We start from the raw sequence: 65,601 nt of genomic DNA on the forward strand, positions 1-65,601 counted from the left end.
AGCATCTGTCCCTGGCCCTCTGCTTAGTAGATCTGAAATGTAAACACAGCCCACAACTGCCCCAGACCTGCTGAGGTAAGTAAAATAAAAACTTCAAAACGGGCACTTTTAACAACAGAAGCCTCCCTCGTCCAGCCTGGCTCCCCTTTTCCTGTCTCCTTAAAGACTGTGAAGCACAAATACAACCCTGAGTACAATCCCCTTAGCAGCAGACAGGAAGACTCCATGCAGGAGCCTCACAAAACTTTACCTGCCACGTGTGTTCTGATTGTCCTGAGTTACCTGTAAATCTCGCATTTTTACATCTAACATCTAAGAGCCCACTCCTACCCTTGTCAAAAATGTCATATTTACCTGATTTCTCCTCGCTGTATTTGGAAATTTCATGGTTATGTGAATTCTAGTTGCTCATGTATTACAATTCCTGGTCTCTGTCTGTGGGGTTGGGTAGAAGTTAGAAGGTTGCGAAGCTTTTCTCTCTTCTGATTTTAGATTGGCAGAAAAAAAATATCTGTGAACTTCTTGCACATAGAGACTCTAGGGTTTTTATTCTTTCCTCCCACAGATGTTCACTTTTTCCTGTGTCTGTGTCTTGGATGTCGTTTCTCCTAAGAAGTCACTACCACGGGGACGGAACACAGGCACAGGCTCCCGTAAGCCTGTCGTTGGAGCCGGCCCCACAGGCTGGGGAGTTAAGCAGTTTTGTCCAGACTGGCGTCTGCGGAGACAAACTTTGCTGTGGGTCCCTGTCTAGAAACCGCTTGAGGTTTTTCTTTCTTTCTCGTTCTGTGTCCCAGGAGCTTGGCTTTGTGACCAAGGAAGGTAATCCTCTCCGGTCCCCACCATCAGCCAGGTGCACTTACTCCATTGGGCCTAGTGGCCAGTGGGAAAAGCTGGGGTTTCTGGTGCGCCTCTGCCTGGCTGTGCCAGCTCCCAGGGGAGTGTGTCCTGAGGGGCCTCTGCCCATAAGGGGCATCTGTCTCCCAGCCTTCCTTACCCGTTAGTGCTGGACAGATCCCGGTCCAGTAGCATCTGCTGGGGACCACGATTTAGTGGGTTTGGGGCTGGAGGTACCTCACATTTTGTGGGAGACCTGAGACACCCTGTCCACTCCACCATCCCTACTGCCTGTGTGAGGAAGGTCTGTGCTTTCTCTCATTGTCTTTGTTTACCATCTGCTCTGGGGGGGCTGCATTCTCTGCACTCCTTATAGAGGGGCCTCTGGCTTCCTGGCCTGACCCTGAACAACTTTTTGTATAAAACTAGAAACTTTTGGTATAAAGCTAAATGCCTTGCCAAATCACACCTTTTGGTTAAGTAGCTCAACTGAGAATACAGGTAGGGAGGTATTCAAATATGAAACACAACAAAAGAAGTCTGAATTCTCAGAATCTTTGCTTATGTCCTAAAGTATCTGATAATACGTAGATAACAAAATATTGCTATTAAGTCTTTTTGCCATTTATTTCATTTGAATAGTAACCATATTGAGAAAAATCTCCAATTATTGGATTATAATTTTATAAGTTACAGTTAGAAAACTAATATTTCTAGTGTTTAAATTCTGGTGATAGAGTACTCTTAAAAGTGTCTTTCTGGGGGTGGCCTGTTAGCTCACTTGGTTAGAGCGTGGGGCTGAGAACACCAAGGTGGCCTGTTCAATCCCCACATGGGCCACCATGAGATGCACCCTCCTTAAAAAAAGAAAAAAGAAAGAAAAAGAGAAAATAGAAAAAAAGTCTTTCTGTGTTTTATAAAATAAAGCCGTAAATGACAATGTTAAATAAGTAAAATGTGTATGTTTAAAAAAAATCAACACTTAGATCGATGGGTCTATTTCTGGGTCCTCAATATAATTCCATTGATCTCTATGTATATCTCTATGCCAGTGTCACCATGTTTTCCTTACTGTGGCTGTGTACTAAGAATTACGTTTGGGAAGGGTGAGCCTCAACTTGATTTGGTTTTTGAAGATTGTTATGGCTCTTTGGCCTTCCTGGAAATTCCTATGAATATTAGGATCAGCTTATGCATTTTCCCCCAAAGGCCTTGGGGCCTTTTCATAGGAATGACACTGAATCCGTACATCCCGTCTGTTCTGTTGCCTTTAACAATTTCCATCACCAGGGGATGGCCTCACGTTTATTTATGTAGGTTTTCTTTAATTTTAATTTCTTTCAGCAAAGAAAGACATTGTTTTTTAATTTTCAGTGTAGAAGTCTTGCACTTTGATTAAAAGTATTCCTAAGTATTTTATCAACGTTCATGTTATTTAAAATGGACTAGTTTTCTTAAACTCCTTTTGAGATTATTCCTTGCTAGTGTATACAAATAAAACAGATTTCTGTGTATTGGTATTTTGTCATTTAACTATGATACGGAACATTATCACATCTCTATAAGGGATATAGATCTTTATATTCTGTTTTTGTGACCTGCTTCTGATTTGACTGGTTAGGGGCTATTAGTGCCCTACGGGGCTAGGGTGGGGGCTGAGGTGGAGTTTGGTGCTGACTTAGGGGTGAAGGTTAAGATTATGGGTTATAGTTTGGTTATGGTTTATGTGTATTGTTTATGGCTACATGTGTGTTATATGGTTTATGGGATTGATTATGGATTACGTTTATGGTTCATGGCTATGTGTTTTTGGTTATAGTTTATGGTTACAGTTATGGTTTACAGGTATGGTTCCTAGTTTGTGGTTTCTGGAGATAGTTTAGTATTATGGTGAGGGTTTAGGTTGTGGTTTATAGTGATGGTTATAGTGATGTTTATGGTTGTAAGGTTTCACAGTTTACGTTAAGGTTTAGATTTAGGTTTAGGGCTAAGTGTTTAGTGTTTAGGTTTTAAAGATAGGTTTTAGGTTTGGGGTTAGGGTTAGGGCTCAGTGATGTGGAATCTGTTGCTTTCCTGACCCAGCATCTGTTCTCAGCTTCCAGGGAACTCATCTCAGTTGCTTCCGGTCCTACCTGACATATCAGAAACGACACCTGGATGGGGAAGATGAGGACACAGGGTGGGGACTGATCTCAGGGCAACTTCCAAACTGGTCTGTCCCCATTCCTTCCCTTTCCCCGGAGTGTGAATTCCAGAGCAATGTGATGAGAATAAACGGGAGGAAGAGGTCCTGGATGGCTAATTGGTTATTATTTGCCTTATGTTAGGGTCCATTTTGTTAATGGAAATCATCCGTTTCGATGCAATAGGTTTATCTTATTTTAGTTTTACTTCCTCCTCTCTTTTCAGAATTGTTACACTCAGCGAACAAATTCTGATGCATTATTGTTCACCAAAGTCTGTATTTTATTCAGGTTCCTGCACTCAGGCTCGGTCTCAGTGCTGGTACCTGTATCTGGTAAAGCCGACACCAGACAGGTTAATGCTGACAGCTGGGGTACCTGGTGAGTGAATCAGGGTGTTATGATAGGAAATGAGACCAGGAGAAGAACATGAGGCCTGACAAAGTCTCAACACTGTGCTGATGATAGAGGCTTTACTTTGCAGCCCAAGTGAAGCTGTTGGTAGTCCTAAGCACAGGAAGTGACAGGATCAGAACTTAACTTAGAAAGATCAAGCTGGTTACAGTGTGGAGGTTGCAAGGATGAGAGAGGGACGGGAAGCGGGGAGACCAGTGAGAAGCCTGGTGAGAGGTGGTGCTGGCCAGAGCTGAGGCGGGCACCATGAGTTTGAAGAGGAATGGGTGTGAGAAGACCAAGGAGGGTCCGTACCAAGCGGTGCCCTGAGGATGAAGCTGGCACAGGTGCTGGAGTCAGCACTCAGGGGACTGTGGCTGTGTGGACACCAACAGGAGAGCTCTTTCTCCCACAAGGACACTATTTGCTAAACTCTTGATCCTCCCAGCCCATAGAGGTAGAGAAAGGACTGAGAAGGGAAGAGGGAGGGGGAGTGAGGGCCCATCACGTGTGGGGCAGGAGCTCACCTGCATCACTGACCTCACAGCCACCTGAGAGGGAGCGGTTATCCCCACCTGACAGGTCAGGAGACGGACTTTCCATGTCTTTGCCTGAAGTCACACACTAGTATGTGGAGGGGACAGTCGCCAACTCTGTGCCTGTCTGAGGCTCAGGCACCCCTCCATAAGGAAAGTGTCACCCCAGACTCCATTCTGAGCAGCCAGGAAGCTCTTGTCAGTTGTGACCTCAGAGGAAGGGAAGATGGGGAGAAGCAGAGCCTTACTCTGGGCTGAGGAAGAAGAGATTTTAAAAGGGCCGAGCTCAACTCAGGCATCACATAGCTGTGGGGGAGTCGTTGTCACAGGGATCAGATGCTGCTTGTCCTCCTGCGAAGGGCCAGGCCACCACCTCCCTTCCCCTGTCCCGTCCCCAGCTGCCTGCCCTGGTCCCACCCCAAAACCTGCCTGGGTGAGTGCAAGGCAAGGTGGACCATTAGTTATCTGCAGATTTTCCTCAATAGAAGGACCATGACTCCACCCAACGCTGCAAGGACTATTTGAATCACTCTTTGTTTGTCCAGGACCCTGTGTGTGCAAGCTTTACTGGCCCATGTGGGCCCATTTCGGTCCTGGTTTTGGACTCAGAACTGTTAGAATCACTCTCCCGTTTCATTACCTGTGCATGGAGATATTAATAGTTTCTGCCTTTTCCGGAAAATGGGACCAGTAGGTGAGCTAAGGCCTGCGAAGGGCCTGTAACAGGATTTATCTCAAAGAGAATGTAGTCCCGGGCCTGGATTCTCATTTTAAGGCCGGTGGGCAGGGAAATGCTCTCTGCTGCCATCTCGTGTACATATAGGGAATAACACCTGGTTGCTGGTCACCAGAAACAGTTATTCTCTGCTGCCATCTCGTGTGCACCTTGGGAATAACACCTGAGTGGAGGTCAGGATAAGCTCTTCTTTCCAGTTTTCTAAGCCAATGTGTCAGACCCAGGGCTGTGCCCTGGAAGCTGCCCGCTGGAATGTGGGGTCCTGGAGGTGAAACCCGGCGCACGGCTTGGCACACCTGAATTAACTACCTTCTCACCTGGCTCTTACCTATGCTACTTTATGCCACTCTCCCCTCTTGCCTGCGGACCTTCCCGAAAGCCATTTTAAAATTAACACCGTGCTTAGAGAGCCTCTGTAAGACAGCACATCTTGAGGAAGTGCAGTGCAAACTAAACATTTATTTTGCTTGTAAAAGAGGCAGCCCAGGAGGACCAGACCAAAAGGTCTGAGAGCCGAAAGCCTGGGCATAGAAAGACCACGGTGAGGCCTGCATGAGCCAGACTGCAGTTCCCAGGGAGCGCTGGGGAGGCAGGCTGTGGTGGGATCCCAGGCTCTGGCCCGGGCGCTGGGGTTTAAGGGGCCTTGGGGACTCCTCCAGGTGCAGCATTTGCAGGGGGAGCTGAACACCAGGCTCCTCGTGCAGCTTTGCTGGAATAGCCTCCCCCTAGCACAGCTGTGGTATCTGGACCTGTCCGGTGAGTTGGGGTAGAGTCCCTCAGCTTTTCCCTGATATAAGTTGTCTTGTCCAAGGCTGGGTCCACCCTCAGGTCCAGAGGAATGCCTGGTGTTGGAACTTCAGTCTTGCGGGGACTATAAGCATATATGGAATACCTGGGAAAACAGTGCAGAGCCAGCCAAGGACACCCCGAGAGATCCCAAACACATAGCCCACACACACAGTCAGTAACCTTGGGCTGGTGGCAGCTCAGCACCCCACACCCTACATTCTTTGTCTATTTCTGTCCCTGTCTGACCTCCTTCAGTCTCTGTCAACATCTGTCTGACTAGGTTCAAGAAATTCAAGAAACATCTATTCTTGTCATCACTCTGCAGTGACCCTTTCAAGCCCCCAAGGGATCTTACTTCATCCCTAGCTTGAGCATGTCTTAGCTCCCTACCTCTCCTTTATGTGGGGTCTCTGACTCTCTCCTCTGTGCAGGCTTCTGATGTGTATGTATTAAATCTGCTTGTTTTCTCTTGGCTAATCACATCTAATTTTTTATTAGAACAGCCAAAAGAACCTTGAGGGTAGAAGACAGTTTGTTCCTTCCCCCCACCCAAGCAAGTCATCAGGTAGTAAATAAAAGGTGAAATTTGGAAATGTTATTTACATCACTGCATCACGAAATAAGATCCAACAATTTAACTAAACTAACTTACTCTCAGGATTGAATGATTAGATCAATGAAATATGGAACAATCTACCAATTTAACTTCTGGATGTGAAAGTTTTATTAAAGTTACAAAGGTGCGAATGAAGACAACCAAAGTTTGCCTTTGGGCACGTTGACTTTAAGCTGGTTGTTATGGAACAAAAGACTCAGAAACAGCCTTTGACCCTCCCCCTTTCCTGCCTGAAAGATTCAGATGGAAAGACCTGGTTTAGGGAGGGAACTTTGGCATAAACTCCTTAGCATAAGGAGGGAAGACGCCCAGTGGAGCCTGCTGACCACCCTTCCACCATGTCCCATTATTTTCTGGGTTTCCTAACAACAATTTACCTCCTGAGAGTGTGCCACTCTCCCTAAATTACCTGCCAAGCACCCAATCTGAACTCGCTGCCTTTGGAATTTTTACACGTATGTGAATTCCCCATGCGCATGTGTTAAAATTCTATTTTACGTTAATCTGATTCTATTAATTTTATGATTAGCTGAGGTAGAAAAACTTATTACCATATGCAGAGAGCACAGGGCCACAGGGAGAGGGGGGAGGAAAGGAAGGAAGATGTGAGAGGAAACAAAGAAAACAGAATACAAGCCTCCCTCTTCCAGCCTGGCTCCTTTTCTGGCCTCCTTAAAGACTGTGAGGCGCAAATAAAACCCTGAGCACAATCCCCTTAGCAGTAGACAGGAAGACTCCATGCAGGAGCCTCACAAAACTTTACCTGCCACGTGTGTTCAGCTTTTCCTGAATTACCTGTAAATCTCCCATTTTTACATCTAAAATCTAAGAGTCCACTCCCACCCTTGTCTAAATGTCATATTTACCTGATTGTTCCTCGCTGTATTTGGACATTTCATGGTGATGTGAATTCTAGGTGCGCATGTATCATAATATCTGGTCTCTGTCTGTGGGGTTGTGTAGAAGTTAGAAGGGGTGCGAGGCTTTTTTCTCTTTTCTGAATTTAGATCGGCAGAAAAAATTATTTGTGCAGCTAACTTCTTGCACCGAGAAACTCTAGAGTTTTCTATATTCTTTCCTCCCAGAGTTGTTTGTTTTTTCCTGTGTCTGTGTCTTGCATGTCGTTTGTCCTAAGAAGGAACTACAATGGGGACAGAACACAGGCACAGGCTCCCGTAAGCCTGTCGTTGGAGCCGGCCCCACAGGCTGGGGAGTTAAGCGGTTCTGTGAAGACCGGCGTCTGCGGAGACAAACTTTGCTGTGGGTCCCTGTCTAGAAACCGCTTGAGGTTTTTCTTTCCTTCTCCTTCTGTGTCCCGGGAGCTTGGCTTTGTGACCAAGGAAGGTAATCCTCTGGTCCCCCCCATCGGCCAGGTGCACTTACTCCATTGGGCCTGGTGGCCAGGGGGAGAAGCTGGGGTTTCTGGTGCGCCTCTGCCTGGCTGTGCCAGCTCCCAGGGGAGTGTGTCCTGAGGGGCCTCTGCCCATAAGGGGCATCTGTCCCCCAGCCTTCCGTACCCCTTAGTGCTGGACACATCCCAGTCTAGTAGCACCTGCTGGGGCCACGATTTAGTGGGTTTGGGGCTGGAGGTGCCTCCCATTTTGTGGGAGACCGGAGACACCCTGTCCACGCCTCCATCCTGACCTCCTGGGTGACGAAGTTCTGTGCTTTCTCTGAGTGTCTTTGGGGGTGACCCTTTGGCTCTGGGAGGGCTGCTTCCTCTGTATTCTGTGTGGAGGGGCCTCTGGCTTCCTGGCCAGAGCTATAAGGAGGCTGGTTGGTGTCTCACTATTTAGTCCCCACTGTCCAGGGACAGACAATGGATCCTGGAATGGGAAAAAGTTCTACATTTAAATTGTGTTACAGAGAGCTCTTGTGACTACTGTCTGTTCTCTTGGTAAACCATCTTGGGCGTTCTCTAAAGTTATTACTAATTCTGTTAATTTGTGATCCCTGTGTGAAACCAGTTTGTGTGTGGTAAGATGTTTTGTATCTGTGGATGGTGTTACTAGTGTAATATTTGATCGGTTTGAACAAATTAAATGCTTACATAAATTAAGTAATAAAATACAAACTGACCCAAGTGCTTTTCAGGATCAGATGATGTGGTGAAATATTTGATATTAAAGCTGGTTTTAGTTTGTGTTTATCACATAGTCGTATCTGTGAAAGTCATTAACATAAAATATATATATTTTAACTGGGTTTCTAAAAATAAGTTTGTTATCTGTGTTACAAAATGTGTCCAGAAAATAGCTTCGGTAATAATTGATTTTGACATCTCTAATTTTTAACTAATATGTACGATAGATACAATGAAAATAAAAGATATTTATGTAAACTTGTCAGCTATAATTATATTGTACGTAAGCATTGAAAAGGTTTTCTACGTGTCTTTGGTAATTTGAAACTTAACAGTTTTGTTATCTAAATTAAAGATGGATATGTATTTAATGTCTAGACTATTCCAAATAGGAGAAAATAATGAAACACTGATTACTGAAGATAGATTTATCAACTTTTTGGGTATTTATTGTAGAGGAACCAAATACATTGGTGTATTAGTAAACATGCCATGTGGTACATTAAAATTTTTGTGTGTGCTATGGGGATATATGTTTCTAGAAATTATTAATACGTTCATAATTATATCAATCTAAAGAATCCTGGTATAGCTACACAATTATTTACTTAGTTTTCACTGTTGATTAAGATGGACATTTGGATTGTTTAGGCCTCTGCTGCTGTGAACAGTGCTGCTGTGGATTCATGTATCAGTGTTTGAACATCTGTTTTCAATTTTGGGGGGTCTATTTCTAGAAGTGGATTTGTTGTACCACATGGGAATTCTTTTTATGGCTTAGAAATTCCCAACTATAGTACACTCAGGCCACCATTTTACATGTTCAGAAGGAATATTTAAGGGTTCTAATTTCTCCACATTGTTTCTGCCATTTGTTTTATTTTTCTTAATTATAGCCATTCTGTTTCATGTGAAAGGGTTTCATATTGTGGTTTTAATTTGTATTTGCATCATGACTTATGATGTTTAACATTTTAGTGTGCCTGTTGACCATTTTTGTGTCTAATATGAAGAAGGTTCTATTCGGGTCATTTAAAAATTAAATTCCTATTTTCCCAAGTTGCTCACACACTGAAGTGCCGCAAACTTAGAAGAGCATGAACCGGCACAGGAGCCCCTGTGATATTGGGAGGGCGACTCCTCAGCATCTTCACCATTCCCTTTTCTACCAATCATATGTTGAAAAGACTTATTTAGTCATTCAAACATTAAGTAATTTGGGTAAACCTATAGACACAATTCTGCTAAGTGTTCTGCAATAAAAGCTTTTGTTTGTAGACCTCTCCCCATTTCCCAAAGCCCTTTCTGTATGTACTACTCTATTTGATTTTTGATTACGGATTCAATCTCCTTATTTGTTACAGGTCTATTCAGATTTTCTATTTGTTTGTGATTTAGTCTTGGTAGGTGTTGTGTTCTTTGACATTTATCCAAGACCGTTAGTACATTAGTACATTTATAAGAAATTCCACATACATCAAGATTGTTTCCCACTGCATAAATATTCTGTGTACACGTGATTGTAAATGGTTGCGTATATGCCATCTCATGTATATGTCGTATGTATAGACTTCCTCCCGTTAAATCTATGTTGACTTCAACTATTTCTCTGCAATGAATATTCTAACACTGTCCACACATTTAATATCAGTTCCTCAGAGTGCACTCCTAGCTGTAGAGTTTCTGCATAACTGGGTCTGTAAGCATTTTTTCCTGCTCTGACCACGTTTTTCTGAGATGATGCCTGGAAGGAGATTAGACTCAAAGTTTGAAGTACCAGTCGAGAAATGAGAACAATGCATGCACACAATTTTCTCAGTATCTTTCTATTCCAATTCCACTATCCAATAACCTATCTGCTCAATAGATGGAAAAATATGAGTATAAATATTAGTCTTGTCTAATAGCAATAAGTCTCAAGTAAAACTTTATTTAAAGAGGTTTCACCATTATTTTTAATATGTTCACTCATTTGAGTTCTAAGTGTCATCATCATAACTATTAATGAAACCCATTCCAGAGGAGTAATGCTGGAGTTCCCTCTCTCAGAACTCCTGCAGTCTCACATGAAGAAGTGACAATTAGAAAAGGAGCCACTCTGGGCTAAGCAACTAAAAAGATTTTTCCCCCCCGTGACTGACAAGAGAGTAGGCTGGTGATCAGAGGAGGGGTTGGACTTTGGGCCCAACCAGGCACCTCCCCCCACACCCCAGTAGTATCTTTTCGTGGGAAATAATGAGGTCAACCCAGGAGCTTGTGCTCGCTCATATATAACATATATGAGTTCCCACGAGTTCCAATGAGACTACTGGCTATTCTGGTTTTCAGAAGGCCTGGATTCTAGTCCTTCTCTCCCTGAGTACGGGATTTAATTCACAGAAACTAGGTCTCACGACCCATGTGGCACAACCCTGCTGCTGGTCTGTGGTCATCAGTGTTTGGTGGTGGCTTGTGTGTGCGACAATCCTTGGTTGAGTTCATTCAGCCACTGCATGTGCAGACGCATCACCAGCCCCTCTGGGCCCACTGGTACCCAAGATGCTTTTCTGGAAGCAAAATCTGACCCAGACCTAAGACAGCCTCCTGCTGCCCCCCCCCACCCCCCGGCTGCTGTGCTGCGTTTACAGGAGTAGCACTGAGCCCCAACTTTGAGAGGTCAGCATGTCTTGGACTTGGCCTTACTTGTCACAAGTCATATGTGTGGCTTTTGGAAATATTGGCATTTTGGAAATACCTCCCCTTACACTGTTAACATTCCTGGGCTGATTCACCGCCTTGTGAGCCCCTGGTTTCCCAGTTGCTTTGGTCACAGTAAAAGCAGCAGTCATTCTGGGCTTCAGGTCAGGCCTTTTCCTAATGCACCGAACCTTACTTCCACCATGAGCTGTGCTTTCTGGGTGATACAAAAACGTGAGACACTTAGATAAATGTAACGAAACGAGGATGGTCTGTACAATGAGAAGTATAAAATGTCTCCCTTATGACTCATAAGTTATGTAGTAAGACAAACCAAAAAAAAAAAAAAAAAAACCACAATAAAAATATGTTACCAGATGCTTCACTTAAAAGAATATATATGACTGACTGTCCATGAAACCCATGTAAAGAGGCTCAGCATTCATTAGTCACTACGGAAATGTAAATGAAAAGCCAAGGAGATAGTACTTCGCAGCCAGTAACACAACTAAGATAAAAAAATGTAATAATTGATGAGTACTGGAGGGAATAGAAACCTCATCCGTGGCTGATGGGATTATGAAATAGTGCAGCCTCTATGGAAAACAGTTTGGCCTGTCTTTAAAATGCTAAACGTACAGTTACACGATTCATCAAGTTCACTTCTTGAATTGAAAACCTATGTCCACGTAAAGAACAGATGTCATGTATAATAATTCACAACATGTGCCTGGATAAACAAATCGGGGTATAGCCACATAATGGACTTCTACTCAGCAATAAAATGTGACAAACTAATGATCACTCAACTGCATGGTTAAATGTGAAAAGTATTCTAAGTAAAAGAAGTCAGACACAAAACAGTACACACTCTGTGACTCCTGTATATGCCATTCTAAAACAGATGATGTCTAATGACAACAGATAAGTCCCTGGTTGCCTGCGGCTGGGGGTGGGAGAGCAACGGACTGCAAACAGGACCACCATGGAACCACTGGGAGCGATCTGTCTGTTGATGGTGGTGGTTCCGTGACTATTCATTTGCTAACACTTTAAATGGACCCAGTTTGCTCTCTGTGAATTGTACCCTCAGTAAAATTGATTCTAAGAAATACTCAGAAAAACAGGGATTTTGGGGAAACAAATCTTTAGCTCCAAGTGAATGCTCACAACAAGTTGTACTCATCATTGCTTATTTAAAAAACTACAGACACCTGACTATGAGGTACCCGATCTGCTGAGCCCTTTACTGCGTTATTTCTATCTATAACCGTACGAGGAACATAATATTCTCCCCCCTCTAGTTAAGGGAACTAGAGTTTGGAATTTTTAAATAATTTGACTAAATTCATGTAGCTATTAATGGCGAAGCTTCAATTAAAAAATAACTGGCTAGTGTGTGTCTGGTCTCAACACTATAATGCCTGGCACATGGCATAGTGTCTTATAAAATCAGCTATTCTAACTGAAAAAGTAAATATGCCCTACCATCGTTATTCTCTCCGGAGAATAATAATTCTCTCTGAAAAACCACTCAGAGCTCCCTCGAATACTGTCCTGTCTCCCTCTGTCATTGTGTTGATGACATAATAACTTAAAATGCAAAGGCTACTAAATTGAAATTAGAATTTGAAGGGAAGAAAGTAACTATGTTTCAAACGTCATGTGGCATGTGAGTTACACGCACCATCTCGTTTAAATTTCACGGTAAATCTGTTCATATGTATTAACTTCCACTTCATAAGCTCAAAGTGACCTGGGCCAGGTTGCACAATAAGAAATGTAGGGGCCAGGGTTCACACCCAAATCACTTTGGCTCCGTAATCCAGAGGCTGAACTATTTTATGAAACTCCTTGCTGCCTCCACGTCTGGCTAAGGATCTTGGCAATTTACTAAGAGGAATGGGAAAGCCTTGACGAATTAAAAAACCCCAGCATCACAGTGTCCAAAGCTATAGGCACATGGGGGGGTCAATGTATCTTAACATTCATCCCTTCATTAAGCATACACGGATGAAACCCATGGCACTGGCTTTCCTGTTACATGGCAGGAAATGAAAGAAATTGATTTAGTTAACTTTGTCCTTAGCCCAGTTCCAAACTAACTATGTTGCTAGTGTCTCAGCAGCTGTACAGGAATCAAGTAAAATCAAAGTAATGGTGTATAAAAACACCTTTTGGTTGCAGTTGGCAAGTTACTCCAAGAATGAGATGAATTTAAGAGATGGATGGCAAGGGAATAGAGATTCCACAGATTTTGGGCTTCAAACAGTTTGAAAGACCAACCGCTTTTGGTTACGTCCATCAGCAATTACAGTTTAGATATTTTTAGTGGCAAAGTTCCCTGAATCACACAGCCCTATGGAAAAAGATTAGATTTAGGGTGTATCACCTTATAAATAAATGAATTCTATCTGATTGTCTGTTAAGCATTGAATTGTGTCCTCCCAAAACTCATGCTTGGAAGTGATATCCCCCAGGACCAGAATGCGGCCTTTTTTGTAGAAAGGGTCTTGACAGAGGTCATCAAGGTAAAGTGAGGTCATTAGATCACCAGTCCAATACCTCTGTTGTCCTTATTTTTTTTAAAAAGGGGAAATGTGGACACAGACACACATAGAGTAAAGATGATGTGAAGACACAGATAGAAGACAGGTCTACGAGTGAAGGAGACAGGCCTATAACACAATCCTTCGCTCACAGCCCTTAGAAGGAAGCAATGCTACCAACACCCTGATTATGGGCATATAGCCTCCAGAACTGTGAGACAATACATTTGTTTTTTAATCCCACACTCTGTGGTAGTTGTTACACCAGGCCTAGGAAATTAAGGCACTGCTTTATTTAAAATTGCAGCTACACCACTGGCACTGCCAATCCCCTCTAGTTGTTTTTTTCTATTATTTCCATAGTACTTGTTACCTTTAAAAAAAGCAATATTTACATCATTTATTATGTGTTCCCCTGCCTCAATGAATTTATCACAAGGAATATTAGTTACCGATGTATGTTCTGTGCCTCATAATCGTGGCAGGCTCATACCTGGCATTCGAGAAATATTTCTCAAGTGTTGAATGAATCAATGAAGACATCAACCTTCATCCAGTGAATCACAAATGGGGAGGTGTCATACATTTATCACCAACCAATAAGTAAAGACATAGTCATCTTTTAGCAAAGAGGAAGGGGAGAGGATAGTCCTTGGATAATGAAGACACCGCGCTTGGCACATGGAGATACATCCTAACAGACAAACCACAATGTACATAAAGGGTGGTATATGTGGAAGTGGGTAATCAGAGTCTAACATGTGCATGCAAGACCAAAGGAATGAAAATAACCGAGACCACTTTGAAGAACAATAAAAAGTGTTTTGACCTACTACTTGTCACGGCTCACCATAATGCTGTAAGAACGAGACAGTGATGTATTGGCCTAGCGTAATTCACCAGGAGTTGGCAAACAATAGATCATAGTCCACATCTGTCCTGCTGTCTACTATATTTTCCCCCAATGTGTTATGAAAAATTTCACCCAGACAGAAAAGTTGAGAGAATTTTACAGTGATCACTGATAATCCCAAATTTAAGACATTTGTTGGATTTGCAGCGATTATTTGCATTCTTTCCCTGGATTTGCAAAAGCTATAGTCGGTAAAACTATTGCCACTCATTATGCATCAAGCAAATGGTACTAGAGTTGATTAATTAGTAGCTATGTTATTATTCTTCATGACCACATTCACAGTTTTAAGAAATGTGACATTTCACTTCAGAATGTCCTTAATGGAGCATTAAAAAATAATTTTATTCGATCTCAACCTTTGATTACCTGTCTTATAATATCTATGTAACAAATATTCTACAATTTGTATTTAAATTGTCTCCAGAAAGAGCACTTATGTGATCATTAGATTTGGAAGCTCAACTTTGCATGAAAGAAAATTCATGCAAAATAAATAACAGCATTTCTTGGCAATATAAAACTTAGCTTCAGATGAAAAATAGAATTTTGGAAAAGTTGTATCTGCCACTGTGAATGTCACAGCTTCCAAGTACTTAAGACTGATGATAGTGATGAATATGATTTGATGTAAAATGAAATGTGTTCACATTCATGAGATCTGCATAGGTCACTGAACCCATAGTTTTTTGAAATAACCAGTGCATAATGTTACAAAATCATGCACGAAAGAACGATTTAAAGTGCAAATCAGACCAACGGATTGTAACATAATACAGCAAAAAAAGATTGCCTGTGTAAAAAAAAAAAAAGACCCTCGCCCAAGACTGGAATGGAGAGGTCCTGTAGGGGGCGCTCTCACTGCTACATGGATGGCAAAGCCCTACAGGAAGAGCCCCTTGGTTATAACAGCTCTCCAAATTCCTTCCTGAAAAGAATCTCCCCTTTTCTGCTGGGGACTGGCAGCACGGCTGTCCATGGCTGCATGTCCTGGGTGGGAATTCTCCCTTGTCCCCCAAATAAACCTTTTTTTATGCATCTGCATAATTTGAGTGCAGACATAGTACCTGTAATGCTATTGAAAGTTCACTTTTGAAATTAATGGAAAGTAAATTACAATTCTACACAACAATGTCAAAACCAGACCATGAAAGCAGAAAGACATGCATTTACTAGAGTCCAAGCCCTATGCATATCCAAGTTCACTCAAGGAGGTGAAGCTATTTACCCCTGTTGCAATCACCGTGTTATTAAAAGGCAATGTGTGAAGACTACATCAGCAGTCGGGCCTCAGGTGACGTGAGTAACTAGAAATGTGTCAGCAGACACAGCAGGAGTTTTAATGGACTTATCCAGGCCACTCGAGAAAAGACAAAAAATCATAAGCAAAACAGTGGAAATGACATAAACCACATACATCAAGGAAGCAAAATGGAGCTTAAAATGAAACCTACACGAATGGCAGTGAAAACAATAAATAGCCGCTCGTAGAACCATGACCCTAAAGCCTATCTCGCTTCACATAACAAACACCAGCCCTGGTTCCACACCCAGCCCGGCCTCCGCTCTGTCCGCTGGGGCTCGACACCCCCTTCAGCGACTGGGCAGCACAGGAAGCTCCTCCTTACCTTCTCTTCCCTCGTCCAGTGTTTCTCTGGGAAATACCGAAAGAAGCAGGTACAGAAGGCAGTCGATGCCGTCCCCAGAGCAACAGTGTCTCCACGTCAAACACCGAGCTAAGCAAAGCTCTCAAAACAAACCTCACCTCCCGTGGTGGGGAAACATCCTGGCGTCTCTCGCTCTCCTGGCTCGAGTGAATATGGTCCGTGGATCTCACGCAGGGCTCTTGATCTCCTATCTCGGGAGATTAAGGTTAGGGATAGGGTGAAAGTTTACGGTTTATGTTTAAGGTTAGGGTTAGGGTTAAAGTTTACAGTTCAGGGGTAGGTTTAGATGTTGGGTTTAGGGTTAGGGTTCGTGTTTGTTTTTTGTTTTTTTGAGTTTTTAAAAATTTATTGGGGGTGACAATTGTTAGTAAAATTACATAGTTTTCCGGTGTACAATTCTGTATTACATCATCTATAAATCCCACTGTGTGTTCACCACCCAGAGTCAGTTCTCCTTCCATCACCATATATTTGATCCCCCTTACCCTCATCTCCCCCTCCCCCCCCTTACCCTCTGGTAACCAGTAAACTATCGTCTGTCTATGAGTTTTTGTTTCTCATTTTTTTTCTTGTTCTTTTGTTGTTTCGTGTTTGGTTTTGAGGTTTGGTTTCAGGGTTCAGGTTCCCGTTTTGGGTCCACGTGTGTGTTGGTGTTTGGGGTTCAGTTGTTGGGGTTCAGGGATTCCAACTTCGGGTTAAGGTATCAGCATTTGGGTTTGGTTTCAGGGTTTGGGGTTGGGTTGGGGATGCTGTTTGGGTATGAGGTGTATGGTATAGGGGTTCAGGGTTTGGGGTTGTGGGTTTTGGGGTTCGTTGTTCCATTTTGCGGTTTAATTTTGGGGTTTGTGTTTGTGTCCTGTTTTGGGGTACAGGTCTTTGGGGTTCGGGGTACAGGTTTTGGTGTTCATGGTTCCTGGATCATGTTTAGAGGTTTGGGTTTGGTTTCGGTGATCTTGTTCTGATTTGAGTCTGGGTACATGATTTTGGGGTTCACGGGTTCAGGGTTAGGGTATAGAGGTTTCGGTTTCAGTCTCTGTTTAGGGATTGTGTTTTGGCTCTGGTTTTGGGGTAACGTTTTTTCAGTGTTCAGGGTTCGGGTTTTCGGGTTCAGGGGTTTGTGGTTGAGGTTTAGGGCTTTGTGTTTGGTGTTAGGGATTTGGTTTGGTTTCGTGTTTCTTGTTCTGTTGTGAGTTTCCGGGTAGAAGATTTTGGGGTTTAGTGTACAGGGTTCGGGTTATAGTGTTTATGGTGTTGGGATTCGGTTTCAGGGTTCATTTGTGTTCGGGTTTAGGGTACTGATTTTCGGGTTTCAGGGGTTCCGGACTCAGTTTTGGTGTTTGGCCTTCAGGTTTGGGTTCAGGGTTCACATTTGGATTCAGGTTTTGGAGTACAGAGTCCAGAGGCTTGAGGTTAGGGGTTTGGGTTTCGGGATTGTGTTTAAGTTTCTGGCTTTCAGCTTTTTTTGGGTTCGAAGTTAATAGGAAGGGGGTTCAGGTTGAAGGGTTCTGGGTTCGGGTTTATAAATTTTGGTTAGTCTTCGAGGGTGTGGGTTCAGTTTCAAGGGTTCGAGTTCGTGTTTGAGTTCGGGTAAGGTGTCGAGTGCGGGTTCGAGTTCGAGTTCGGTTTCAGGTTCAGGTCCGAGTTCGGGTTTGAGTTTGGGTTTGAGTTCAAGTTCGGGTTCGGGGTCGAGTTCGGGTTCGAGTTCGAGTACAGGTTCCAGTTCGGGTTCGAGTTCGGGGTCGAGTTCATGTTCGAGTTCGAGTTCGGTTCGGGTTCGCGTTCGGGTTCGAGTTCGGGTTCGGGTTCGAGTTTGGGTTCGAGTTCGGGTTCGAGTTTGGTTCGAGTTCGAGTTCGAGTTCGGGTTCGAGTTTGGTTCGAGTTCGAGTTCGAGTTCGGGTTCGAGTTTGGTTCGAGTTCGAGTTCGAGTTTGGGTTCGAGTTTGGTTCGAGTTCGAGTTCGAGTTCGAGTTAGTTCGAGTTCGAGTTCTGGTTCGAGTTTGAGTTCGAGTTCGAGTTTGGTTCGAGTTCGAGTTAGGGTTCGAGTTCGAGTTTTGGTTCAAGTTCGGGTTAGGGTTCGAGTTTGGTTCGAGTTCGAGTTCGAGTTCGAGTTCAGGTTCGAGTTTGAGTTCGAGTTCGGGTTCGAGATTGGTTCGAGTTCGAGTTTGAGTTCGGGTTCGGGTTCGAGTTTGGTTCGAGTTCGAGTTTGAGTTAGGGTTCGAGTTCGAGTTTGGTTCGAGTTTGGTTCGAGTTCGAGTTCGAGTTAGGGTTCGAGTTTGGTTCGAGTTCGAGTTCGAGTTAGGGTTCGAGTTCGAGTTTCGAATTTTTGTTCGAGTTCGAGTTAGGGTTCGAGTTTGGTTCGAGTTCGAGTTAGGGTTCGAGTTTGGTTCGAGTTCGAGTTAGGGTTCGAGTTTGGTTCGAGTTCGAGTTCAAGTTTGGTTCGAGTTCGAGTTAGGGTTCGAGTTCGAGTTCGAGTTTGGTTCGAGTTTGAGTTCGAGTTCTGGTTCGAGTTTGGTTCGAGTTTGGTTCGAGTTCGAGTTCGGGTTCGGGTTCGAGTTTGAGTTCGAGTTCGGGTTCGAGTTTGGTTCGAGTTCTAGTTTGAGTTCGAGTTCGGGTTCGAGTTTGGTTCGAGTTCGAGTTCGAGTTTAGTTCGAGTTTGGATCGAGTTTGGTTCGAGTTCGAGTTCGAGTTCGAGTTCGGGTTCGAGTTTGGTTCGAGTTCGAGTTCGAGTTCGGGTTCGAGTTTGGTTCGAGTTTGGTTCGAGTTCGAGTTCGAGTTCGAGTTTGGTTCGAGTTCTAGTTCGAGTTAGGGTTCGAGTTCGAGTTCGGGTTCGAGTTTGGTTCGAGTTCGAGTTAGGGTTCGAGTTCGAGTTTGGTTCGAGTTCGAGTTAGGGTTCGAGTTTGGTTCGAGTTCGAGTTCAGGTTCGAGTTTGGTTCGAGTTTGGTTCGAGTTCGAGTTCGAGTTCGAGTTTGGTTCGAGTTCGAGTTAGGGTTAGGGTTCGAGTTCGAGTTTGGTTGGAGTTCGAGTTCGAGTTAGGGTTCGAGTTCGAGTTTGATTCGAGTTTTGGTTCGAGTTAGGGTTCGAGTTCGTGTTCGAGTTCGGGTTCGAGTTTGGTTCGAGTTCGAGTTCGAGTTCGAGTTTGGTTCGAGTTTGGTTCGAGTTTGAGTTTGAGTTCGTGTTCGAGTTCGGGTTCGAGTTCGAGTTCGAGTTCGGGTTCGAGTTTGGTTCGAGTTTGAGTTCGAGTTCGTGTTCGAGTTTGGTTCGAGTTTGGTTCGAGTTCGAGTTCGAGTTTGAGTTCGGGTTCGAGTTTCTTTCGAGTTCGAGTTCGGGTTCGAGTTTGGTTCGAGTTCGAGTTAGGGTTCGAGTTCGAGTTTGGTTCGAGTTCGAGTTAGGGTTCGAGTTCGAGTTTGGTTCGAGTTCGAGTTAGGGTTCGAGTTCGAGTTTGGTTCGAGTTCGAGTTAGGGTTCGAGTTTGGTTCGAGTTCGAGTTCGAGTTTGGTTCGAGTTTTGGTTCGAGTTCGAGTTAGGGTTCGAGTTCGAGTTTGGTTCGAGTTCGAGTTTGGTTCGAGTTTTGGTTCGAGTTCGAGTTCGGTTCGAGTTTGGTTCGAGTTAGAGTTCGAGTTAGAGTTCGGGTTCGAGTTCATGTTCGAGTTCGGGTTCGAGTTCTAGTTCCGGTTAGAGTTCGAGGGTTCGAGACAAAAGACTCTGAAACAGCCTTTGACCCTCCCTCTTTCCTGCCTAAGAGATTCAAATGGAAGACCTGGTTTAGGAGGGGAACTTGGGGTAAACTCCTTAGCATAAGGAGGGAAGATGCCCAGTATAGCCTGTTGACCACCCTTCCCCTGTGTAGCATTATTTTCTAGATAGCCTAACAATTTACCTTCCATGAGTGTGCCAGTCTTCCTAAATTACCTGCAAAGTACCCAATCTTACCTCGCTGCCTTTGGAACTTTTACATGTATGGGAATTCCCCATGTGCATATATAAAAATTCGATTTTATCTTAATCTGATTGTATTAATTTTATGATTAGTTGAGCTAGAAGAAGTTATCACCATAGGCAGAGAGCACAAGGTCACAAGGAGAAAGGGGGAAGAAAGGAAGATGTGAGGGGAAACAAAGAAAACAGAAATGCAATCATGCCGAAGAAAAGGTGCAGCTACAGCTAATTGTGAGGGATTACAATAGTATTAGCATTGCAAGCAGGAAAAATCTCTACCTCTTGTGTCCCCGTGACAGTTCCTACAAGGAATCCCTCCTCCTGGTGGGAAGGAGGCCACAAGAAAGACACGCCCTGGGAACGCCCTGGAAACGCTCAGAGATCACCTCCCTGGAATATTTCGCGCCCTCGTTCAAACATAATCCTAAATTTTCTTTGTTCGGTGCAGTCCCACTCCTTCTGGTCCAGTGCACTCCTGAATTTTGGGAATACATTTTCTCTCGTTTAGTAAATCCTTGGCCTGCTTGCCTTTTTTCATGAGGTATTGTTCCTACATCCTGGAATGCCTTCCTGCGATGCTACAAGGGGCTGATCTCAGCTAAGACATAAGATGAGAGCAAAATAATTTTTTTTTAAGCCCTCACAGTTTTTGGGAGCCTGCCAGAATTATTGGGGCACTGCTAGCTCCTGGAAACCGCTGCCCCTGAGAGCACAAGGATGTCTGCCCGCAGAGGTAAGCAGTGTTTTTGTTCACCATGTCAGTCTTCCCGGTGTATTTATGGGGTTTGGGAGAATGTAGAAGTGCCTCATGTCCTTTTCCTCTCTTCTACAAGTAGATTGGCAGGAAAAATGTTTGTGAAGCTAGCTTCTCGGGAGTAGCGACTCACAGCTTTTCTTTATTGATTCTTTCCTTTTAGAAGTGATCATTTTTTTCTGTGTCTATGTGTCTTATGCCGTTTGTCATAAAAAGAAAATACCACAGGGACAGAAAGCCTTTGGCTTCCTCGGTTAAGATGTAAAAAGGCTTATGGGTTTGAGTATCTATTAAAATGCTATAATCAGTGGCCAGACTGTGGCTACTTTGAATTGAAAAAACTGCTAATTTTGAAAATGTGTTAAGAAAACTCTCATGACAAACAGCTGTTTTATTGGAACCTAGAGAAAGACCACACGTTTAATACAAACGAATTCAAGGAAATTTAACTTTTGAATTAGTTCTTCAGCTTGTTGAGTCTTAAAAATGCTAATATCAACATTAGGTTTAAAAAAGGCAGAAGGGAAAATTAAGAGATGTGCAAAATTTTAAAAACCGCATGGCGATCTAAGAGTATGAGAATTGCTATGTTGTAACAGGTTTTAAAGATTCTAATACCTGATCAGAAACTTGAGAAAAATGGAAGCTGTATTTTTCAGTCTGATAGAAAGTAGGGTCTCAGCATCTCCCCCAGGTCCTCTCCCAAGCAGATCAGAAATGTAAACGCAGCCCACAATTGCCAGAGGCCACATAGCTAAACAAAGGAAAAGAAATTGCAAAAGGGGCAGTTTTAACAATACAAGCCTTCCTGTGCAGCCTGGCTCCCCTTTTCCTGCCTCCTGAAAGACTGTGAAGCACAAATGAAAACCTGAGCCCAGTACCCTTAGCAGCAGACAGGAAGACTCCATGCAGGAGCCTCACAAAACTTGACCTGCCACGTGTGTTCATCTTTTCCTGAATTACCTGTAAATCTCCCATTTTTATATCTAAAATCTAAGAGCCGATTCCCACCCTTCTCTAAAATGTCATATTTACCTGATTTCTCCTGTCTTTGGAAATCTCATGCTTGTGTGAATTCCAGATGTGCATGTATTACATTCCTGGCCTCTGTCTGCCGTTGGGTAGAAGTTAGAAGGGGTGCGAGTCCTTTCTTTTCTGAATAAGATTTGCAGGAAAATATTTTTGAAGCAACTTCTTGTACCTAGAGACTCCAGAGTTTTCTTAATTCTTTTCTCCCAGAGATGTTTGTTTCTTCATGTGTCTGTGTCTTGCGTGTCCTTTGTCCTAAGAAGGAACTACCATAGGGACAGAACACGGGCACAGGCTCCCATAAGCCTGTCGTTGGAGACAGCCCCACAGGCTGTGAAGTTAAGCGGTTCTCTCCAGACCGGCGTCTGCGGAAACAAACTTTGCTGTGTGGGTCCCTGTCTAGAAACCACATGAGGTTTTTGTTTCCTACTGCTGTGTCCCGGGAGCTTGGGTTTGTGACCGAGGAAGGTAATCCTCTCTGGTTCCCACCATCCGCCATGTGCACTTACTCCATTGCACCTGGTGCCCAGTGGGGTAAGATCGGGTTCCCAGTGCACCTCTGCCTGGCTGTGCCAGCTCCCAGGGGAGTGTGTCCTGAGGGGCCTCTGCCCATAAGGGGCATCTGTCTCCCAGCCTTCCTTACCCGTTAGTGCTGGACAGATCCCGGTCCAGCAGCATCTGCTGGGGACCACGATTTAGTGGGTTTGGGGCTGGAGGTGCCTCCCATTTTGTGGGAGACCGGAGACACCCTGTCCACTCCACCATCCCTACTGCCTGTGTGACGAAGGTCTGTGCTTTCTCTCATTGTCTTTGTTTACCATCTGCTCTGGGGGGGCTGCATTCTCTGCACTCCGTATAGAGGGGCCTCTGGCTTCCTGGCCTGACCCTGAACAACTTTTTGTATAAAACTAGAAACTTTTGGTATAAAGCTAAATGCTTTCTCACATCACACCTTTTGGTCAAGTACTTCAACTGAGAATACAGGTAGGGAGTAATTGAAATATGAAACACCACAAAAGAAGTCTGAATACTCAGGATCTTTGCTTATGTTTTAAAGTATCTGATAATACGTAGATAATATTGACCAGGATCCCATGTATGCAGCTCTACTGGCCCATGTGGGCCCATTTCGGTCCCGGTTTTGGACTCAGAACTGTGTTAGAATCACTCTCCCGTTTAATTACCTGTGCATGGAGATATTAATTGTTTCTGCCTTTTCTGTAAAATGGGACCAGTAGGTGAGCTGAGGCCTGTGAAGGGCCTGTAACAGGATTTATGTCAAAGAGAATGTAGTCCCAGGGGCCTGGATTCTCATTTTAAGGCTGGTGGGCAGGGAAATGCTCTCTGCTGCCATCTCGTGTGCATATGGGGAATAACACCGGGTTGCAGGTGATCATGAAAAGTTATTCTCTGCTGCCATCTCGTGTACATATGGGGAATAACACCTGGTTGCAGGTGACCATGAAAAGTTATTCTCTGCTGCCATCTCGTGTGCATTTTGGGAGTAACACCTGAGTGGAGGTCAAGACAAGCTCTTTCCAAAGGCTTCTGAGCCAATGTGTCAGACCCAGGGCTGTGCCCTGGAAGCTGCCCGCTGGAATGTGGGGTCCTGGAGGTGAAACCCGGCACACGGTTTGGCACACCTGAATTAACTACCTTCTCACCTGGCTCTTACCTATGCTGCCTTGTTCGAAGTTCGAGTTTGGGTTCGGGTCCGAGCTCGAGTTCGGGTTCGAGTTTGAGTTCGAGTTTAGGTTCGAGTTTGAGTTCGAGTACGGGTTCAAGTTCGGGTTCGAGTTCGAGTTCGGGTTCGGGTTCGAGTTCGAGTTCGAGTTCGGGTTCGAGTTTGGGTTCGAGTTTGGTTTGAGTTCGAGTTCGGGTTCGGGTTCGAGTTCGGGTTCGAGTTTGGTTCGAGTTTGAGTTCGAGTTCGAGTTTGGTTCGAGTTTGGTTCGAGTTCGAGTTCGGGTTCGAGTTCGGGTTCGAGTTCGAGTTCGAGTTTGGTTCGAGTTTGAGTTCGAGTTCGAGTTCGAGTTTGGTTCGAGTTTGGTTCGAGTTCGAGTTCGAGTTCGGGTTCGAGTTTGGTTCGAGTTCGAGTTCGGGTTCGAGTTCGAGTTCAAGTTCGAGTTTGGTTCGAGTTCGAGTTCGAGTTCGGGTTCGAGTTTGGTTCGAGTTCGAGTTCGGGTTCGAGTTTGGTTCGAGTTCGAGTTCGGGTTCGAGTTCGGGTTCGTGTTCGAGTTCGGGTTCGAGTTCGGGTTCGAGTTCGAGTTTGGTTCGAGTTTGGTTCGAGTTTGGTTCGAGTTCGAGTTCGAGTTCGGGTTCGAGTTTGGTTCGAGTTCGGGTTCGAGTTCGGGTTCGGGTTCGAGTTCGAGTTCGAGTTCGAGTTTGGTTCGAGTTCGGGTTCGAGTTCGAGTTCGGGTTCGAGTTTGGTTCGAGTTCAGGTTCGAGTTCGAGTTCGGGTTCGAGTTCGAGTTCGGGTTCGAGTTCGAGTTCGAGTTTGGTTCGAGTTCGAGTTCGAGTTCGAGTTTGGTTCGAGTTTGGTTCGAGTTCGAGTTCGAGTTCGAGTTTGGTTCGAGTTCGAGTTAGGGTTCGAGTTTGGTTCAAGTTCGAGTTCGGGTTCGAGTTCGAGTTCGGGTTCGAGTTCGAGTTCGGGTTCGAGTTCGAGTTCGGGTTCGAGTTTGGTTCGAGTTCGAGTTCGAGTTCGAGTTTGGGTTCGAGTTTGGTTCGAGTTCGAGTTAGGGTTCGAGTTTGGTTCGAGTTCGAGTTTGGTTCGAGTTCGAGTTCGAGTTTGAGTTTGAGTTCGAGTTCGGGTTCGGGTTCGAGTTTGGTTCGAGTTCGAGTTCGAGTTTGGTTCGAGTTTGGTTCGAGTTCGAGTTCAAGTTCGAGTTTGGTTCGAGTTCGAGTTCGAGTTTGGTTCGAGTTTGGTTCGAGTTCGAGTTCGGTTCTTGTTCGAGTTCGAGTTTGAGTTCGAGTTTGGTTCGAGTTTGGTTCGAGTTCGAGTTCGAGTTAGGGTTCGAGTTTGGTTCGAGTTCGAGTTCGAGTTCGAGTTTGGTTCGAGTTCGAGTTTGAGTTTGGTTCGAGTTCAAGTTAGGGTTCGAATTTGGTTCAAGTTCGAGTTCGAGTTCGAGTTTGGTTCGAGTTCGAGTTTGGTTCGAGTTCGGGTTCGAGTTCGAGTTCGAGTTCGAGTTTGGTTCGAGTTCAAGTTCGGGTTCGAGTTCGAGTTCGAGTTCGAGTTTGGTTCGAGTTCGAGTTCGAGTTTGGTTCGAGTTTGGTTCGAGTTCGAGTTCGGTTCTTGTTCGAGTTCGAGTTCGAGTTCGAGTTTGGTTCGAGTTTGGTTCGAGTTCGAGTTCGAGTTTGGTTCGAGTTCTGCAGCGGGCCTGCCGCCACGAGTCGAACGGTTCCTGACAAGGGGAGTGGGAATGAAAAAAGGCACTCACACTTTGATGATGGCGATCGCGGACCCCAGTGTTCCTGGAGACGCTGAGTTTATTTTGTCCCCAGAATTTATACCTTCTGTGGACGTGCAGTTTAACAAGTACAAAAATGCATTACCTAGTTAACAGTGAATCTTTAACTTTAACACAGGAGACACAAAATTTACTGAAACTCCCAAATGTAATTATCTTATCAATAGCCCTGATAGGCATCAGCCTTCTGTTCTGGGAACTGGCCACTCCCACCACATTCCTGAGCAGCATGCAAGCACTCTGCAGATGCAGGCAGAGACAATTGCTTCAGTGGGAGGAAATAGGTTAAGTATAAACTGAGCCATTAAGGCTTTAAAGTTAACTGCAACCATGGCTCCCCACATCTCCCCCTTTTTTATTTTATATTTTTGAGATCGTGTCTGGCTTAGGTGGTCAGTACAGACATTTTCACTTACCCGTCATTGGATATCAATCATCAAAGCGATCGACTCCTGTCTTAGGTTGTAAAAACGCTTACTGATTATTACCCGTCATTGGCTACCGATCTCCTTGGAGGAAAGCCAGAGACAGCAGTGGCTTTTCCCAGGCAGGGGAAAGGGGAGGCAAGGCCTCTTCCCATATTTTTCTAAGGCAGCTCATTGGGGGTCCCCACTCGGTTTTGCCTGGCTTAGGTTGTATCTCCCTTGAGATATCTTACCCGTCTTTGGCTGCAAACCATCTTTTGGGGACCAGACAGAGAGACATGAGGTGTAAAACATAAAGATAAGCAAAGTCCTAAAAAGCCAGTCTTACAGGCTCTTCTTTCCTTAAGGAAAGACATGGGGGGAACAGTCGGCTAGGCTGTTGTGTGACTACATCTCCCCCTTTTTTATTTTTTTGAAGCATGAGAAACACAGAACGTGTAGTTATTTTATTTACAGCCTGTCGGAGGGCTATTTGTTTACATCTGAGGACTATGTAAAACAAACAGAACAATAAACAGAATAGCAATATCCCCAGCAAACCCTCTACCCAAAGTCTTTATCCATTTAACAGGGTTTGAAGTGGAAAGTCCTTCTGCAGCTGTGGAAAGTGAGAGCTTTTTCACACCCTAGGGGCGTGGATGGGTATCTATAGATGTCTTCTCTTCTGTGGGCTGTCGCTCATGGTATGGTTTAACACCGACCAGGAATTTACAAAGGTTTTTTCTTCCAGACCTGGAGAAATACAAGCAAAGCCTCTTCCCCGTGTTATCTTGTGGAGAGAAGTAGGATTAGCTTTCCCACGTAATATTTTAAACAAAGGTTGTAATTTACCAGTTGTCAACCGCAACTGAGGTCTAATCCAGTTAATGTTTTCCAGTAGCTTTTGGAAATAATTTAATGTTTTTAAACAATCTCGCCGGATTTGTATTTTTTGAGGCACAATGGCTTGAGGCATTAAACAATATCCCAGATAAGAGTAAGGAGGCACTTGTTGAATTTTTTGGAGGGCTAGAACTAGCCCATAATTATGGAGCTTTTTTTTGTAAATAAGCAAAAGCAGCAAGCAACTTTGGTTCACAAGAGTGGGCAAGAAGTATGTCATCCATGTAGTGGATGATGTAAATATCTGAAAATGTCCTTTAGGTAGGTTTTATTGTAGCTGATACAAATTTTTGACATAATGTAGGGCTACTAGCCATTCCCTGAGGTAGCACTAGCCAATGATATCTCTTAAAAGGTTTTTGTAAATTAACAGAAGGAACATTGAAAGCAAATCTAGGGCAGTCATCAGGATTTAAAGGTATAGTATAAAAACAATCTTTTTAAGTCCAAAATAATTTTATATGTGTTTTTTGGTATGGCTGTAGGACAGGGCAAGCCTGTCTGTAAAGCTCCCATTAATTTTATGGTTTTATTAACTTTTTGTAAATCTTGTAATAATTTTTACTTACCAGATTTTTTCTTAATAACAAAAATGGGAGAATTTCAGGGAGAATTAGAGGAAGCAATGTGTCCCTTTTAAAGTTGCTCCTGTACTAGCAGCTTGTAAAATCTTTTGTAGGAGGGACCTTTGATCTTTTACGCCTGATAATTGCCTGATTGTCACAGGTGCTAAAACAGGAGCCTCAGGCTGTGGATCCAGCCCTGCAACTACACTTGGAGGAGAATTTAGTTGTAATCTAGGCTTTTATTTTGATTGAGATTTTAATAAAGATCCCGTCTGTTGAGCCTTTTAAAGATAGGATATATTCCAAAATGCTCTGTGGACTCCCCTTGCTTGTGAGCTTCTTCACAAGCCATTTGAAGAGGGGATCGTACAACAGAGTCCGATCCTGGCTTAACATAACCTGGCGAAGGCTCAGCAGGCATTTCCCAAACCAAAGACTGCAGCGGAGGTCCCCACCTACGGGGCTCCTCAGGAGGTGGTGCAGAGGGATTAACTGTGGGGGGATCTTTACCCCGAGGATTCCATTGATCTCTAAAAGGAATCTGGGGACTCCGAGGACAATTTCCTCTGTCCACAGCAACTTTAAGCTCAATCAGCTGTCCCTGAATCTTTTTTAGCTGATCTGCAAAAGAGAGTGCAGTGCCTGCAGGCTGCTCGTCTCCTTGAGCCATAGCCACTAAAGGAGAGTTTTTGTCCCTATCATATTTAGCAGCCTCATCCTCTAATTCTTCCTGGTCTCTAGGGCTCAAATTTTCCCATATGTCGTCTGGAAACTCTTGAGCAACCGGCTCTTTGTTAACTTTAAGAACTCCCTCTAACAACTTTGCGCCCCCTCCCTCCTTCTCTCTCTCTGCCGGAGAAGCGGCAGAAGCGGCAGATGGGAGAATTTCCTCGTTCTCAGCTTGTTTCACTTTCTCTAGCTTGCAGCCCTTTTGTTTAAGTCCATGGGCAGCATAATAATCTTGTAACTGTTTTTCCACCTTTCTTTTGCAATTTTTATAAAACTTGTCTAACTGTTCTCTGCTCACCCGACTGCCACGGGCGGTAAGCAACTTCTTAAGTCCTCTAACATACAGGTCCTTGCTGCTGGCGTGACCCATCCTTTTTCCCTAACTCGGCCCTTCTTTCAAACAAAGAAAAACACTCAGGTGTCCTTCTGGCCGTGTCCCTTGCGGGGCCAAATCCGTCTTAGCTAGAGGCGCGCCGGTATAATTCCCCGGCCTGGTGGGTTGTAAAGCCCAGTCGCCGTTATGCCATATGACAGAACCGGAACCGCAGGTTAGGACCCAATCAAGCTCCGTAACACAAAGTCGTGGAGCTATCACTCACTCACACACTCATTCGACCGAGGGGACAGTGCCTTGCTCACCGTGCATCCACTGATTAGCTCCAATGAGCTGGGCCCTTGCCACACGGTGTTCCTCACTATTACCCCTATATCCAGTCCCTGTTCGGGCGCCACTTGCAGCGGGCCTGCCGCCACGAGTCGAACGGTTCCTGACAAGGGGAGTGGGAATGAAAAAAGGCACTCACACTTTGATGATGGCGATCGCGGACCCCAGTGTTCCTGGAGACGCTGAGTTTATTTTGTCCCCAGAATTTATACCTTCTGTGGACGTGCAGTTTAACAAGTACAAAAATGCATTACCTAGTTAACAGTGAATCTTTAACTTTAACACAGGAGACACAAAATTTACTGAAACTCCCAAATGTAATTATCTTATCAATAGCCCTGATAGGCATCAGCCTTCTGTTCTGGGAACTGGCCACTCCCACCACATTCCTGAGCAGCATGCAAGCACTCTGCAGATGCAGGCAGAGACAATTGCTTCAGTGGGAGGAAATAGGTTAAGTATAAACTGAGCCATTAAGGCTTTAAAGTTAACTGCAACCATGGCTCCCCACAGAGTTCGAGTTAGGGTTCGAGTTTGGTTCAAGTTCGAGTTCGAGTTCGGGTTCGAGTTCGAGTTCGGGTTCGAGTTTGGTTCGAGTTCGAGTTCGAGTTCGGGTTTGAGTTTGGTTCGAGTTTGAGTTCGAGTTCGGGTTCGAGTTCATGTTCGAGTTCGGGTTCGAGTTCTAGTTCTGGTTAGAGTTCGAGGGTTCCAGACAAAAGACTCTGAAACAGCCTTTGACCCTCCCTCTTTCCTGCCTAAGAGATTCAAATGGAAGACCTGGTTTAGGAGGGGAACTTGGGGTAAACTCCTTAGCATAAGGAGGGAAGATGCCCAATATAGCCTGTTGACCACCCTTCCCCTGTGTAGCATTATTTTCTAGATAGCCTAACAATTTACCTTCCATGAGTGTGCCAGTCTTCCTAAATTACCTGCAAAGTACCCAATCTTACCTCGCTGCCTTTGGAATTTTTACATGTATGGGAATTCCCCATGTGCATATATAAAAATTCGATTTTATCTTAATCTGATTCTATTAATTTTATGATTAGTTGAGCTAGAAGAAGTTATCACCATAGGCAGAGAGCACAAGGTCACAAGGAGAAAGGGGGAAGAAAGGAAGATGTGAGGGGAAACAAAGAAAACAGAAATGCAATCATTCCGAAGAAAAGGTTCAGCTGCAGCTAATTGTGAGGGATTATAACCTATGAGAATTCCAGGCAGGGAAAATTCCTAAGACAAGGTGCAGCTACAGGTAACTGTGATGGATTACAATAGTATTAGCATTGCAAGCAGGAAAAATCTCTACCTCTTGTGTCCCCGTGACAGTTCCTACAAGGAATCCCTCCTCCCGGTGGGAAGGAGGCACCAAGAAAGACACGCCCTGGGAACGCCCTGGAAACGCTCAGAGATCACCTCCCTGGAATATTTCGTGCCCCCGTTCAAACATAATCCTAAATTTTCTTTGTTCGGTGCAGTCCCACTCCTTCTGGTCCAGTGCACTTCTGAATTTTGGGAATATATTTTCTCTCGTTTAGTAAATCCTTGGCCTGCTTGCCTTTTTTCATGAGGTATTGTTCCTACATCCTGGAATGCCTTTCTGCGATGATACAAGGGGCTGATCTCAGCTAAGACATAAGATGAGAGCAAAAGAATTTTTTTTAAGCCCTCACAGTTTTTGGGAGCCTGCCAGCATTATTGGGGCACTGCTAGCTCCTGGAAACCGCTGCCCCTGAGAGCACAAGGATGTCTGCCCGCAGAGGTAAGCAGTGTTTTTGTTCACCATGTCAGTCTTCCCGGTGTATTTATGGGGTTTGGGAGACTGTAGAAGTGCCTCATGTCCTTTTCCTCTCTTCTACAAGTAGATTGGCAGGGAAAAATGTTTGTGAAGCTAGCTTCTCGGGAGTAGCGACTCACAGCTTTTCTTTATTGATTCTTTCCTTTTAGAAGTGATCATTTTTTTCTGTGTCTATGTGTCTTATGCCGTTTGTCATAAAAAGAAAATACCACAGGGACAGAAAGCCTTTGGCTTCCTCGGTTAAGATGTAAAAAGGCTTATGGGTTTGAGTATCTATTAAAATCCTATAATCAGTGGCCAGACTGTGGCTACTTTGAATTGAAAAAACTGCTAATTTTGAAAATGTGTTAAGAAAACTCTCATGACAAACAGCTGTTTTATTGGAACCTAGAGAAAGACCACACGTTTAATACAAACGAATTCAAGGAAATTTAACTTTTGAATTAGTTCTTCAGCTTGTTGAGTCTTAAAAATGCTAATATCAACATTAGGTTTAAAAAAGGCAGAAGGGAAAATTAAGAGATGTGCAAAATTTTAAAAACCGCATGGCGATCTAAGAGTATGAGAATTGCTATGTTGTAACAGGTTTTAAAGATTCTAATACCTGATCAGAAACTTGAGAAAAATGGAAGCTGTATTTTTCAGTCTGATAGAAAGTAGGGTCTCAGCATCTCCCCCAGGTCCTCTCCCAAGCAGATCAGAAATGTAAACGCAGCCCACAATTGCCAGAGGCCACATAGCTAAACAAAGGAAAAGAAATTGCAAAAGGGGCAGTTTTAACAATACAAGCCTTCCTGTGCAGCCTGGCTCCCCTTTTCCTGCCTCCTGAAAGACTGTGAAGCACAAATGAAAACCTGAGCCCAGTACCCTTAGCAGTAGACAGGAAGACTCCAGGCAGGAGCCTCACAAAACTTGACCTGCCACGTGTGTTCATCTTTTCCTGAATTACCTGTAAATCTCCCATTTTTATATCTAAAATCTAAGAGCCCATTCCCACCCTTGTCTAAAATGTCATATTTACCTGATTTCTTCCATCTTTGGAATTCCAGGTGTGCATGTATTACATTCCTGGCCTCTGTCTGCAGTTGGGTAGAAGTTGGAAGGGGTGCGAGTCCTTTCTTTTCTGAATAAGATTTGCAGGAAAATATTTTTGAAGCAACTTCTTGTACCTAGAGACTCCAGAGTTTTCTTAATTCTTTTCTCCCAGAGATGTTTGTTTCTTCATGTGTCTGTGTCTTGCGTGTCCTTTGTCCTAAGAAGGAACTACCATAGGGACAGAACACGGGCACAGGCTCCCATAAGCCTGTCATTGGAGACAGCCCCACAGGCTGTGAAGTTAAGCGGTTCTCTCCAGACCGGCGTCTGCGGAAACAAACTTTGCTGTGTGGGTCCCTGTCTAGAAACCGCATGAGGTTTTTCTTTCCTTCTGCTGTGTCCCGGGAGCTTGGGTTTGTGACCGAGGAAGGTCTGGTTCCCACCATCCGCTATGTGCACTTACTCCATTGCACCTGGTGCCCAGTGGGGTAAGATCGGGTTCCCAGTGCACCTCTGCCTGGCTGTGCCAGCTCCCAGGGGAGTGTGTCCAGAGGGGCCTCTGCCCATAAGGGGCATCTGTCCCCCCAGCTTTCTAGATCCCGGTCCGCAAATTAGTGGGTTTGAGGCTGGAGGTGCCTCACATTTTGTGGGATATTTGAGACACCCTGTCCACCCCACCATCCCGACCGCTTGGGTGACAAAGGTCTGTGCTGTCTCTGTCTTTGGGGGTGACCCTTTGGCTCTGGGAGGGCTGCATCCTCTGCACTCTGTGTGGAGGGCCCTCTGGCTTTCTGGCCTGAGCTGTAAGGAGGCTGGTTGGTGTGTCTCACTATTTAGACCTCACTGTCCTTGTACAGACGATGTATCCCGGAATGGGAAAAACGTCTACATTTAATTGTGTTATAGAGCTCTTGTGACAACCAGCTGTTTTCTTGGTAAACCATCTCGTGCGTTCTCTACAGTTATTACTAATTCTGTTAATTTGTAATGTCAGTGTGAAACCACTTTGTGTTTGTGGTAAGATGTTTTGTAGCTCTGGATGGTGTTACTAGTTTGTAGTATCTTATCGGGTAGAATAAATTAAATGCTTATATAAATTAAACAGAATACAAAGTAACCCATAGGCTTTTCAGGATCAAATGATCTGGTGAAATATTTGATATTAAAACTGGTTTTAGTTTGGTTTTATCACATAGTCATGTCTTTGAAAGTTATTAACGTAAAATATATATATATATTTAAGTGGGTTTATAAAAATAAGTTTGTCATCTGTGTTACAAAATGTGTCAAGAAAACAGCTTCGGTAATAAGTGATTTTGAAATCTCATTTTTAACTAATATATAAAATAGATACAATGACAATAAAAGATATTTAGGTAAACTCTTTAGCAATAATTATATTGTATATATACATTGAAAAGGTTTTTTACCAGTCTTTGGTAAGTTGAATCTTTGAAGTTTTGTTATCTAAATTAATGATGGATATGTATTGAATGTCTAGACTATTTCCAAATAGAAAATAATGAAACAGTACTGAAGATAGATTTATCAATTTTTGCTATTTATTGTAGATGAACTAAATATATTGGTGTATTAGTAAAGACGTCTTCTGCCACATTAAAATTTTTGTATGTGCTATGGGGAATATTCTAGAAATTATTAAATATGTTCATAATCGCATCAATCTCAAGAATCCTGGTATTGCTGCACAATTGCTTACTTTTCACTGCTGATTAAGATGGTCATTCGGATTGTTTAGGCCTCTGCTACTGTGAACAGTGCAGCTGTAGATTTATGTATCAGTTTATCAGTTTTTGTTTGAACATCTCTTAAATTTTTTTTTTGGGGGGGGTCTATTTCTGTAAGTGGATTTGTTGAAACACGTGGGACTCTTTTATGGGGTGGACATGCCAAACTGTAGTACCCCGAGGCCACACCATTTTACATTTTCAGAAGGAATGTTTAAGGGTTCTGATTTCTCGACATTGTTGCTGCCATTTGTGTTAGTTTTCTCTATTATGGCCATTCTGGTACATGTGAAGGGGGATCACACTGTGGCTGTAATTTGCATTTGCATCAGGACCGAGGATGTGGGACATCTTCGTGTGCCTGTTGACCATGTGTGTGTCTAATGTGGAGAAGGTTCTATTCAGGTCATTTACAAATTTTAGTTGTCTTTTTGTTCATGAGTTTTAAAAATTCTTTACTCTGGATAACAGACTCTTGTCAGGTATATAATATTTTTCCATTCGATGGGCTGCCTCCACTTTCTGGATCGCTCCTTTTGATACACACATGTTTTTAATTTGGAGGATGTCCAATTTACCTATTTGTTGCTGCTGCTTGTATGTGTTATCAAGTCTAAGAAAACATTGCTAATCGAAAGTCACAGAAATGTATCTCCATGTTTTTTCGAGAATTTATACTTTTACCTCCTATATTTAAGCCCTTCATCTATTTCCAGTTAATTTTTGTATGTGGTGTGAGGTTAGAGTCCAGTTTCATTTCTCTTCATGTGTATGGCCAGCTGTGTAGCACATTTCTTGGAAATACCCTTCTTTACACAATTTAATGTTGTCTGCCCTTTATCAAAAATCAATGGATTTTGACCCTTGAACAACAAAAAAACCAATGGATTTTAAATCTTTACATTTTACTGTATGTAAGAGATATACAATTAAAATAGTTTATGTTTGGAAAAAAGATCACTGGACTTAGATGACGGGGAGTTGCCGTAAGCCCTGCCATCACCCTGTGAGTGGGCTCGCCCGTCTGTGGGTCTGGCAATGGTCCTGCAGGTCTCCCGGGAGTGAGGCACCACCCTGCACGAGCACTGACATCATGGCTGAGTTCTTGACATCAACAACATGTTATATCAGCGTGGCCTGTATCCACTTGAAAACTTGACTCTAGTGCAGAAATGTGGGCTCACCTTGACTCTAACTACTCATTCAGAGCTCATGAAATACCTAAATAACGTGGGACAACTAACAGTTGGATTGTACAAGAGTTCAGTTAAGAAAGTAGTGGCAGTCCTCTCACATATTGAAAGGGTCCTTGAAAGACGATAATTTGATATTGTGACAAGACTGCCAAAGATGACAGTACACTCAGAGAAAAGGCTCAGAAAGCTCTCCAAGATGAAATCCTTTCTGTGATCAGACAGATCACAGCTACAGTGATATTCCTGTCATTGTCGGAAGTTTCTTGTTCCTTTGACCTCCTGATTTATACAAATATTAGGTTGTGCCTGAAAAATGGGAAGAGACAGGACCATAGTTGATCACCAATTGTGAGCAAGTCTGTCTTCCTGCCTCACTACCACAATCCACAGAGTAAATAGCATGGTGGCCCACAGAATCCCTGCTAATGACTGTAGATGAGAAGAGAACAATAACGTAATCCTCAAATGTGCTTCTCCGGAAACCAAGTCAACTGTAGTTTACATATTTTATTGCTTAACTGTTATGCGGGGGAGAACTTAACATACTTTCCTGGACCATGAATGATTTTTCCATTTTTTGGGGGTATCAGTTTGACTTCCAGTGCTGTTGACACAATTTTTTGCAGTGTTCAAAAAAGGGACCAGCATATTATTTGTCTCGTAATGTCAATTCCTTGAAGGTGGTAACTGTAGATAGAAAAACTTTTGGTATAAAGCTAAATGCCTTCTCAAATCATACTTGTTTGTCAAGTAGCTTGACTCGGAATACAGGTAGGGAGTTATTTAAATATGAAACACAACAAAAGAAGTCTGAACACTCAGAATCTTTGTTCATGTCCTAAAATATCTGGTAATACATAAATAAAATATTGCTATCATGTCCTTTTGCCATTTATTTCATTTGTATAGTAACCATACTGAAAAAATCTCCAATTGGGTTGTAATTTATATCAGTTACACTTACAAAGCTAATATTTCTACTGCTTAAATTCTGGTAATAGGGCTCTCTTAAAAATATCTTTCTAGGGGTGGCTGGTTAGCTCAGCTCACTAGATTAGGTTATTAAGGTTATTTGCAGATTTTCCAGAATAGAATAACCAAGATTCCACTCAATGCTTTAAGGACTGTTTGGATCACTCTGTTTGTCCAGGACCCTGTGTGTGCGTGCAAGCTATTCTGGCCCACGTTGGTAATTTCAGCCTCGGTTCGGACTCAGAACTGGGTTAGAATCAGTCTTCATTTTAAATACCTGTGAAAGGGAGATAATCATTGTCTCTGCCTCAATTGGAAAATAGGAGTAGTAGGTGAGATGGGACCTGTGAGGGCCTAAAACAGATTTATCTCAAAGAGAATGTAGTCCCAGGGGCCTGGATTCTCATTTTAAGGCTAGTGGGCAGGGAAATGCTCTCTGCTGCCATCTGGTGGGCATTTTGGAATTAACATCCTGTGCAGGTCACCGGGAAAAGTTATTCTCTGCTGCCATCTTGTGTGCATCTTGGGAATAACACCTGAGTGGAGGTCAGGATAAGCTCTTCTTTCCAAAGGCTTCTGAGCCAAGGTGTCAGACCCAGGGCTGTGCCCCAGGTGCAGTCATCTGTACCCTGGGAGCTGCCCGCTGGAATGTGGAGTCCTGGAGGTGAAACCCGGCACTGGGCTTGGCACACGTGAATTAACTGCCTTCCTACCTGTCTCTTACCTATGCTGCCTTAGGCCACCCTCCCCTCTTGGCTCCCGAGCATCCCCAGGGCTGCTTTTGAATTAACAGTGCGCCTAGGCAGCCTCTGTAAGTCACCATATCTGGGAGCAGTGGGGTGCAAACCAAAGGTTTATTTTGCTTGTAAAAGAGGCAGCCCAGGAGGGCCAGACCAAAAGTAACCCAGGTCTGAGAGCTGAAAGGTTGGGTATGGAAAGACCACAGGGAGGCCAAACGAGTTCCGGGCTCGTGCTGCCTGCACTGCTCAGCCATTAGACCTACTAGGAGCTGGGTCATAGAATAAGCGTTTATGATCAGAGCTCCGGTGGTCTGAGAAGGCAGCTGGTTAGCACCTCCAAAAACTGCCCTAACGTTCTCAGACCAGCCTGGCATATTTAAGGGTAAATCTGTGTGTTCCTCCAGAGGCCACCTGATGGTCTGTATGGAGCCTTCCTTCTGGCGATGTTGTTCTCCAATGTGGTCACTAACCAGGAGCAGTGATGACAGTAACCTGGAAGGAATGCTAGGCCATAAAGACTGTGATCAGTCAGTACAGGGACACAAGTTTCAGGGTAATTATCTAAAGCAGGGAACCAGGACAGGGGACATCCTAAGCTCAGGAATTGGGACAGGACATTCCAAGCCCTAACCGCAGGGGGGTAGGTTGACGAATTGTTAAGCTCTAGGGCAGGGAGAGGCGAGGCCTCTTTTGTGGGGGTCCCAACCGGGCCCTGTTTAAATTCCCCCGTCTTATGTTCATTTTATTTCTATAAAATCAGTAAGGTTAGATTAGAGAGGAAACAAATAACTATATTATAAAGACAATTTTTAAATCCAGGGATACGGGTGACAAGGTCTCTGGCTACTTCCTGCTGAGAGGGCGTAGTCCTTGCCTCTGGCTAACAGAGAGTTCTTTGCTGTTCAGTTCTAGCGGGGAGGGGACTACAGAGGAAAGGTCCTCTGGTTATTAAGTGGCTACTGGCCTGGCTTGTCATCCTCAGGAGGGATGATGGCCATGCCTGGCAGATGGCCACCTGGAGATGAAAACTGCTGTGTTTCAGACGACACAAACTTGTCTGTTTGAAGAGGAGCTTAAGGTCTTCAGCCGGCTCACAGGACAGGAGTGACAGTCTTCCTTCTGGGGGCGTCCTGTGGAGACTGAAATGAAACAGGTTTGATTCAAGGGAAGTGGACCCAGCCACTGACTCCCTGAAGCTCAACAACAGCTGTGGGGCTTGGGAAAACTGCAAAGGGTCCCTTTCATTTCTGAGCTAGCTGATCTGTTAGAGACTCCTCCCCTTCCAGGCTTTCAGTAGTATTTGGCCTCCTGGCTTTCTGGGGCTACAATATGTAGAGGGGTTGGCCTGGGGGAGGTACTGGTCCCCCATATTTCCTAAGCGTCTGCTGAACCTCTCCCAAGTGAACACAGGACATAACAGAATTGAGGTCACAACCTAAAGCAATGGCAGCAATTACAGCCAGGGCCTAGAGGTCTTCTCAGAAAACTTTTCCAGAGCCCCTCTTTTTTTTTTTTTTTAAATTTTATTGGGGAAGGGGAACAGGACTTTATTGGGGAACAGGACTTTATTGGGGAACAGGACTTTATTGGGGAACAGGACTTTATTGGGGAACAGTGTGAACTTCCAGGACTTTTTTCCAAGTCAAGTTGTTGTCCTTTCAATCTTAGTTGTGGAGGGTGTTGTTCAACTTCAAGTTGTTGTCCTTTCAATCTTAGTTGAGGAGGGTGCAGCTCAGCTCCAGGTCCAGTTGCCATTGCTAGTTGCAGGGGGCGCAGCCCACCATCCCTTGCGGGAGTCGAGGAATCGAACCGGCAACCTTGTGGTTGAGAGGATGCACTCCAACCAACTGAGCCATCCGGGAGCTCAGCGGCAGCTCAGCTCAAGGTGCCGTGTTCAATCTTAGTTGCAGGGGGTGCTGCCCACCATCCATTGAGGGACTTGAGGAATTGAACTGGCAACCTTGTGATTGAGAGCCTTCTGGCCCATGTGGTAATCGAACCGGTAGCGCTTGGAGTAGGAGCACGGAGCTCTAACCGCCTGAGCCACCGGGCCGGCCCTCCAGACCCCTTTTTAAGCCTGATTTGTTCATTTTATATTTTCTCTCAGGTATAGACCATTGGTAAGGAACAGGTTGAGTAAAATGAGCCCAAGTCTAGGGGCTGTTTTTATCTTTATAACCAAGCAGATTTTAGAGGAAGAAATGGGTCTAGAGTGAGCAGTCAAGACAGAGTAAATGGCTCCCATATCAACCAGGGAATTAACAGGCTTACCTGTCACGGCAAGGGTCACCCGCAGGTCCTCCTCTGTGATGAGCATGAGCTCTATCTTCTGAGGAGCCACTGGGCACTTGAGGCCCCTCAGTCAATTACAGCCATTCGTAAGGAAGGAGTTGTTCCCTGCCCCTTCAGAACAGGGGACGATCCCTCCTCCAGTGCCCTTCAGTTTGCACAGTGGGCATGGCTGCTTTGCAGGATTCTAGCACGCCTTACCCCAGTGGCCTGGGCTTCCACGTCCAAAGCAGGCTCCTTTCCCTTTCTGGGGCTGCCAGGGTGGCCCTGAGGTGGCCCTGGCCTTGGCCTGTCTATTAACTGCAGCCAAAAATGTGGCCTGCCTCTGGCCTCATCTACAGTGTCAGTGTTCCTTTCTTTCCTCCTTTTCCCTGTCGTTGTTGTTAAAGACATATAAACAAATCCCCTGTCCTTCTTTTAGGATCCGAGCCTCTATCAGGAATGTAACAGTGGACCAGAACCATTGTATTACCTCGCCAGGTTAGGAAAACAAGCTTCCTTATATTGGTCTGGATCTGACACCGAGGAGAACACGTGAACTGCAGCAGTCCTGAAATACAGAAGTTTGCATAACTATTAGAAAAACTCGGTTCTTAGATTTATTTTTCCTGAGTAACTTAAGATCTAATTAAGACAGTAATACAAAGAAAATTATTTTCATGACACATATAATTTTTGCTTTTCAGACAAAAAACTTGAATATCATTAGCAGACCAGTAGTCTAACAAACTTTGTTCCATTTAGCAGAGAGAGAAAATTTACCTAATTTTGTGCCAGCTTACTTTTGATACTTAAATTTATTTAAGTCACATTTAGTTTAACCATATATAAAATGTCTTCAAGATTTTCCTCACAAACCTTCTATGAGTTTCCCAATCCCTCTTGGTTTGTCTCCTCTCACTCATTCAGAAATAATGATCCTTAGGACAAACTCCTTTCTTTTCCTTCAAAAAGCTGTTTTTATACCCTATGCGTTTCTTGAAGACATACATCATTTCCTTATATAGTAATGAAGAGCTATAACATTCAGAGCCTTAATTTTTACTGACAACTAAAAGCAAGTATCCAATATTTCCATTAGCAAATCCATAAACACATTTTGCAACCTTTAGAACTATAGGTTTTTGTTAGCAATATATCTACCAATTTTTAAAAATTATATTTTAAAGAAAATTAAAAACCACATTTACTGACAGCGTTAGTTTTCAGATTTCCTGTGACAAGAAACCAAAAAGTAGGTGAACTCAGATTCATCCAATAATTAATATTGCAGCATTTTGTTATTTAGAAATACCTAGATATTCAATAGTTTTTATCATTTAACACAACTTAGTAAAATTCATATTTTTTTTTCAGGTCTTTTTTTTTGTTTTTTATTTGGGAATATTGGGGAACAGTGTTTTTTTCCTGGACCCACCAGCTACAAGTCAAGTAATTGTCAATCCAGTTGTGGAGGACACAGCTCACTGGCCCACGGGGGAATCACACCAGCGACCGACCTTGTTGCTATGAGCACTGCGCTCTAACCACTGAGCCAGCCGGTCGCCCAGAACTGAAATCTTAAGTTACCAACAGATGCTGAGAAACCTCCTCCAAGCATCCACACTATATTATTACTGAAAAGTTTTATCTGTTAACATATTATAAGTTCTTAACTCCAGAAGTTTTCAAAGGTAAGTATTACCCAAACTATTTTTTGACAAATTTTGTGACTGAGATAACATGAATTTATTTTTGTAAACCTAGGCAAAAGATACCATATTTAATGTAAATAACATTAAACAAAACATATTTAACTAAAAGTTAAACTAGCCTTAGTATCAAATATTTTCTTAAATCACCTGATCATGAAAAGTACTTGAGTTAGTTTTTATTATTTAAATTTATAAGTGCTTAATCCTTTTTTAAGCCAATCAATTATAAACTGGCAATACATCCGGAGGCAATAACATTATATATGAAATATACAAACACACGTATCACAGATCTTAGACACATAAACAGAATTATTAACAGTTGCACAGGGTCCTAAGATCTTACAGTTACCCCCAAAATGTCAAAGAGGCTGGAACAAGGAGTGGGAGGTCTGGCTTGGGAATTTGCCGCTTGGTTTTAAAAGTGTCTTTTTTTTCCTTCAGTTACCTCAGCCTCAGCATTCCTGTTCATGAGTGGATTAGGAGATGGGTGGAGTCCCCTTTTTGCTGAACTATCAGTTTAGTTCCATTCTTTTCAGAGTCTATCATAAAGGCATACATAAGAAATTTCACCCTATTTCTCAGACCTCTAACAGAACAATTCCAGTTGCAAAATAGTATAATAATTTAATGAACTATCGAGCAACCAGCATTCTCCAGAATCTAATGTATACATTGGCCAAACAGCACTGTAATAGAACATTAATGTCTTTTTGGTCAACGGCTTATAGCTGTACTTTTGCCAGTGTCCTAATATTGTACCCAATGGGCTCCCAGCTGGGATTGAAACCTTACATCCCATGTTTGAGCTTGAACAAATACAGCTACACTTGATATACACTCACACACACACACACACACACACACACACACACACACACACACAGATCCAAGTATTTCCTGAATCAGTCAGACAAAAACCAGAAAAACTAACTTTGGATCTGAATACCAAAACCAAAACCTGGCCAAGCACCAAATTGGGATGCGACGTCATCTTAATGCATATACATGGTCTGTTGACCATCAGACAATCGGCCAGTGAGCGAATACCAAAAACCAAGTGTGGCCCTAAGGCCACCCAATGCCCAAAGACTGAAACCAAGCATGGTGGCTTTCACAGTGCCGACCACAGGCGTGCTTCCAAGACCAGAGGAAGCCTGCAACCGGAGCCCCTTACTGGTGGGGGTATTACGCCTTGCTGGATGTTGCAACCTCACCTATTGACACCAATGGGTCAGTATGACCCCCAGACGGCCTTCAAAGAGGAGCCCCAGATGTTGAGTGCAAAGTCCTCTGGCTGCGCATGCCACAGCCACCCCGATTTCCAAACCAGAAATTAGAGGCAGGAAACAGAGCCAACGCTTATTCTACCCCAACTGTGCAGAAAAGGCGTCCCCTGGCACAAACCCCACCTCCACGAGCAAAATATCTCGGCAGAGGTCGGTCCTGCACCAAGGAATCTGCCCAGTCCCAGGCAGCCCCCGAGACTTACCGGAGGAGCCCCGAGGCTGTCCCATGTGTGTCTCCAGAAACTGAAACCAGAGGCAAACGAGTCCGGGGCTCGTGCTGCCTGCATCGCTCAGCCAATAGACCGACACAGGAGTTGTTGGGTCACAGAATAAGCATTTATTATCAGAGCACCAGTGGCCTGAGAAGGCAGCAGGTTAACACCACCAAAAACTGCCTTAACATTCTCAGACCAGCCTGTCGTATTTATGGGGAAATCTGGGCATTCCTCCAGAAGCTGTGATGGTTCCAGAGGTCTGCATGGAGGCTTCCCTTTGGCGATGTGGCTCTCCAACGTGTTCACCAACCCAGGAGCAGTGACTGGAAAGAATGCTAGGCCTTAAAGATTGTAATCGGCAAGCACAAAGGGCACTGTGACTAGTAAGCAAGCGTAAGTTTCAGGGTAATTATCTAAAGCATGTAATGGGGACAGAGGGATCTCCTAAGCTCAGGAACGGGACATTCCAAGCCCAAACCTCCGGGAGTGGGTTGGTCATCTGTTAAGCTCTAGGACAGGGAGAGGTGAGGCCTCTTTAGTGGGTGTCCCAATCTGGGCATGTTTCAGAGAGACTACAGAGAGTCCTGCAGGGTCCAGACTGCAGCCCCCTGGGACAGCTGGGGAAGCAGGGGGCCTAAAGGCATACAAGGAAGACCTGGGAAAACAGTGCAGAGTCAGCCAAGGACACCCCAAGAGATCCCAAATCCATAGGCCACACACTCAGTCGGCAACTGTGGGCTGGCAGCAGCTCAGCACCCCACACCCTGCACCGTGCTTCTATTTCTGTCCCTGTCTGACCTTCTCCTTTGGTCTCTGTCAGCATCTCTTTGACTAGGTTAAAGACAGTCATGAAACATCTGCTCTGTCACACCCCCCTGCAGTGACACTATGAAGCCCCTAAGGAACCTTATCTCATCCCTAGCTCCGGATGCCTTATTTACCATTTCTATCTGCCCACCTTTCCTGTACCTGGGGTCTCTGACTCTCTCCTGTGTGTGGTGGTCCCCTATGTATGTATTAAATCTGCTTATTTTCTCTTGCCAATCTGTCTCATGTCTATGTGATTATCAGAGCAGCCAAAAGGAACTTGATGGTAGAGGAAAGTTTCTTTCTCCTTCACATAAGCAAGTAATCAGATAGTTAACAAAAGGTGAGATTTGGGAGTAGATCTATATCACTGCATCATAAAATAAGATTCAACAATTACTTTATAAACTAACTTATTATTAGTGATACAGGTTAGCTAGCATCCCTAGGTAGACAGGGAGGTCCCTGGTGGAATAAACAAAAGACAGCCATAATCCTAAAACTCCAGGTTTTGAAATCACTCCTTCGCTCCAGGACGTAATATAACAAGGCCTTTAGATTAATCATAAAATTCTTTTTGGCCTGACAAACGGAACAGATCTGATACATAAGAGTGGATTAGTTTCCTAATTCCTTTAGGATGGGCAAGCAGCACAAACATGGTAGAGAAATTAGATTAGAAGGCATTAGAAGGTGCCAGTTCCCTTCTTCAAACAGCTCCCCTTCCCCAAACAGGCAAGGGAAGATATAAAAGTAAGGGCTTTTGCCTCCGTCACGGGGCCACCCCCATTCGGGACCCCCTCCTGCTCGGGAGCTCTGACTCTTTGCTTGCAATAAACTATCCTCTTTTTAAAACTCTCTACCTCTCCTGGGTCCGTGTTTCCATTCGTGGGTCTCCCGAGACACGATCCCGGCCTACACCCAGAAACTGCCGGCAGATCCAACATCATCTACATTAATTGGGGAATCACAGGAAAATATTCCTCCATCATTAGGACTGAGTGATTAGATAAATGAAATACAGAAGAATTTACCAATTTAACTTCTAGATGTGAAACTTTCATAAAGTTTCAAAGGTGGGAAAGAAGAGGACTAAAACTTGCCTTTGGGACCATTGATTTAAAGCTGGTTGTTAAGAAACAAGACTCAGAAAGAACCTCTGACCCACCCCACCCCCATTTCTTGCCTAAGAGATTCAGATGGAAAAACCTGGTTTAGGAAGGGAAACTTGGCGTAAACTCCTTAGCATAAGGCGGGAAGACGCCCAGTGGATACTGCTGACCACCCTTCCCCCGTATCCCATTATTTTCTGAGTTGCAACAATTTACCTTCCATGAGTGTGCCACTCTTCCTAAATTACCTGCAAAGCACCCAATCTTCACGAGTATGTGAATTCCTCATGCACATATATTAAAATTTGATGTATGTCATTAATTTCATTTTGTTCATTTGATGATTAGCTAGGCTAGAAGAAGTTAGCTAGGCAGAGAGAACAGTGCCTCAGGGAGAGAGGGGAGGAAAGGAATGAAGATGTGAGGCAAAACAAGGAAAAGAGAGGAGATGAGATTATTCCTAAGAAATGGTGCAGCTACAGCTAATTGTAATGGGTTAAAACACTATTAGCATTCCTGGCAGGGGAGGCAGGCTGTGGTGGGATCCCAGGGTTTGGCCTGTTTACTGGGGCTGAAGGGGCCTTGGGGACTCCACTCCAGGTGCAGCATCTGCAGGGGGAGCTGAACACCAGGCTCCTGGGGCAGCTTTGCTAGAACAGGCTCCCCCCTGCACAGCTGTGGTAGCTGGACCTGTCCTGTGGGTTGGGGTACAGTCCCTCAGCTTTTCCCTGGCATAAGGGGTCTCATCCAAGGCTGGGGCCACTCTCAGGTCCAGAGTGCTGGCCTGGTGTGGGAACTTCAGTCTTGTGGGGGCCTAAAGGCATATATGGAAGACCTGGGAAAACAGTGCAGAGGCAGCCAAGGACACCCCGAGAGATCCCAAACCCACAGGTCACACACACAAGCGACCTTGGGCTGGTAGCAGCTCAGCACCCCACACCCAACATTCTTTGTCTATTTCTGCCCCTGTCAGACCTCCTTTAGTGTCTGTCAACATCTGTCTGTCTGACTAGCTTCAAGATATTTATGAAACATTTCCTCTTGTCACCCCTCTGCAGTGACACTTTCAAGCCCCCAAGGGACCTTACTTCATTCCTAGCTTGGCATGTCTTAGCTACATAGGTTCCCTTTCTAATTCCCTACCAATCCTGTGTGTGGGGTCTCTGACTCTCTCCTGTGTGCGGGGTTCCCACGTGTATGAATTAAAGCGGCTTATTTTCTCTTGGCTAATCTGTCTCATGTCTGTTTGATTATTAGAGCAGCCAGAAGAAACCTTGAGGGTAGAAGACAGTTTGTTCCTTTCCTCCACCTAAGCAAGTCACCTAAGCAGGGTAGTTAATAAAAGGTGAAATTTGGGATTGTATCAACATCACTGCCTCATGAAATAAGATCCAACAATTTAACTAAACTAACTTATTCTCCAGATTGAATGATTAGATCAATGAAATATGGAACAATCTACCAATTTAACTTCTGGCTGTGAAACTTGTATTAAAGTTACAAAGGTGGGAATTTAGAGGATGAAAAGTTTTGTCTTTGTGCACATTGACTTTAAGCTCCTTGTTAGGGAACAAAAGACTCTGAAACAGCCTTTGACCCTCCCTCTTTCCTGCCTAAGAGATTCAGATGGAAAGACCTGGTTTAGGGAGGGACCCTTGGCATAAACTCCTTAGCATAAGGCGGGAAGACGCCCAGTGGAGCCTGCTGACCACCCTTCCCCCATTGCCATTATTTTCTGGGTTGCCTAACAACAATTTACCTCCTGAGAGTGTGCCACTCTCCCTGAATTACCTGCCAAGCACCCAATCTGACCTCGCTGCCTTTGGAATTTTTAGACGTATGTGAATTCCCCATGCGCATATATTAAAATTCTATTTTACGTTAATCTGATTGTATTAATTTTATGATTAGCTCAGCTAGAAAAACTTACCATAGGGAGAGAGCACAGGGCCACGGGAGATGGGGGAAGAAAGGAAGGAAGATGTGAGAGGAAACAAAGAAAACAGAAATGCAATGCAATCATTCGTAAGAGAAAGTGCAGCTACAGCTAATTGTGATGGATTATAACACTATCAGAATTCCAGGCAGGGAAAAATTCCTATGAAATGCTACAGCTACAGCTAATTGTAATTGGCTATAACAGTATTAGCATTACAGGCGGGAAAATTCTCCACCCCTTTCACAGTTCCTATAAGGGAATCCCTCCTCCGGGTGGGAAGGAGGCATCAACAAAGACAGGCCCTGGGAACGCCCTCGAAACGCCCACAGATCACCTGTGACTCCACCCTTGAATATTTCCCGCCCTCATTCAGATATAATCCTAACTTTTCTTTGTTCCGATGCAGTCACTCTCCTCGTGGTCTTGTGCACTCCTGCATATTGGGAATATATTTTGTGTCTTTTATTAAATCCTTGGCCTGCTTTCCTTTGCTCACGATGCATTGTTCCTACGTCCTGGAATGCCTTCCTGTGGTGATAGATACAAGGACCTGATCTCCTCTAACACACAAGATGAGAGCAAAAGAGTTTTTTTTAAGCCCCACAGTATTGGGGAGCCTGCGAGGAGAATTACTGGCTGGATTACAGCGCCTGGAAACTTCTGCAGCTGGGAGCTCAAGGACATCTCATCTGCAGGCAGAGGTAAGCGGTGTTTTTGTTCACCCTGTCATTTCCCCTGGTCTATTTCTGTGGGGTTGGGGAGAATTTAGAAGTGCTGCGTGTCCGTTTTCTCTTTTCTACATGGAGATTGGCAAGAAAAAATGTTTGTGAAGCTGGCTTCTCGGGAGTAGCGACTCAGGTTTTCTTTATTGATCCTTTCCTCTCAGAAGTGGTCATTTTTTTCTGTGTCTGTGTCTTGTGCCGTTTGTAATCGAAAGAAAATACCAAGGGGAGAGGGGTGGTGGTAGATGAGGGTAAAGGGGATCAAATATATGGTGATGGAAGGAGAACTGACTCTGGGTGGTGAACACACAATGTGATTTATAGATGATGTAATACAGAATTGTACACCTGAAACCTATGTAACTGTACTGAAAATTGTCACTCCTATAAACTCTAATTAAAAAAAAAAAAAGAAAGAAAATACCACAGGGACAGAAAGCCTTTGGCTTCCTTGGTTAAGTTAGTAAAAGGGCTTTTTGGTTTTAGGAGCTATTAAAATCCTATCATCAATGGTCATACCACAGTTGCTTTGAATTGGAAAAACTTCAAATTTTGAAACTGCGTTGGAGAATTTTCATGGCAAACAGCTGTTTTATTGGAACCTAAGAGGAAGACCACATGTTTAATACAAACGAATTCAAGGAGATTTAACTTTTGAATTAGTTCTTCAGCTTGTTGGGTCTTAAAAATGCTAATGTCAACATTAGGTTTAAAAAAAGCAGAAGGGAAAATCAAGAGATGTGCAAATTTTTAAAAACTGTATTTCGATCTAATATTACGAGAATTGGTATGTTGGAACAAGTTTTAAGGAATGTAATAACTGATCAGGAACTTGACCAAAATTGAGGCGGCTTTTTCAGTCTGATACAAATTAGAGTCTCAGCATCTCCCCCAGGTCCTCTGCCGAGCAGATCAGAAATGTAAACACAGCCCACAACTGTCTGAGGCCAGAGAGCCGAGCCGAGGAAAATAAATTGCAAAAGGGGCATTTTTAACAATACAAGCCTCCCTCTTCCAGCCTGACTCCCCTTTTCCTGCCTCCTTAAAGACTGTGAAGCACAAATAAACCCTGAGCACAATCCCCTTAGCAGTAGACAGGAAGAGTCCATGCAGGAGCCTCACCAAATGTACCTGCCACGTGTGTTCAGCTTTTCCTGAATTACCTGTAAATCTCCCATTTTTACATCTGAAATCTAAGAGTCCACTCCCACCCTTGTCTAAATGTCATATTTACCTGATTTCTCCTCGCTGTATTTGGAAATTTCACGGTGATGTGAATTCTAGGTGCGCATGTATCATAATTCCTGGTCTCTGTCTGTGGGGTTGGGTAGAAGTTAGAAGGGGTGCGAGGCTTTTGTCTCTTTTCTGAATTTAGATCATCAGAAAAAAATACTTGTGCAGCTAACTTCTTGCACCTAGAGACTCTATATTCTTTCCTCCCAGAGGTGTTCGTTTTTTCTTATATCTGTGTCTTGCATGTCGTTTGTCCTAAGAAGTCACTACCACGGGGACGGAACACAGGCACAGGCTCCCGTAAGCCTGTCGTTGGAGCCGGCCCCACAGGCTGGGGAGTTAAGCGGTTCTGTCCAGACCGGCGTCCCCACCATCGGCCAGGTGCACTTACTCCGTTGCACCTGGTGTCCAGTGAGATAAGCTGGGGTTCCCAGTGCGCCTCTGCCTGGCTGTGCCAGCTCCCAGGGGAGTGTGTCCTGAGGGGCCTCTGCCCATAAGGGGCATCTGTCTCCCCAGCCTTCCTCACCCGTTAGAGCTGGACAGATCCCAGTCTAGTAGCACCTCCCGGAAACCACGATTTAGTGGGATTGGGGCTGGAGGTGCCTCCCATTTTGTGGGAGACCGGAGACACCCTGTCCACACCTCCATTCTGACCTCCTGGGTGACGAAGGTCTGTACTTTCTCTGACTGTCTTTGGGGGTGACCCTTTGGCTCTGGGAGGGCTGCTTCCTCTGCACTCTGTGTGGAGGGGCCTCTGGCTTCCTGGCCGGAGCTGTAAGGAGGCTGGTTGGTTGTCTCACTATTTAGTCCTCACTGTCCTTGTACAGACAATGGATCCTGGAATGGTAAAAACTTCTACACTGAAATTGTGTTACAGAGCTCTTGTGACAACCAGCTGTTTTCTTGGTGAACCATCTTGTGCGTTCTCTAAAGTTATTACTAATTCTGTTAATTTGTGATCCCTGTGTGAAACCAGTTTGTGTGTGGTAAGATGTTTTGTATCTGTGGATGGTGTTACTAGTGTAATATTTGATCGGTTTGAAGAAATTAAATGCTTACATAAATTAAGAAATAAAATACAAACTGACCCAAATGCTTTTCAGGATCAGATGACGTGGTGAAATATTTTATATTAAAGCTGGTTTTAGTTTGTATTTATCACATAGTCGTATCTGTGCAAGTCAGTAACGTAAAATATATATATTTTAACTGGGTTTCTAAAAATAAGTTTGTTATCTGTGTTACAAAATGTGTCAAGAAAATAGCTTCGGTAATAAGTGATTTTGACATCGCTAATTTTTAACTAGTATGTAAGATAGATACAATGAAAATAAAAGATATTTATGTAAACTTTTCAGCGATAATTATATTCTACATAAGCATTGAAAGGGTGTTCTACGTGTATTTGGTAATTTGAAACTTAACAGTTTTGTTATCTAAATTAATGATGGATATGTATTTAATGTGTAGACTACTTCCAAATAGGAGAAAATAATGAAACACTGATTACTGAAGACAGATTTATCAACTTTTTGGTATTTATTGTAGAGGAACTAAATACATTGGTATATTAGTAAACATGCCATCTGGTACATTAAAAGTCTTTGTGTGTGCTATGGGGATATACGTTTCTAGAAATTATTAATATGTTCATAATTATATTAATCTAAAGAATCCTGGAGTAGCTGCACAATTATTTACTTAGGTTTCACTGATGATTAAGATGGACATTGGATTGTTTAGGCCTCTGCTGTTGTGAACAGCGCTGCCGTGGATTCATGTATCAGTGTTTGTTTGAACACCTGTTTTCAATTTTGGGGGGTCTACTTCTAGAAGTGGACTTGTTGCACCACAGGGGAATTTTTTTATGGGTTAGAAATTCCCAACTGTAGTGCACTCAGGCCACCATTTAACATTTTCAGAAGGAATATTTAAGTGTTCTAATTTCTCCACATTGTTGCTGCCATTTGTTTCATTTTTCTCAATTATAGCCATTCTGTTTCACGTGGAGGGGTTTCACATTGTGGTTTTAATTTGTATTTCCATCATGGCTAATGATCTGTAACATTTTAGTGCCTGTTGACCGTTTGTGTGTCTACTATGGAGAAGGAGGTATTCGGGTCATTTAAAAATCAAATTCCTATTTCCCCAAGTTGCTCACACACTGAAGTGCCGCAAACTTAGAAGAGCATGAACCGGCACAGGAGCCCCTGTGACATTGGGAAGGTGACTCCTCAGCATCTTCACCATTCCCTTTTCTACCAATCATGTGTTGAAAAGACTTATTTAGTCATTCAGACATTAAGTAATGTGGGTAAACCTATAGACACAATTCTGCTAAGTGTTCTGCAATAAAAGCTTATGTTTGTAGACCTCTCCCCATTTCCCAAAGCCCTTTCTGTATGCACTACTCTATTTGATTTTTGATTACGGATTCAATCTCCTTATTTGTTACAGGTCTATTCAGATTTTCTATTTGTTTGTGATTTAGTCTTGGTAGGTGTTGTGTTCCTTGAAATTTAACCAAGACCGTTACTACATTTTTAAGAAATTTCACATACATCAAGATTATTTCCCACTGCATAAATATTCGGTGTACACGTGATTGTAAATGGTTGCGTATATGCCATCTCACGTATATGTCGTCTTTATAGACTTCCTCCCGTTAAATCTAGGTTGACTTCAACTATTTCTCTGCAATGAATATTCTAACACTGTCCACACATTTAATATCAGTTCCTCAGAGTATACTCCTAGCTGTAGCGTTTCTGCATAACTGGGTCTGTAAGCATTTTTTCCTGCTCTGACCACGTTTTTCTGAGATGATGCCAGGAAGGAGATTAGACTCAAAGTTTAAGTTACCAGTTGAGCAATAAGAATAATGTATGCAGACAATTTTCTCAGTATCTTTCTATTCCAATTCCACTATCCAGTAAACTATCTGCTCAATAGATGGAAAAATATGAGTATAAATATTAGTCTTGTCTAATAGCAATAAGCCTCAAGTACAACTTTATTTAAAGAAGTTTTACCATTATTTTTAATATGTTCACTCATGTGAGTTCTAAGTGTCATCATCATAACTCTTAATGAAACCCATTCCAGAGGCCTAATGCTGGAGTTCCCTCTCTCAGAACTCCTGCAGTCTCGCATGAAGAAGTGACGATTAGAAAAGGAGCCACTCTGGGCTAAGTAACTAAAAATGTTTTTTCCCCCCCGTGACTGACAAGAGAGTAGGCTGGTGATCAGAGGAGGGGTTGGACTTTGGGCCCAACCAGGCCCCCCCACACCAGGAGCTTGTTCTCTCTCACATATAACACACATGAGTTCCCATGAGTTCCAATGACACTCCTGGCTATTCTGGTTGTCAGAAGGCCTGGATTCTAGTCCTTCTCTCCCTGAGTATGGGATTTAATTCACAGAGACTAAGGTCTCAAGAGCCATGTGGCACAACCCTGCTGCTGTTCTGTGGTCATCAGTGTTTGGTGGTGGCTTGTGTGTGTGCCAATCCTTGGTTGAGTTCATTCAGCCACTGCATGTGCAGACTCAGCACCAGCCCCTCTGGGCCCACTGGCACCCAAGATGCTTTTCTGGAAGCAAAATCTGACCCAGACCCAAGGCAGCCTCCTGCTGAAAGTTGCTGTGTTGCGGTTACAGGACTAGCACTGAGCCCCAAGTGTGAGAGGTCAGCATGTCTCAGAGTTGGCCTTACTTGGCACAAGTAATAGGTGTGGCTTTTGGAAATACTGGCATTTTGGAAACACCTCCCCTTACACTGTTAACATTCCTGGGCTGATCCACCGCCTTGTGAGCCCCTGGTTTCCCAGTTGCTTTGGTCACAGTAAAAGCAGCAGTCATTCTGGGCTTCAGGTCAGGCCTTTTCCTAATCCACCGAACCTTACTTCCACCATGAGTTGGGCTTTCTGGGTAATACAAAAACATGAGACACTTAGATAAATGTAATGAAACGAGGATGGTCTGTACAGTGAGAAGTATAAAATGTCTCCCTTATAACTCATAAGTTATGTAGTAAGACAAACCAAAAAAAAAAACAAAAAAAAAAACCCACAATAAAAATATGTTACCAGATGCTTCACTTAAAAGAATACATAGGACTGACTGTCCATGAAACCCATGTAAAGAGGCTCAGCATTCATTAGTCACTACGGAAATGCAAATGAAAAGATAAGGAGCTAGTACTTCACAGCCAGTAACAGAACTAAGATAAAAAGTGTAATAATTGCTGAGTACTGGAGCGAATAGAAACCTCATCCTTGGCTGCTGTGATTATGAAATAGTGCAGCATCTATGGAAAACAGTTTGGCATGTCTTTAAAATGCTAAACGTACAGTTATATGATTCATCAAGTCCATTTATCGAATTGAAACCCTACGTACATGTAAAGAACAGATGTCACGTATAATAATTCACAACACGTGACTGGATAAACAAATCGGGGTATAGCCATATAATGGAATTCTACTCAGCAATAAAATATAACAAACTAATGTCCACTCAACTGCTTGGTTAAATGTGAAAAGCATTCTAAGTAGAAGTCAGACACACAAGAGTACACACTCTGTGACTCCCGTATATGCCATTCTAAAACAGATGATGTCTAATGGCAACAGACAAGTCCCTGGTTGTCTGCGGCTGGGGGTGGGAGAGCAACGGACTGCAAACAGGACCACCATGGAACCACTGGGAGCGATCTGTCTGTTGATGGTGGTGGTTCCATGACTATTCATTTGCTAACACTTTAAATGGACCCAGTTTGCTCTCTGTAAATTGTACCCTCACTAAAGCTGATTTTAAGAAATACTCAGAAAAACAGGGATTTGTGGGAAACAAATCTTTAGCTCCAAGTGAATGCTCATAACAAGTTGTACTTACCATTGCTTATTTTAAAAACTACAGACACCTGACTATGAGGTACCCCGTCTGCTGAGCCCTTTACAGCGTTATTTCTATCTATAACCGTACGAGGAACATAATATTCTCCCCCCTCTAGTTAAGGGAACTAGAGTTTGGAATTTTTAAGTAATTTGCCCAAATTCACATAGCTAGTAATGGCGAAGCTTCAATTAAAAAATAACTGGCTAGTGTGTGTCTGGTCTCAATACTATAATGCCTGGCACATGGCATAGCATCTTATAAAATCAGCTATTCTAACTGAAAAAGTAAATATGCCCTACCATCGTTACTCTCTTGGGAGAATAATAATTCTCTCTGAAAAACCACTCAGAGCTCCCTCGAATACTGTCCCGTCTCCCTCTGTCATTGTGTTGATGATGTAATAACTTAAAATGCAATGGCTACTAAATTGAAATTAGAATTTGAAGGGAAGAAAGTAATTATGTTTCAAACATCATGTGGCACGTGAGTTACACGCACCATCTCATTTAAATTTCACGGTAAAGCTGTTCATATGTATTAACGTCCACTTCATAAGCTCAAAGTGACCTGTGCCAGGTTGCACAATAAGAAATAGAGGGGCCAGGGTTCACACCCAGATCACTTTGGCTCCATAATCCAGAGGCTGCACTATTTTATGAAACTCCTTGCTGCTTCCACATCTGGCTAAGGATCTTGGCAATTTACTAAGAGGAATGGGAAAGCCCTGACGAATTAAAAACCCCCAGCATCACAGTGTCCAAAGCTATAGGCACATGGGGGGTCAATGTATCTTAACATTCATCCCTTCATTAAGCATACACCGATGAAACCCATGGCACTGGCTTTCCTGTTACATGGCAGGAAATGAAAGAAATTGATTTAGTTAACTTTGTCCTTAGCCGAGTTCCAAACTAACTATGTTGCTAGTGTCTCAGCAGCTGTACAGGAATCAAGTAAAATCAAAGTAATGGTGTATAAAAACAGTATTGGTTGCAGTTGGCAAGTTACTCCAAGAATGAGATGAATTTAAGAGATGGATGGCAAGGGAATAGAGATTCCACAGATTTTGGGCTTCAAACAGTTTGAAAGACCAACCGCTTTTGGTTACGTCCATCAGCAATTACAGTTTAGATATGTTTAGTGACAAAGTTCACTCAATCACACAGTCCTATGGAAAAAGATTAGATTTAGTGTGTATCAACTTATAAATAAATGAATTCTATCCTGACTGTCTGTTAAGCATTGAATTGTGTCCTCCCAAAACTCATGCTTTGAAGTTATATCCCCCAGGACCAGAATGCGGCCTTTTTTGGAGAAAAGGTCTTTACAGAAGTCATGAAGTTAAAGTGAGGTCTTTAGATCACCAGTCCGATACCTCTGTTGTCCTTATTTTTTTTTAAAAAGGGGAAATGTGGACACAGACACACATAGAGTAAAGATGATGTGAAGACACAGATAGAAGACAGGTGTACAAGTGAAGGAGACAGGCCTATAACACATCCTTCGCTCACAGCCCTCAGAAGGAACCAATGCTACCAACACCCTGATTTTGGGCATATAGCCTCCAGAACTGTGACACAATACATTTGTTTTTTAAGCCCACACTCTGGTAGTTGTTACAGCAGGCCTAGGAAACTAAGGCACTGCTTTATTTAAAATTGCAGCTACACCACTGGCACTGCCAATCCCCTCTAGTTGGTTTTTTCTATTTTTTTCCATAGTACTTGTTACCTTTAAAAAAATCAATATTTACATTATTTATTATGTGTTCCCCTGCCTCGATGAATTTATCACAAGGAACATTAGTTACCGATGTATCTTCTGTGCCTAATAATCGTGGCAGGCTCATACCTGGCATTCGAGAAATATTTGTCAAGTGTTGAATGAATCAATGAAGACATCAACCTTCATCCAGTGAATCACAAATGGGGAGGTGTCGTACATTTATCAACAACCAATAAGTAAAGCCATACTCATCTTTTAGCAAAGAGGAAGGGGAGAGGGTAGTTATTGGAGAATGAAGACACCGTGCTTGGCACATGGAGATACATCCTAACAGACAAACCACAATATACATAAAGGGTGGTATATGTGGAAGTGGGTAATCAGAGTGTAACATGTGCATGCAAGACCAAAGGAATGAAAATAACCGAGACCACTTTGAAGAACAATAAAAAGTGTTTTGACCTACTACTTGTCACGGCTCACCGTAACGCTGTAAGAACGAGACAGTGATGTATTTGCCTAGCGTAATTCACCAGGAGTTGGCAAACAATAGATCATAGTCCACATCTTTCCTGCTGTCTACTATATTTCTCCCCCAATGTGTTGTTATGAAAAATTTCACACAGACAGAAAAGTTGAGAGAATTTTACAGTTATCACTGATAATCCCAAATTTAAGACATTTGTTGGATTTGCAGCGATTATTTGCATTATTTCCCTGGATTTGCAAAAGCTATAGTCGGTAAAAGTACTGCCACTCATTATGCATCAAGCAAATGGTACTAGAGTTGATTAATTAGTAGCTATGTTATTATTCTTCATGACCACATTCACAGTTTTAAGAAATGTGACATTTCACTTCAGAATGTCCTTAATGGAGTATTAAAAAATAATTTTATTTGATCTCAACTTTTGATTACCTGTCTTATATCTATGTAACAAATATTCCACAATTTGTATTTAAATTGTCTCCAGAAAGAGCACTTGTGTGATCATTAGATTTGGAAGCTCAACTTTGCATGAAACAAAATTCATGCAAAATAAATAACAGCATTTCTTGGCTATATAAAACAGCTTCAAATGAAAAATAGAATTTTGGAAAAGTTGTATCTGCCACTGTGAATGTCAGAGCTTCCAAGTACTTAAGACTGATGATAGTGATGAATATGATCTGATGTAAAATGAAATGTGTTAACATTCGTGAGATTTGCATAGGTCATCGAACCCATAGTTTTTTGAAATAACCGGTGCATGATGTTACAAAATCATGCACGAAACAACGATTTAAAGTGCAAGTTAGACCAATGGATTGTAATATAATACAGCAAAAAAAGTTTGCCTGTGTAAAAAAAATACAGACCCTCGCCCAAGACTGGAATGGGGAGGGCCTGTAGGGGGAGCTCTCACTGCTACACGGATGACAAAGCCCTACAGGAAGAGCCCCTTGGTTATCACAGCTCTCCAAACTCCTAGAAAAGAATCTCCCCTTTTCTGCTGGGGATTGGCAGCACGGCTCTGCATGGCTGCATGTCCTGGGTGTGAATTCTCCCTTTTCTCCCAAATAAACCTTTTTTTTTTTTTGGTTGTTGAAGGAATATCTAGTTGAATTTTTGTTTAAGGTCAACATCTGTATGATATGAGATTGTGCAACTAAATTATCCCTTGTTCAGTTTTTAGTGTCTAAGAGCAATATCCACAGTCACTGGATAAGCATATTAAACTACCTGTCCTTTTTCAATTACATACTTGGGCGTGTCCATATTTCCTTTAGTCATTTCCACAAGTACAAGATGTAGATTGAATGCAGAAGATACAATGAGACTCCAGCTAGTTTCTATTAAGCCTGGCATTTAAAAGATTGTCTCCCAGGGCAATGGAAATGTTGTAAATCTTGATGAGATGACTGTTAAAAAACTATCAAATTAATCAAAATTTTTGAGGTTAGAAAATTGCTCTCTTTTTAGGAGACTTAGTGAAGTATAATATCTATATTCCATAAAATTCATCATTTTAAAGTGTATCATTGTGTCATTTTCAGCATAATCGTTCCCCTTTAATTATGGATGATACATTTACAGACCCCCAATGGATGCCTGAAACCTCAGATAGTACCGAACCATACCTATATATTCACTTAAAGGAAGAACTTTATGGCTTTTCTTTGGTGTGTCAGAATTGCCAGCATCACTATTCTTGTACTTTGGAGCCATAATTAAGCAAAACGAGGGTCACTGGAACAAAAGCACTGCAGTACCGCTGCAGTCCACCTGATAACCCAGGTCACTAATATGCAGGGAAAATATATAGCGTGTGTACACTGGAGAAAGGCATGATTTACATCCTGGGTGAAAAAGTACGTAATGTCACTGGATGTCATCATGCTTCTCAGAACACTGTGCATTTTAAAACTTAAAATTTTTTTAGTGGAATTTTCCATGTAATAATTTTGGACCAAACTTGACCACGGAAAGTGAGAAAACACGGATCTAGGGACCCCGGTATTCACACAGTTGTGCAAATATCACCACTGTGAAATTCCAGAACATTATCATCACTCCAAAATGAAACCCTGTCGCCATTCACAGTGACTCCATTCCTTCCCCTATCCCCTAGCTACCATTATTCTACTTTGTATTTTTAGGAGTGTACTTAATCTGGACATCTATATAAATCCATATAAAGAGAAGCATTCTATCGGTGGCCTTTTCTATCTGGCCGTCATTTAGCGTTCTGTCAAGGTTGCTTTGCGTTGGTCTGAGCTGGTCTGTCACGATGCTATTGCCTATGGATGCCTGGGGTCCTTGTCACTTGTCGTGAGCCGCTGTAGATATTTCCCTGACCCGAACCAATGTGGCTGGACCCGCCCTTGTTATTATTATGATTTTAAGAATGACCTCAGCAACAACTATCAGGAAACTTTGAGGGGGGGAAAAAACAAGGTTTATAATTTACAGCCCGTGGAAGGTCTGACTGTCCCGGGCCACACGGTAAGGTCCTGGGTATAGAGGGAGTGCACGTGCAGACCTGCGTTTCTGCCTTTATAGGGGCAGATGTTGGGCGTACCTTGGGTTTCAGAGATTCACTCTTTATTGGGTCACTCTAGCAGGCAGAAATTTAGGTCAACTTGGGCTTTTTTAAAGGGGAAGTTTATGGGTGAGGCAGCCTGGCTCTCTCTGTGACTGTGTACCTGCGCAAGTATATTTTAGATGGATGGTTTAAAGTTGTTGCCTCAGCAACCAAAAGCTTAATGCCCAACAGTTACATGACAGTAAAACAAAACTGAACTAATTTTCAGGCACTTATACCACAAAAGTTCATCTCTGTAGTTAGGGTATTTATCAGTTTATTTTTTTATGGCTGACAATAGACTTGAACACACCCTTCCCCATAGAAAACACCAATGGGCAAAAACACACTCAAACAGATGTTAAACATTATTACTCGTGTAAATGAAAATTGAAATCACAATACGATACCCCTTTCACACACAGTAGAATGGCTATGGTTTTGAAATCACTGGAAAGTAATAATTCTAAACAACCATGTCAACACCACACCGAAATAGTGGAAAAGACATCCCAGTTTATTACACAGCACAAGCCCTACGCAGACCCAGTTCTCCAAAAGAGGTGAAGCTAACTGCTCTTGGCGTAAGAGTCACTGTGGGGAGACCGTATTAGCGCCTTGGGTAACGTGGATGATCTGGGCTTTGGGAGACAGCAAGATTTCTAATTCCAGTTTTCCATATTACTATTCCAAAAACCACCTATATTAACCAAAACAGGGTGGTATTGGCATAAAATCAAACACGGAGATCAGTGGAGCAGAATCCAGCCAAATTTGAAGCAGCAGAAACGACACTGGGAATATGGGACAGCTGTATGCAAAACAACAGCACTGAACGCTATTTTACGCCGCAAATAAAACCCAACAATTTTCATTACTATGTCTTTTCAGTGCTGGGCCCTCTAGTGGCCAACACTGGCCAACACACCTCCCGCGAACCGCAGAGTCGGCATAGTCTCCTTACCTTTGGCTCTCGTTCGTGCCTCCCGGGGAGACAGAGAGGTAAAGCAGGTACAGAAGGAAATCCCACGTCGTGTCCCAGCCGGAGAGCGTCCAGGATAGATACAGTGAAAAAACCAGTTCCCTCACAGAAGATACCACTGCAGGACACGAAAGGCATCATGGCGTCTGTCACGGCAGAGGCCTCTCTTCTGATTCTCTAGCGGCCCCAGCTCTGGTGTAACCCTCTGCTCTCATGAGATTCCCACGACCATGTTTATTGTGCAAACTGCTGTTCTCCCGTGACTCCAGTGGCCATGTTTCACGCGCGAACCTCTGCTCTTGCGCGATTTTGGCGGCCATATTTTTCACGCGTAAGTGCTGTTGGGAGATACCGGCGGCTGTGTTTGTGGCGAGATTTCGGCAGCCATATTTTAATGCGGAAGTGCTGTCGGGAAATCTCAGCAGCCATATTTATCGCGAGGTTTCGGCGCCATATTTTCCCGCGAAAGTGGTGTCAGGAAATCTCGGCGGCCATATTTATCGCGAGATTTCGGCGCCATATTTTCTCACGAAAGTACTGTCGGGAAATCTCGGCGGCCATATTTATCGCGAGATTTCGGCGCCATATTTTCCCACGAAAGTGCTGTCGGGAAATCTCGGTGGCCATATTTATCGCGAGATTTCGGCGCCATATTTCCCACGAAAGTGCTGTCGGGAAATCTCGGCGGCCATATTTATCGCGAGATTTCGGCGCCATATTTCCCACGAAAGTGCTGTCGGGAAATCTCGGCGGCCATATTTATCGCGAGATTTCGGCACCATATTTTCCCACGAAAGTACTGTCGGGAAATCTCGGCGGCCATATTTATCGCGAGATTTCGGCGCCATGTTTTCCCGCGAAAGTGCTGTCGGGAAATCTCGGCGGCCATATTTATCGCGAGATTTCGGCGCCATATTTTCCCGTGAAAGTGCTGTCGGGACATCTCGGCGGCCATATTTATCGCGAGAGTTCGGCGCCATATTTTACAAGCGAAAGTGCTCTCGGGAGATTTTGGTGGCCATATTTTTCACACGGAAGTGCTCTTGGGATATTTCAGAGGACAAGTTTCTAGCATGAAACTCTGCTGTCCCGAGATTCTGACAGCTATGTTTCTGTTGCCTAATTGCTCTCAGGAGACTCTGGCAGCCATGTTTCATTTACCCGTGCCCCTCACATGCAAAAAGAACACAGACGTAAGCTCTGAGAAAGAAGACATCTCCTTAAGTGTCAAGGCCGGCTAACGCCTCAAATTGTTAAAAAGGTAGCCCAGCAGCCATTTTCACACACGGTTTTTACACAAACCACACTTCAGGGAGAGTCTGGCAGGAAACCGCCTGCCTCCCACAGTGCACTGCACATGAACGATGTCTCTCAGGGGCAAAGCAGACAGGACCAGACAACGCCGGAGGTCATGGAGGAACGTAGAGCAGAAGTGTTTAGCCAGAGAGGGAACTCACCTCAGGGTCTCTTCTACTTAGGGCTCCGATGATCCATAATTGAGCTGTAACACTACTGAGCCGCTCCACAGCTATGCTATTCTCACAGCAATGCTGTATCACAATAGAGCTATTTGCACTGAATACAATTTCCATCTTCACCACAACCCCAATTTGGGGATTCCTTTTGACATTGAATCATGGTAAACGATCATAGTTTGACAGACACCTGCTGCCAATGCTAGATTCGGGACACACATCCTGTGTTCCCGAATCTGTACTGGGTACCTAACCATTTTTCCAACGCTGGACAACAGACCCCGGGACATCGATCGGATGTCGCAGAGTAGAACCGGACCCCAATTTGAGCCAGTCTCAAAGCCAGAACACAAGCTAGACACCACGGATGCTGGACACCAACCGCCAGAGCCTCACATGTGATGCCGGACCACGGATACTAGGTCACAGACGTCAAACCTTGGAGCCAGAGCTGTACATATCCCACACACATGGGCCCAGACTTGAAGCTGGACCCAACCAGTCTTGAACCCCGGATATCAGATGCAGAGCCCGACTAGGGACCGAACCCTGAAATCTGAGCACAGAAAGAATCTAGTGCTATAGAAAGTTTTCCATAACTTTGTAATAACTGCATAGTAATCTATTTGAAACAACCACATCAATACTATGCCAGAAAAGCAGAACACATCCAAGTCTGTCAGAGGGGATAAGACCTATGCAGACCCAACTCTCCCAAAGAGGTGAAGCTAATTAGAGGCACTGTTGGGAGACTGTATCAGTAGGCACTGTGCCTCGGGTGACGTGGGTGACCTGGGATACGGTAGACATAATCAGATTTTTATTTCCAGTGTTCCAGATCACTAGACCACGAAGTATAGTAGCAAAAACAGCGTGGCATTGGCATAAAACCAAAGACAGATCATAGAGCATAAAGGAGCCCATGACTGAACTCACATAAACGGCACTATTAACACTGGACAGCCACATGCAAAAAAATCAGCACTGAATACTTACTGATACCACAAAAAAAACCATGATTTTTCACACCAATTCCTTTCTATGCCTCGTTTTCAGATAACAGATAAGCTTTTCCCCACCTCTCAGCAGACTGTACACACAGGAAGATTCTCCTTACCTTTTTCTTCTTTTCCACAGTTCCTGAAGAGATACTGAAGTAAAGCAGGTACGAAAGCACGTTCCACCTCGTCTTCGAAGACGTAGTACCTGCAGGGTAGATACAGAGGTTTGCCAAGTTCCCTTCAAACAGGTTTGGATATTCTCTGAGCTAAGAGTTCAAACTGATGTCGGCTTTGTTAAACACAAAGAGAATTTTTTATTAGTTTCATGCATTTAGAGAATGGTACAAACTGCAGAATACTGAACCTAGAACATTATAATTCAGATGCCCCTTTTTCTACCTTTTGACTTAAAGCTGCAGATGATCCACCTTTTATCTTAAAAATGTGACTAAGATACATTATGAAAAACTTTTCACTTATTGAAGGGTTCATCGGTTATCCCAGTAAGGTCAAAGCCCCATTGAATTTACCAGACTGTAAGTGCACGACAGTTACCAAGAAAAAATAGTAGGAGACATTCTATGCATAGCTATTGATGTCTAAAGGTCATCATTTTTGAGGATAAAGTAGAATAACCAATGCTTCCTACCCCCTGCATTTGGTTCACTGTTTTTACGGGAGCATCACAGAAAGATCACAGACCACTCAATAGCCTACATGAAGCCGGTCACGATTTGCCCTTGTGTAATTTAACTGTATCATTTTCTGTAACACATTTACTATACTGGAGGGGTGAGGCCCTACGAATGTATATGGGACCTGGAACTTCAAATCTGCCATCACCTTTTCCCGTTTCACACATTTGTTCAAATTGTTAACTCAAAACATGTACACTTTCACATTAAATACATTCTTTAGTTGACAGGCAGCACTGTAGTATTTATATAAGCATCACCACGAATGCATGAATGATGCCTTGTGGTACATTAGGACAGCTAGGACATCTCCAGGTGATAGATTTTCTGCACCATTATAGTCTTCTATGGTCACTGTAATATGTCCAGTCTCATTGACAGAAACATCACAATGTGATGCATTTCTGGAGACATAGAATGCAACCCAATGAAGACCTCAAAAAACAATGCATCCATCTTCAGTCATTTGTCATAGGAGGAAACCATTCATTTAGGTAAAGAGTCTTTTAAAAAAAATGGTGATGGGCAATGGAGTATCCCCAGGTGTAGGAATCAAATGGGGCCCTTACACCCACCATAAAATACTGACTCGAGATTAAAGGCTCACATGTATGAGATTAGATTAAGAAAGCTAAAACATTGTGATGAATGTCTGACCTAGTACTCGACCTTGGTGTCTTTAATCTGACACCAAAGCAGAAGCAATGAACTAAATAATGGACAAATGATATTTGCTAAATGTTAAAAACTTTTGTGTACCAACAGAAGCTATGTAGGTGCACAATTTGAGTGCAGACATAGTACCTGTAATGCTATTCAAAGCTTTCACGTTTGAAATTAATGCAAAGTAAATTACAATTCTACACAACAATGTCAAAACCGGACCACGAAAGCAGAAAGACATGCATTTCATAGAGTCCAAGCCCTATGCATATCCAAGTTCACTGAAGGAGGTGAAGCTGTTCACCCCTGTTGCAATCACCGTGTTATTAAAAGGCAATGTGTGAAGACTACATCAGCCGTTGGGCCTCAGGTGACGTGAGTAACTAGAAATGTGTCAGCAGACACAGCAGGAGTTTCAATGGACTCATCCAGGTCACTTGAGAAAAGACAAAAAATCATAAGCAACACAGTGGAATCGACATAAACCACATACATCAAGGAAGCAAAATGGAGCTTAAAATGAAACCTACACGAATGGCAGTGAAAACAATAAACAGCCGCTCGTAGAACAATGACCCTAAACCCCATCTCGCTTCACATAACAAACACCAGCCCTGGTCCCACACCCAGCGCTGCCTCCGCTCTGTCCGCCGGGGCTCAACACCCCCTTCAGCGACTCGGCAGCACAGGAAGCTCCTCCTCACCTTCTCTTCCCTCGTCCAGTGTGTCTCTAGGAAATACCGAAAGAAGCAGGTACAGAAGGCAGTGGATGCCGTCCCCAGAGCAGCAGCGTCTCCACGGCAAACACCGAGCTAAGCAAAGCTCTCTAAACAAACTACACCCCCATTCGCGGGTAAACGTCCTGGCGTCTCTCGCTCTCCTGGCTCTCGCGTGAATATGGTCCGTGGCTCTCACGCTGGGCTCTATCTCGGATCTCGCGAGATTAAGGTTAGGGATAGGGTGAAAGTTTACGGTTTATGTCTAAGGTTAGGGTTAGTGTTAAAATTTACAGTTCAGGGGTAGGTTTAGATGTTGGGTTTAGGGTTCGGGTTTGCGTTTTTTTTTTTGTTTGTTTTTTTTGAGAGTTTTTTAAAAAAAATTTATTGGGGGTGACAATTGTTAGTAAAATTATATAGATTTCAGGTGTACAATTCTGTATTACATCATCTGTAAATCCCACTGTGTGTTCACCACCCAGAGTCAGTTCTCCTTCTATCACCATATATTTGATCCCCCTCACCCTCATCTCCCACCCCCCGCCCCCCTTACCCTGTGGTAAACAATAAAGTATTGTCTGTGTTTATGAGTTTTTGTTATTTTTTTTCTTGTGCTATCAGCATTTGGATTTGGTTTCAGGGTTTGGGGTTGGGTTGGGTATGCCTTTTGGGTATGAGGTTTATGGTATAGGGGTTCAGGGTTCGTGCTAGGGGTGCGGGTTTTGGGGTTTGGTGTTTCGTTTTGCGGTTTAATTTTGGGGTTTGTGTTTGTGTCCTGTTTTGGGGTACATGTCTTTGGTGTTCGTGGTAAAGGTTTTGGGTTTCATGGTTCCTGGATCATGTTTAGAGGTTTGGGTTTGGTTTCGGTGATCTTGTTCTGATTTGAGTTTCTGGGTACATTATTTTGGGGTTCACAGGTTCAGGGTTAGGGTATAGAGGTTTCGGTTTCAGGCTCTGTTTAGGGATTGTGTTTTGGCTCTGTTTTTGGGGTAACGGTTTTTCGGGGTTCAGGGTTTGGGTTTTGGGGTTCAGAGGTTCGTGGTTGAGGTTTAGGGCTTTGTGTCTGGGGTTAGGGATTTGGTTTGGTTCGTGTCTCTTGTTCTGGTTTGAGTTTCCGGGTACAAGATTTTGGGGTTCAGTGTTCAGGGTTCGGGTATTGTGTTTATGGTTTTGGGAATCGGTTTCAGGGTTCGTTTTTGTTGTTTGTGTTTGTGTTCGAGATTTGGGTACTGATTTTCGGGTTTCAGGGGTTCCGGATTCAGTTTTGGTGTTTGGCCTTTAGGTTTGGGTTCAGGGTTCACATTTGGATTCAGGTTTTGGAGTATAGAATCCAGGGGCTTGGGGTTAGGGGTTCGGGTTTCGGGATTGTGTTTAAGTCTCTGGCTTTCAGGTTTTTTTGGGTTCGAAGTTCATAGGAAAGGGGTAAAGGTTGAAGGGTTCTGGGTTGGGGTTAGAAGTTTTGGTATTTGGGTTATGGTTTGGTTTAAGGTTTGTTTTGGGGTATGGAATTTGGCTTTGAGTTCAGGTTGAGGTTTCCATTTAGATTTCTGGGTATAGAGTTCATGTGCTTAAGGTTAGGGGTTTGGGTTTATGGGTACGGCTTCAGGGTATAGTGTTCAGAGTATAAGTGTTAGGTGTTCAGGGTTTCAGTGAATTCATGTTCGAATTTGTATTCATGGTTTTGGGATCATGGGTTCAGGTTTAGTTTCACAGTGTTCTTTAAAGGTTTGTGTTTAGTATGCAGGGTACCTGTGGTGTAAGGTGAGAGTTGTAGGGGTTAGGGTTAGGGTTGCAGGGGTTAGGGTTAGGGACAAGGGTTAGGGACAAGGGTTAGGGACAAGGGTTAGGGACAAGGGTTAGGGACAAGGGTTAGGGACAAGGGTTAGGGACAAGGGTTAGGGACAAGGGTTAGGGTTAGGGACAAGGGTTAGGGTTAGGGTTAGGGTTAGGGTTAGGGTTAGGGTTAGGGTTAGGGTTAGGGTTAGGGTTTAGGGTTTAGGGTTAGGGTTAGGGTTAGGGTTAGGGTTAGGGTTAGGGTTAGGGTTAGGGTTAGGGTTAGGGTTAGGGTTAGGGTTAGGGTTAGGGTTAGGGTTAGGGTTAGGGTTAGGGTTAGGGTTAGGTTAGGGTTAGGGTTAGGGTTAGGGTTAGGGTTAGGGTTAGGGTTAGGGTTAGGGTTAGGGTTAGGGTTAGGGTTAGGGTTAGGGTTAGGGTTAGGGTTAGGGTTAGGTTAGGGTTAGGGTTAGGGTTAGGGTTAGGGTTAGGGTTAGGGTTAGGGTTAGGGTTAGGGTTAGGGTTAGGGTTAGGGTTAGGGTTAGGGTTAGGGTTAGGGTTAGGGTTAGGGTTAGGGTTAGGGTTAGGGTTAGGGTTAGGGTTAGGGTTAGGGTTAGGGTTAGGGTTAGGGTTAGGGTTAGGGTTGGGTTAGGGTTAGGGTTAGGGTTAGGGTTAGGGTTAGGGTTAGGGTTAGGGTTAGGGTTAGGGTTAGGGTTAGGGTTAGGGTTAGGGTTAGGGTTAGGGTTAGGGTTAGGGTTAGGGTTAGGGTTAGGGTTAGGGTTAGGGTTAGGGTTAGGGTTAGGGTTAGGGTTAGGGTTAGGGTTAGGGTTAGGGTTAGGGTTGGGTTAGGGTTAGGGTTAGGGTTAGGGTTAGGGTTAGGGTTAGGGTTAGGGTTAGGGTTAGGGTTAGGGTTAGGGTTAGGGTTAGGGTTAGGGTTAGGGTTAGGGTTAGGGTTAGGGTTAGGGTTAGGGTTAGGGTTAGGGTTAGGGTTAGGGTTAGGGTTAGGGTTAGGGTTAGGGTTAGGGTTAGGGTTAGGGTTAGGGTTAGGGTTAGGGTTAGGGTTAGGGTTAGGGTTAGGGTTAGGGTTAGGGTTAGGGTTAGGGTTAGGGTTAGGGTTAGGGTTAGGGTTAGGGTTAGGGGTAGGGTTAGGGTTAGGGTTAGGGTTGGGTTAGGGTTAGGGTTAGGGTTAGGGTTAGGGTTAGGGTTAGGGTTAGGGTTAGGGTTAGGGTTAGGGTTAGGGTTAGGGTTAGGGTTAGGGTTAGGGTTAGGGTTAGGGTTAGGGTTAGGGTTAGGGTTAGGGTTAGGTTAGGGGTTAGGGTTAGGGTTAGGGTTAGGGTTAGGGTTAGGGGTTAGGGTTAGGGTTGGGTAGGGTTAGGGTTAGGTTAGGGTTAGGGTTAGGGT

At 43.7% G+C, this 65,601-nt stretch overlaps 1 long non-coding RNA gene and 1 pseudogene across 1 annotated transcript; one reads left to right on the forward strand and one right to left on the reverse strand.

The window, feature by feature from the left end:
* The first annotated feature begins 15,571 nt into the window (after positions 1–15,571).
* Positions 15,572–35,982, forward strand: LOC148756106 (mitotic spindle assembly checkpoint protein MAD2A-like; annotated as a pseudogene).
* A 30-nt stretch (positions 35,983–36,012) lies between these two features.
* Positions 36,013–60,644, reverse strand: LOC148756107 (uncharacterized). Its single transcript, XR_016018309.1, has 3 exons — positions 60,473–60,644; positions 38,674–38,751; positions 36,013–37,051 (listed from the first exon to the last, which is right to left on the reverse strand). It is a non-coding gene; the product is annotated as an uncharacterized LOC148756107 (long non-coding RNA).
* Positions 60,645–65,601: the final 4,957 nt, after the last annotated feature.

This window comes from Rhinolophus sinicus, chromosome 13 (assembly GCF_057876585.1).
Source record: "Rhinolophus sinicus isolate RSI-liver-muscle chromosome 13, RSI-T2T, whole genome shotgun sequence".
Classification (NCBI taxonomy): Eukaryota; Metazoa; Chordata; class Mammalia; order Chiroptera; family Rhinolophidae; genus Rhinolophus; species Rhinolophus sinicus.